We start from the raw sequence: 72089 nt of genomic DNA on the forward strand, positions 1-72089 counted from the left end.
AGAAAAGAAGAGTTAGAAAGCCAATTGTCATCCTTAATGCTTGTATGTGAAAAATCCCTATCCAATCTGTGTGTTGAGGATGATGATAATGATTTTGAGCAACCAAGAGAGTGTGAGGATACCATCGACTAACATTTGTGCGATGGTGAAGGAGTTGAGAATGAAGAGAGTATTGAATTTGAAAACTCCAACCCTCCCTCCCATCTTAATGAGTCTCTTGTGCATGATTGTGATTCTTTTATCCATGAGTATTTGGACTCGATTGAGGTTATGAACAATGTGTTCTTTGAGTGTCAAATGAAAACCCATAGCCTTTTGAGTGAGTTAATTATGAATAATTTATGGGAAAGAGATGAGTTTGAAATGAATTTGCATCCATTCATGCTTGGCTTTGAGACTTTAGGGTTTAAGGAAGTTGAGGGAGTTGTTGTTCAGGGTTGTAGTGAAGAGGATTATGTAGTTCCTCTAGGAAGTTGGATGTTTGAGGGAGATGATTATCTTGAGTGTTATTCTTTTGAGGATTCTATGATTGGTTTTCATGCTCTTATTGGTTATTTGAGGAATAGTGGTGAAGAAGAGTTCATTTGTGAGACCATAGCCCCTATTCCCGCCTCTCATGTCCCTTTTCAAGCAATTTCAACCATATTCCCTACACTCCTATATCCATCCCTTCCTTTGTCAATGAGCCTATTGGTGACCCTCTTGTCGATGATGATTTTTTTTGGCTCATTTGTCCCCGATTGAGGATAAGGGTGATGTTGCCACCCAAAAATATTTTGAGGAGAGTTTTCCTTTTTCTTCTTCTTTTTCTTATTTTGTTGAGTTTTATTTTGATTCGTTTTCCTTCTTTTGGCATCTCTCTCCTCATAGGTGTGGATTAAGCTTGTTGCATGCCTTATTTTTGTCATGTGCTCACTTACTTTCTTATGAAATGTGTAGTAGTGCATTTGATAAGCTCTTGCGTGCGTTGAATTATTATTTTACTGGAGCGGTCAAGCTTGGACCTTAAGCAAGCCTTTCTCGGGAAGTAACCCGTGCTTTAGATAAGATTTTCATTTGCTTTTTAGAATATATTTTCTCTCATGGAAATGTTTGTGTGCCTTTTGCTAGGTTCATGACTTGATATACTTTGGTGCTTCGATTTGGATCAAGAATAAAGGAATGACTCCTATTTTTGCTAACATATGGGAATAAGTTTCAATTCTTGAGGGAATTAGTTTTGAAAGGTTTAATTGGGTCATTTGCGGGTATTTACACCCACCTAATATCTGGTAATATCCTTCCTTGCTCTTTCTCAAGTTGATGAGGACTTGATGGACATATGTTGGTTTGATTGGATTAATCTCCTTGTTTTCCCATCCCATGGATTATTTGATTTATGTTTGAGCATGTTGTCTCATTCAAGCTTAGGGGAGGGTATTCTATCATGTTTGGTGGGATGTTGGTTCATATATGTCATGCACCATTTTATATGCCTTTCCATGTTCTTTTATTTTGAAAACTCCAAAAAGATTTTTGTTTCTATCAAGGCAAATTGCAATGTGTTTTGTTTTGTTCTTGCTTTGGACATAATAACATTTGGACTTGTATACTTGAATGCTTTTCTTCCTAAATGGTAGTAGTGTGCACGGTTTGCGATTACGTTTGGTTGATTCTAGGATAAAGCATGCTAAGGTAGTTGTATAGAACTAGGGGGATCATGAAGCCGGATTCTTCTTGTTTGTGGCATGTTTGGTAGATGCTCCCTATCTTCTATTTGACAACCTTATTGAGTTTTTGCTACAACCATGTGAGATTCATACGTTTTCAAGCTTTCAACATATTCTTGCATGAGGGCGTGGATCCTTTACTTTTGCAAACCTAATCTAGAATCTTAACGTATGATTTCTAACACCGAGACCGAACCACCTAGGGAGGACAAAGGCATCTTTTCGGGGAGGTATTTTTCCTTTTTCTATGATAGTGTCCTTCTTTTTACTTTTGGTTTTTGGGATACATTTATCTACTTGATAGCCATTTGATCCTTTTTCCCTTCTTTTCAGGCCACATCTTTAGAACTTGAGCCTTTTATCTCATTTTCATTTTCATTTTTGGTTTTTGTGAAGCAATGTTCATTGTTGTTGGAGATTGTAGTCTATAAGTTTGGATCTTGGTTCAAGTTTGTGAGAAAGTGTGTGTTGTATATACATTGTGAATAATGGCAAATGTCCTATAAAAAGTTGTCCCAATTCAAAAAGGCAAGGACAAAATAAATGCAAGTTTGAAAATAAAAGCCCTCCAAAGTTAAAAGAGGCGAGGACAAAGCACTAATAAAGAAAAAAAACAAAAAAAACAAAAAAGTGAAATTAAAAATTCAAAAATATTTTGTGTGAGTACTCTTCCTTTTTGAGCATTGAGGACAATGCTCCATTTAAGCTTGGGGGGAAGCGTTCTCACGCTTTTTGTGTATATGTTTGTGATCTTAGCTTTGAAAAAGCTTGGGGGTGTTGGTATTTTTGTTTGGTGATTACTTGGTTATGGTGTAAAGAAATGCGCAATCTTTGCTTCACAATTTAGGTTAACCACCAAATTTTAAATTCAGCCTACCTTAACCCTTTTTGCCTTACGTTACAACCTTTGGGAAGACCTTTTGAACTAGGGGTTGAGTCACTCATCGGTGGAGGGAATCATGGGTTGTAGCATAAGGAAAGGGGATGCGTAGTCAAGATGTCGAGTAGCCCAAAATTTAATTTTTTTTATTCCTGTTCCTTCGCGGAACCTATGAGATGCTCACTAAGGGGAGATATGAGATTAGTAAGGGGAACGCGGTAAGACCGTTTGGGATGAAAGTGGAGTGTGATAACTAGTTCCTATGCTTAGCATATTTATATTTCAATCAACCTTAGGTATCTTTGAGCGTGCACTCCCTTACTTGTTTAGAAATATTTGCATTCATTTGTGCTTGTACGTTTGCAAAAGTCCTTTCATGAACATTTATTTGCTTTTCTTGTATTTTGGTTTCTTTTTCTTCTTTGCCTTGTTTGTATTATTATGAGAGTTATAGGTTAATCTCTTAGGAAACCCTTACGAGAACATCACTCGTCCTCTAGGGCGATCTAGGGGTTTAAATGGCTTATCTATAGTTGCTAAAATTGACCGTGATTCCTACGAAAGTGAATTAGTGTATATTCCCATGTTCTCTAGTTTTCTTGTTTCTTTCTTTGCTTGAATAAGGTCGTCATTTTTCCCTTGGGTTGGATTTTCTTTTGCTCGAGGACGAGCAAAAGTTTATCTTGGGGGAATTTGATGCGTGCCATTTTTGGCACTCTTAGGATAGGTTTTCTACGTATTTTTATGTTTGTTTTTAGTCCTTTATGTCGTGTTTTTAGGGAATAATGCTTGATTTGCATGTTTGTGTGTTAGTTTAGAGAAATGCGTGCTTTTAATGGTTTTCTTATTATTTTATTCATTTCTCGACTATTTCCCACGCTTCTTCGTTTGTTTGAATTGTTTTATGGGTGTGTCGAGCTTCCCAGGATTTAATCATCACGGAGGAAGCTCAAGCGCATTCAAGGAAGTCAACGGAGCCTAGTTTAGGAAGCCAATCATGCATGTCAAGCCAAACCGAGCAAGCCTCGCAAGCACAATCCCCAAGACAGCAGCCACGCACCTTGCGCGCAGCAGCCCTGCCCTGCAGCCGCGGGCACGGGCTGGCTGGCCACGGGCACAAGGTCTGCCGCTGCGGGCGCGGGGTTACTACATTCCAAAAATGCCGATTTTGGGCTTTAAGTCCCCGAGGGCTGGCCGCGAGCTCCACGTGGGCGCGGGCCTTGGCCCCGCAGGCGCGGCTTTTGAGGTGTCCGTCCCCCTCCGCAGGCGCGGCCGATTTCTCTGAGGGCGCGTCTAGGTCTTTTACGATTTTAAGCTTCTTTTCTTTTGTTTATAGATAGTTTTGGGGTTTTCATTAGGAGGGATTTATGTAATTCTTAGTTCGAGATAGTTTTCTCTCTCTTAGGTTGAGAGCTTCTCTCTCTAGATTAGGATAGTTTAGGAGTAGTTTTAGAGAGAGAAAGTGAGGGATTTCAATGGTGATTGAGAGATTGAAGATACAAGTGTGACAATTGTGTTCAAGATCTTCTCTATTATCAATGACCATTCTAAACTCTATCTCACCTTATTGCTTTGTTTAATTTCATGTTTGTTTTAATTGATTTTGATGTTTAATGCTAGTTTAGCGTAATTTTTCTTGATATTTTGTGAATTCTTGATTTCTTTAGCTGATTGTTGATTCGATGATGATGTTAGAGTAGTTGTTGGCTAGGAATTGGGTGAAACTTGTATGATTGATTAATTGTGATTAATTTGGGAATTGTGTTGATTTATTGTTGAGATTAAAGTGATTAATGTAGGTTTGCATGGTGTAATTCAATTAGGTCATGAGAATTATGCTAGATTCCATTGTAATTGCTAATGACACGAACAATTGGCTTAGGGATTGCAATTATCGATATGTTTTGATTGTGATTCTATTGATTTGGTATTCATATTGAACCCTAGCTTAACAATTAGGAGATAGCTTTTTTATTCCAATTGATTGATCTTATCATTAGTCCCCACATCCTTTGATTGGCATGCTCTTCCAAGTTGTTACAATTGACATGATTACTTGTTGATCCCCGTTCCTAGTGTTTTATTTCCTTGGTTACTTGTTTTGTTAGTTTTTAGTACTCTCTCACCTTCGTCTTCGACCTAGCTTTGGCGCATAATTGAAAGTGCTTAAACATTATCGTTCCTTTGGGTTCGACCCTTGACTTGCCTCTATACTCGTATTACGGTTTCTTAAGCGTTTGTAAATTTAGTTTGATCGAGGGAAGATTAGATAACGACCTAGTTTTCCACTCGTCAAATTACTCACTAATCATGATAACAACAAGATTAATCAACAAATAATCAAGAGCCAACATGATTAACAAGCAATACCAACAACAAAAATAATAATCAAAAGAAGGCAAATAAAATAAAGGAGAGAGAGTTAGAGATTTTCATTGATTGAATGTGAAAATCTACAAGCAAGATGATCAATCTTCCTCTTCAATATCAAAGCTCAACAATGGTGAAATCCTCACTTTCTTTCTCTAAAATACTATAATCCTAAGCTAAACCTAGAGAGAGAAGCTCTCCTAAAAACTAATTAGAGAATAGAATAATTGTTAATTGTCTATTGTTAATTATCCCAAAAATGGGTATTTATATTAAGCTAAGAAAAAAGAAAAATAAATAGAGGAAATTAATAAAGAAAAGGAATTAAAAAGAATTAAGAAATGGAAAATAAAATAAATAAAATAGAAATAAAGAAAGAAATCAGAAAAGGAAAAGGAAAGGAAATAAAAATGAAAGAAAAAGGAAAAATAAAACCCCAAAATCCCACAAAACACAACAGACCCTCTTCCCCATTCTAATTTGATGTTGGCTGCTCTAAAATGGGGGAATGATCCCTTGCTTCACATCCCATAAAACGAAATCAGCAATCATCACTCTTCAATCAATGCCGCTCATTATCATCAAGAATTGGCATCAAGCAAACACCACCGTTCGATCTTCATTAAAAACCATGGGTGAAGCTCGTGGAGTGGTTTGGTTGAACCATGGGTTGGTGTGGCAGAACTACAAGGTTTGTTCGGTCGAACCATGGGTGTGTTCGACCACACCTCTTTAATTTAGAAAACTTTAAAAATTTCTGGCTATTTTAGCACTTTGACCGAACTCCTCAACGGTTTGCCCAAAACCAATCGAAATTGAATTGCTCTGAATTTTGGGCGAAAATAGTGGAATCAGGGTGAGTAATTGCAGTGGACTGCTTGGCTAAGGTTGCGGGATGTGCGGTGGTGATTGTCGTTGTTGTTGGCAACAGGAAGTGAGGGGTTATTGGTGGCAATTGGAGGCAGCAGCGGTGGTTGATTATGGGTAGGGATGCGGTAGTGCGTGAGGGTAAGTTGCTGCTGTTCGAATTGGAACAGGGGAGGATGCTGAGGTCGGTGCGGATTGGGTGGCTGAAATTGAGTGGCTGCAGTGGTCAGGTGCGTGGACTCGGTGGAGATGGAGCAGGGGCTGTTGATTGGTTTTGGTGGGCTGCTGTGTGTAGTACGGTTTGTGGCTAATTGTGGGTTGGCTTGGAGTGCTTTTGGTGATGGGAGTTGGTTGTAGGTGTTTTTTGGTGCAGTGAAGGTGAAGAAGAGTTGGAGCAGGGGAGATTGTTTTAATATGGTGGAGGATAAGGAAGGTGGGGTGACGGATAGGAGGCAGCAGGGGCTTGATGTTGGGTTGCAATTGAAAAGACTCGACTTGGACCTTGAACTCGAGCCTAAACACAAACAAACCCGAGGGTTAAAGTGTGAAACCGAGACAAATAAAATAAAATAAATAAAAAAGGAAACAAATAAAATAAAATAGAAAATAAGAGACATAATACTAAACTAATAATAATTAAACAAAAAATATACATGCAAAGAAAGCAAAATAAACATAAAGCTAATTAAAACTATGAAAGTAACAAAGAAAAGGAACGAAATAAAATAAATCGAAAGCAAATAAAATACGAAAATAAACTAGAAACCAATTAAACAAAGAAATTAAATTAAAACATAATAAAACTAAGAAATAAACTAGAAACTCTATTAAAAAGAAAACAAGAGAGTTAAAGGGAAAATAAGATAAAATAAACACGAAAAAGAAACTAAAAACTATCACGAAGATTGACATAAATGTCACTCATCAGCGCCTCCTTAACCATGCGGGCGCACTCCTCTGGGTATTCGCCTTGCTCGGTTTCATTTCGCGCCTTATATAAATACTATTGTAACCCGATTTTTAGGGCAAGTTTAGAGGAGGGAATTCACAATTTGAGATCATAATTTTAGCTTAGTTGAGAGCTTCTCTTTCTAGTTTTAGGGTTAGTTTAGGAGTAGATTTTAGAGAGAGGAAGTGAGGAATTTCAATGGTGATTGAGAGATTGAAGATTCAATGGTGACAATTGTGTCGGAGATCTTCTCTATTATCAATGAGAATTTCTAATCTCTATCTCATTTATTGATTTTTTTAATATTCATGTTTGTTTGATTTGATTTTGTTGTTTGATCTTTGATTAATGTAGTTGTTCTTCATAAATTGTTGATTCTTGTTTTCTTTAGGTTTTTGTTATTAGATGATGATGTTTGAGTAGTTGTTTGCTAGGGATTGGGTGAAACTTGTATGATTGATTGATTGTGCTTAATATGGAGATTGTGTTGATTAATTGAAGAAATTTAATTGATTAATGGAAGTTTGCATGTGTGTAATTCGATTAGGCATTGAGAATTATGCTAGATTGCATTGTAGTTTCTAATGATTTGGACTATTGATTTAGGAATTGCAATTGTCGATTGAGCATGATTAAATTAGTGATGCTCCTAGTTAGAGTCTCTCGTAGTTGGCCTAGGAGATAGATTGTTGACTCTTTTGATTGAGCTTGCCATTAGTCTTTGCAACCATTGACTTGCATGTAATTTCGAGTTGCTACAATTGTCATGATTACTTGTTGATCCCCGTTCGTAGTGCTTTATTTGTTTGGTTTCTTTCTTTGGTAGTTGGTTAGTTTTCTCTCTTTATATTTGTCTTTGACATAGCTTAGACTCATAATTGAGAGCGCTTGAACATTACCATTCCTTTGGGTTTGACCCTTGACTTGCCTGTATACTTGTATTTAGGTTGGTTAAGTGTTTATAAATTTAGTTTGACCGAGAGAGGATTAGTTTCAACGACCAAATTGCACCCCTCGTCAAAATGGCGCAGTTGGCAGGGAATGGTGTCTATGTTTGAGTGCTTTTAATTGCTTGAGTCCAGGTCTTTGTATACACTTTTCTTTCATTTAAATTTTGTTTGTTTTGTGAAAAAAATGGCACGTTTTTTTTCCTCAATATGATGGTGAGTTTTCATGGAAATTTTCATAGACTTATAAGGTTTTTTAATATAATCATTGTAGTCTTTGGGAGGCTTGTTAGATTTGTTATTTTGATTTTAATGAGCAAACTAGGGACATAGTAAAGGATGCAAAATTGTAGATTTAGAGCATTTTCGATTGTTGATGCTTGGGAGTTCTATATTTGGTTTTGCTTAGGAAGTTTATAACGGGGGAAATCGTGCTTCTAATTTTTATGTGCAATGTGTTAATTCTTCTAATGATAGCATGATTTCCCATGATGTGCCACACCTTTTTGAATCTCCTAATGCTACTGGGGAAGCTCTAATAAAGGAGAGAAAAAGGATTGGTGAAGAGCTAGAATGCCAAATATCACTCTTGACGCTTTCTTGTAAAAACTTTAAATCCAATGTGTGTGTTAAGAATGATGATAATTATATTCATGAGCAACCGAGAGTGTGTGAGGATCCTATTGTTGAGCATAGTAGTGATGGAAAGGGAGTTGAGACTGATGATGATTTTGATGATATTTTTAATCTAGACTTCCCTTCCTTTGTTGATTGTGATGAGTCTCAAGTGTATGAATGTGACTCTTCTATCCATGAGTAATTAGACTTGTTTGAGGATATGTCCAATGTGTTTATTCAGTGTCAAGGAAATACACATAGCCTTTTAAGTAAGTGCATTGAGAATGCTTCATGGGAGAGAGATGATTTTAAAATGAATTTGTATCCATTCATGCATGGTTATGAGACTTTAGGCTTTAAGGAAGTTGAGGGAGTTGTTGTTCACGAATGTAGTGGAGGAGATTATGTTGTTCCTCTTGGAAGTTGGATGTTTGAGGGGGATGGAGATCATGAGTGTTCTACTTTGAAGATTCTATGATTGATTTTTATGTCCTCATTGGCGATGTGAGACCTAGTGGTCAGGGAGTAAGTACCCCTTTTCCCTTTTCTCATACCCCTTTTTCAAGAATATTCAAACATATCCCTTAGTTTTCTGTTTCCCTCCCTTCTTTTGTCAATGACCCTATTGGGGACCCTCTTGTATATGATCATTTAAATGACCCTCATTCGTCTATTGTTGAGGAAAAGGGTGATTTTGCCACCAAACAATATCTTGAGGAGAGTTTGCCTTATTTTTCTTTTTCTACTTCTTCTTCTCTCTTTTCTTCTATTTCTTATTTTGTTGAATTTGATTTTGGTTTTTCTTCCCATTCTTTGCATCTCTCTCCTCATGGGTGTGCACTAAGCCTGTTGCACATTCTTTTTTTTTTTATCATTTGCCTACTTGTGATCTTACGAAATGTGTAGTAGTGCATTTGACAAGCTCTTGCGTGCGTTGAATTATTTTTTTCTTGAGCGGTCAAGCTTGGACCTTAAGCAAGACTTTCTCGAGAAGTAACCCATGTTTTATTGCTTTCATTTTCTTTTCATTTAAGAATAGATCTTCTATCATGGAAATATTTGTGTGCCTTTTGCTAGGTACATGATTTGATATACTTTGGTGCTTCGATTTAGATCAAGAATCAAGGAAGTTTGACTCCTATTTTTGATAGCATATAAAAGGCAAGACTCAATTCTTTATGATATTAGCTTTGAAAGGTTTAATTAGGTCATTTGCGGGTATTTACACCCACCTGTTATCCGTTAACATCTTTCTTTTCTCTTTCTCAAGTGGATGATGACTTATTGGATTTATGTTGGTTAGTTGGATTTATCCCCTTGTTTTCTCCTACCATGGATTATTTGATGTGTTTGAGTGTATTGTCTCATTCAAGCTTGAGGAAGGGTAAATGACAAGGGTTGAAACTAGGTCGTCATCTAATTCTCCCAATGTCAAACTATATTTTTAATTAAACGCTTAACAAACCTTATACGAGTATAGGGGAAGCTAAAGATCGAACCCAAAAGAATGAATCGAATCCATGTTATAGTCTAATGTAAAGCTAAATCGAAGATTTGTCAAGTGTCGAGTATGGTAACAAGGAAAACAAGAATCAAGAATTTAATAAAATTGCTAAACACTAGGGATATAGGTTCCACATGCAAGCTAAACAATCATGCCAGTTGATAGATCACCCAATTGATTCAAACATTGCAACGGACAAACAATAATCGCAATCAAAGGAATTCAAAGGTTATCTCCTATAAATCAAACTAGGGTTCACTATGAAATATTAACAAGGAGAATCACAATCAAATTCAATCAATTAGAGCAATTCCCAAATCAATTGTTCGTGTCATTGGAACTTGCGATGCAATCTAGATTAATCTTATAGGTTGATCACTCCTAGTCTAATTAATCACATGCACAATTATGTAAACAAATTCAATTGCGACAATCAATCAATCAAGGATCATCCACTAACAATAATCATCAATCAAGCATGCTTCCCCTTGTCCCTAGCAACTTATCTACTCACTAATCATGGTGAATTCTAAAGCTAAAACAAATTCAATCTCAAACAAATTCATCTCAAGATAAATCAAAAGAAAATACAATCAATAAACAAATTCTCAAAACTAAATAAAAATCCAAACCAATAGTCAAGCATAAAATTAAATCTTTGATGGAATCCATGCTTCCTTAACATGTTTTGAAAGGAATGGTGAATGAAATGAGAACCGTTGTCGCTTATCACCGCCTTCGGCGCCTGTAGACACCTAAAAATGTCTCCCCAAAACCAAACCCGATGATGAACAACCTTTTACCGCCATTATTGGTCGGGTTAAGTATTTAATCTTTGGAATGCTTAAATCCATATTCAAATACATATTTTCATTTCATAAACAAACCCAATTCCTAGCCCATTTCCCCAAACCTTCACTTATTTTCCTCTTTTCGTGCCTTTAAACCCAAAATAATTCATTTTGTATCCTTTAAAATTATTCATTTTGTGTCCTTTTCATAAAACGTTTAATCCATTTTATTTTGGTCAATAATCTGGATCAAATTATTTATTAGATGGATGGGGCTTTAAAAGAGATTTCCAACGATATATTATAAGCCCAAATCCGAGTTATAACGAATAAGTTATGGCCAAAATATTAAACTGAGCCCAAACCAAACCTAAGCCCACCTTACCTACGACCCAATGATCATGTGGAGGGTCCAAATTATTTAATCCCATTCCTAAACCAATTATGAATAATTGGAAGCTTCTATAAGTTTCTAAAAGATCTTAATTATCTGTTTTGAAAAGATAAGATTAAAGAGTTTGAAATTGAATAAAACTTTTCTTTTTGAAAATCCTATTTATATCCGAATTGAAAAACGTTCAAAGATAGACATATATTATTTTGTGACTCATACTTTTTATCCAAATTTTATATGTTTAGATAGCTCTTGAAATTATATTTCCAATGATATATTATAATATCAATTCCGAGCTATAACGGAAAAGATATGAATAAAATGTCAAACTCTATCCAAAACAGACACTGTCTCACTATTTCAGCCATATCTTTTTTTATATAAAATATTTTAATCTTATTTTAATTTTTTTAGAAAGTAGACTTTAAGAGCTTTCTAAGGATATCTTATTTATCTTATTCTGATTTCTGGATCAAAAGTTATGATAAAAACAAAAACCGCAAAAACTGTTGTATAACGCAAGAGTTTTATCCGATTCGAATTCTTATCTTTTCTTGATTCTTCGACCTTCTTTTTTCTCTATAAGTAGAGGTCATATCTCCCCTTTTCCAATCATCAACAAGCTTGATGATCAAATCCTTCTCTCTTTCTCTCTTTGACACCAAAAATCATTCTTCTTCTCTCTCTCTCATATTCTAAAGCCTTAAACCTATATTCCTAATTACACCATTCTTCCCTTAAGCACTCCAAGGAGTCCATACAATACCCGAAGTTCTATACTTAAACCAAGGTGTAAAAGGTATAATTAACTGAAGGTTTGGACCAAATTAACTCTACTTTTATTTAGTTTAATTATTTCAATTTGATTTATATTTTTATTGAAGTTACTAACAGTTTATTTATGATGTAGCAATTTAATGGAACGCGCGGAATGTGAGTAATTAATTAATTTAATTACTCTTATTTTATTTTAATATTGCTAGTATCATGATTAGGTTAATTTTTTATTTGATTTGACTAAATGTTATTGTTAAATTGCTTCCAATATTAATGTTAATTTTATTATTGTTATTATGATCACCATATTGCATGTTTAAAGGGAATATGTAATTGAAAAATCATGCCTAATAAGATAATTTGGACAACCAGTTTAGGTTCCTTTTTAATCTTATTGTTTAATCAAGTGATCACTAATATTTTAGAATTATGTGTTGCATTAATATTTAACCAATTTAGCTTAATAATAGTTTGGAGCAAATTGAATATTTTGTTTGTATGCGTTTGAGATAGCAGGAATCACTTTTCACTATAAGAATCGAGTAGAGGCCAATACGGGCGAATGTGACTCCATGACTCACTTCGTACCATCATCCCCGATCCTCCTTTCGTGGTTCCGGACCATATAGACTTTGTAATCTCATGGATTATGAATGGGGTGTAACCTTCACGGGTCAGTTGTTGTTGCTTATCGTTGTCCCTTTATCGTGGTTGTCTTTTATGATCCGTGCACGGTTTACAAGATCCTTAAAAACTTGTTGGTGGCTCCCTACTTTCCTTGTCCCTAATCGTATATGTCAATTCCCACTTCCTATGAGTGCCAAGCATATTCAGTACATGCTTTTACGTAGGCGCACATTGAGCGACGCCTACAATTTGGCGACTCCACTGGGGAGGATTCTTGGTTATTTATCGATTTGAGTGATCGGTATTTAATTGAGATGAGTGGATGAGAGTTAAAAGATTCTTGAAAAATATTCCTATGATTTAATTGGCATTGTCACATATGCATATGCATTTTAGCTTACCCATTTTACCACAATAGTACGTGTTCTACGTATGTGGCTAGCATGGGGGATTTATGCTCTATCAAGCCGAAAACGCTCATGGCAATAAGGGTTCATCCGAGTTTTTAAATCCACCCAAACCATGGAGTCGAGTTCGATTTCATCACGAACTCGCGGAGCTGCCCGTTGGCATACACCCTCAAGGGAGGCTGCCTTGCTAACGCGTCCAAACTCTTAACCATGGTACCCTTTGACACCCAAAAGCTTGACCATAGTCGAACATAGAACTTGACTTTAGGTTGTGAACTTCATTGCATCATGCATGACAATATGCTTATATGTGCATTTTTTTTTATTGAGTTTTTTTAATTATTTTTTTTTCTCTTATTAAACCCTTTTTTATTTTTTTTTTAAGTCGAGTCATAGATTTTTTTTTAAATTGAGTTAACCCGGATTTTTATTCTCGTATCCTGCACAAGAGTCAACTTGTTTTGGTCATAGTCGGAGTTCTAGAAAGAGCTATGTATCGTGCAACCTATGGATCTGTAGCCCGAGTTTTACCTTTCATTTGGAGCTGGTTTCGTCCTAATCAGATCCACAGACCAAAAGTTATAACTGATTTACTACAACCTGTCCAGTTTAGGTGTCTTTTTAGCGTCTACCTTTTTTTTTAATTTTTATTTCGTGTCAAGCTAGTCTTAGCCAAGTCCTTTAATCCATGTCAACTAGTATAACATAGGATTATACCCATGAGTCTTAACTCTTCTAGAATTCTAGTCCTCTTCCTAGTTTCTTGTGATCGATTTTTGTGCTAACATTAACATGTGTTCTTTGTCTTTGATTGTGGTTGATCTTATTTATGACTAACGATTGCCAATGGACCGTGTTCACCTAGTAAATAGAATAAACATCAAAATTGGACAAAATTAATCAAGTTAGTTTGTCTTTTAGTCTTCCGTGCTATTTAGTCATTGGGTCCTTTATTTTTCACAACGTCCTCATATCTAGCCATGCGATCAGACCATGAGTCTTAATAAACTCACCTAATACACATGTTCAGTGATTGCACACACTTTGTCTTCGAGTAGTGCACTATATTGTTTATGATCGTATACTAGGACCCTGCATGCGTCGTTTTCCGTCGTAATAGGAATGAGTGGAGTATTTCCCATCAGTTTTCAAAATTGTTTCATACACTCTTCCTTTCCAATTCGAGTATTGAGTGAATGCATTAAGTGAGTTCTTCCTTACACAAGACTTGAGTCTAAACTCACTAGGCAATAGTTGGAAGAATATGGGGAACGTCACTCCTTCCTTCTTTCCTTCCAATCATAGCATCAACAACAACAAATTTCTTGTCCCCCCTAGCGTTAACAAGTAATTCATAAGCAACCATGAAGACGAAGCACAAGACAAGTTTCCATACAAGATTTCATGCTTTATTTTCTTCTTCTGTTTCAACCCCCTCCCCTAATAAGTCTAGCATAGGTTCCTGTTATCCATGTGTACTGTCTATGTGTCATATTTCTTACCTCTTCCATAAACGAGCAAATTTCCTTTACATCTCGATCATAGCATTTTTCATTCACTCATTCAAAAAAAAAAAAAAAAAAAACAATTACCGAACTAAACGCAAGGTACACCGATGACTTGAGGCACCTTTGCAACCCTGTCATTCCACTTAAACCATTTTCAATCAAATATCCATTTCTTTTTTTTTTTTGGAAAATATGAGAAATTTTATTACCAAAAGGAAAAGTTACAACTTACAAGAGCTAAGTTATAACAAATACCAAACCCCACAAGACCTGAAAAACAGGCCAACCAACCACCAAACAGTTCAAGCTCAATCTCCTGCCACCTTCTAGGAAGGGTTCAGGAGAAAGAGACAAGAACAACATGAGCTCAAGCTTCCAGCCACCTTCTAGGAAGGGTTCAGGAAACAAGGCCCAAGAACACAAAACAAGCACAAAGCAGGACAGACCTGCAAACAAGAAACACCACCCCTACAAACTGTATAAAAGCAAACCTCCACCTAGACTCTGTTGCAAAAGCAACAGGACTAGACAAAAGAAGGTAATACAACAACTCAGAGAATACAACCAAGCTAAGCACCAGATAAACAAAACAAAGAGCTAAATGCTGCCTAAGAAAAACAGCAGCAGCAGCCACCCAAACCAAGCTGCAGCAAACCTGAACCAGCAACTGCAGAAACAGCACCAGCCTGCCAAAAACAACAACTGCAGAAATAGCACCAAAACCCAACAACAACTGACTTGCTGACCAGAAACAGCAACAGAAATCAGCAACAGCAGAAGCCACCAACAACAGCAGCAGAATTCAGCAACAGCAACAGAAAATAGCAGCAGCAACAGAAAACAGCAGCAGCAACAGAAACCAGCAGCAGAAACAGAATTCAGCAACAACAATAGAATTCAACAACAGCAATAAAATTCAACAACAGCTTCAGAATTCAGCAACATCAACAGAAAACAGTAGCAGCTACATAAAACAGCAGTAGCAACAAGAGACAGCAACATAAACAGAATTCAGCAACATCAGCAACAAAGCCAGCAACAACAACAGCAAAACAGAACAGCAAAAGCAGCTCCCTGATAAACCAATTAGGCAATCAAGTATTTGCTTCCCGCTGGAATTCTACAAGCTGAATGAAAGATAATATCCCTAACTAGGACATCAATAGGCTTGCAACAACCAGTAAACAAAACTGCATTCCTCTATATCCAAATATCATAGACTGTTTCAGTGAAGGCAACTCCAATCACTTTGTTTTTCAATCAGGAACTTCTGCAGATTTTCTTCAACCATTCAATCCCATCACCCAACTACTGAACAGGCTTGGAAACATGTAAGATACTCAAAACCTTGTTCCAAACCTGTCTAGAGTACTCATAATCAAAGAATAAGTGTTGAACACTTTCATTTCTATTCAAGCAAAAGAAACACCTTGGGTCACAAGAGATGTGCCATTGTAGCAACCTATCCTTAGTGACAAGCCTACCCCACAAAGCTAGCCACAAGAGAAATACACTTTTAGGAGTTGCCAAGTTATAGAAAATGACCCTCTTCAAAGTAACCTTAGGAACTTGAGGCCTAATAGCAGCATAAAGCTTCTTGATTTTCATCTTGTTGCCTTGTATGAAACCATCCCATCCCCCTTAATCATTCACAATATCTCTACAACTCAGAATCTTCTTCAAAAACCAAGAGCATTTAGCAGGAGTAGGAGTGGTCCAACAATCTTTATGCTTGAAATAATAGATATGGACCTACTTAACCCAAAGATTATCAGCCTTATGAGCAATATCTCAAAGTAACTTAGTGGCAGCTGCCTTATTCCACTTAGGAAGAGAAAGCAAGTTCCAGCCACCACAGACTTTAGGAAGACAGACATAACTCCAAGCAACCAAAGACTTCTTAGCAGGGGCAGAGGATCCAGTCCAAAGAAAGCATCTGAATCTAGCCTCGATCTCTTTCAGAATTTTCTTTGGCAAGATAAAGATTTGAGCCCAATATGTCTGAATACCAAACAACACACTCTTCACTAACTGCAACCTCTAAGCATAGGACAAGTGTTTAGCCATCCACCCTTGGATTCTAGCAGTCACCTTCTCTACCAAAGGCCTACACTAAGCAATAGTAAGCTTCTTAGAGGAAAGAGGGACCCCAAGATATCTAAAAGGAATAGAACCTTGAGAAACACCAAGAAGCTCTTTCAGCTCTGACTGAACTTCAATAGAAACTCCCCCAAAGTAAACTTCACTTTTATCAAAATTAGCAGAAAAGCCCTGAAGCACCAGAAAATTTTAAGAAAGCTTGGAAGAGAAGCTTAACAGAAACACTATCAGCTCTAGAAAACATCAATAGATCATCATCAAACATCATGTGAGTTAGGTTTAACTTTTCACATCTAGGATGAAAGTTAAAATCAGGAGTTAACCTAAGCTCATCAAGGCATCTAGAAATGTATTCCATACCAATAGCAAAAAGAAAGGGAGACATAGGGTCACCTTGTCTTAAACCTTTCTTAGCTTCAAAAGGAGGGGCAGGAAAACCATTAATAAGAATAGAATAAGAGACAGAAGTAGACAAGTCCAGATCCAGCTAATGAATTTATGAGGAAAACCAAGCTCCTGCATAACAGTAATCAAGAATCCCCACTCAACTGAATCATAGGCTTTCTTGAAATCCACCTTAATCATGCATCTAGGTGAAATGAATTTGTGATCATTGCCTTTGATCAACTTAGTTGCAAGAAGGATGTTGTCACCAATGTGCTTGCCTGGAATGAAACCTGCTTGAGCATCATCAATGACCTCACCAATGATAGCAGCAAGTCTAGCAGTTATGACCTTAGAAATGAGCTTATAAACCACAGTGCAACAAGCTATAGGTCTAAAATCCTTAACATGAGAAGCATTAGTGATTTTAGGAACAAGAGTGACAGTTGTGCAATTCCATTGCTTAGGCAAGGTCCCTTTAATAAAGAAATCAATAACACTAGCATAAATATTATCTTTCACAATATGCCAAGCTCTCTTAAAGAAAAAGGAGTTAAAGCTATCAATACCAGGAGCTTTAGTGCTATCAATTCCCTTAAGAGCAGCATCAATTTCAGCATGAGAAACAGGCTGAATGAGATAGCACTGAGCCAAGTAGCTAAGCTGATTACCTCTCCTCATAGTAACAAGATCAACAACAGGAAGCCAAGGAGCCTGAGTCCCTAAAAGAGACTTATAGAAGGAGATAATTTCATGAGAAATAACATCCGGATCCTTAAGCAAAACCTAGTTAGAGTCAAAGAGTGACAGTTGATCCTAGATTTTTGTTTGAAGATGCTTTTTGAATATCAGTCCAGTGTTTGACAACCTTAATAGTATCAGATTCTTTAACATATAAATCCAAATCATCAGGATTTTGAGCCATTAAGTTCTGAATTCCAGCAAGCTCAACATTAGCTTGAGCAATCTTCTCCTCAATGTTGCCAAACTGCTTGCTATTAAGAGACTTGATACTAGACTTCACAGAATTAAGCTTCTTCCAAACAGAACCACTAGAACACCAAGCCTAAGAAACAATATCAAAGAAATCAGGATGATCAGCAATGCAGTTTAAAAACCTGAAAGGTCTACCTCTCCCAGCAGGAGTAGGATAAATATCCAAAAGAACAAGACTGTGATCAGATAAGGAAGGAGGAAGATAGACAATCTCAATATGCCCATGAGAGGCCAGCCAAGCTTGGTTACCAAAGACTCTATCAATCCTAGAAAGAGTTCTTGGACCAGTGTGAGCCTTATTTGACCAAGAGTAAAAAGCTCCTTTGCTCTTAACCTCAGTAAGGTCCAAATCATCAACCAAACTCTAGAAATCTCTAATCTCATAATCAGTGACATCAGAACCATGAAGCCTATCTGAAGTATGAAGAACACAGTTAAAATCACCAACATAGAGCCACGGAGAATGCTGAATAGAGATGTTCCTAATTCCTTCCCACATAGGAAGCCTATCATGAATGGAATGAAGCCCATAGACAACAATGAGATGAATTTGAGTAGAAAGATCCTTAGAAGAGACACTACAATGAATAAATTGTTCATGAATCTTCAAGACATTGACAATTACTCTATCTGCATTCCAACCAAGCCAAATCCTCCCTTTAGAAGAATGATCATAATGGCACATCCAAAGCCAAGAAGAGCCAAACTTCTTCTGGTAAGTGAGAACATTTTTTTATTTGATTTTTGTTTCAAGAAGACTAATAACATCAACTGGATGAGAATGAAGCAACCTCCTTATAGAGGCAACTTTGCCAGGGTCATTTATGCCCCTGACATTTCAGATAGAGTAAAACATGACACCAAAGGGGGATTAACCTCACCCCCACTTGGATTTATCGTGAAGCCACCTGCACCATCCATTTCATTTGCAAATAGAGCAACAAAAGCATTAGAGGTAGAAGCAGGCTGGTTAACCCTAGTTTGCTGACTCTTTGTCTTCTTTCCAACTATTCTCCACCCCTCATCTGAGAAAGGGTGGAGTCCATTCATAAACTACCTTAAGTTCCAGAGTTTCCTTCGAGGGGCTTTCTACAAACACAGATTTAGGCAATGGCTTGGTAACATCAATTTCTATTAAAACTCTAGCAAAAGAAACTCTTAGTTGTCTTGTAGTACATTCATCAGAGCAAATTGGTAAACCAAGGAAACTACCAATACGACTAAGAGTTTCAGGACCCCGGCAATTTAAAGGTAAGTTTGGGAACTTAACCCATAAAGGAATAGTTTTCAAAATCTCAGCACCAAAATCAAATTTAGGACTCCAAGGTTTATTGATTGCTGGTTTTCCCATAAACATATGCGGACCAGAGCAAAGAATAGTATCCTTATCACTAACTGAGCAACAATTAATGATAAAATACCCATCATCATGCCAAAAAATTTCTGATTTTTTCACATCATGCCATTGTTGAACTATGAAACGATAAACAGCAGCAATAGTAGGGTAATGAACAACATCATAAAAAACTAAAGCATTAGTCCATTTCCTATTACCTTCCAAAAGTTCAAATTCCTTAAGCTGAGCAACCTGCTTCCCATTCTGAAAAACTAGAGCAACGAAGAACAGGGGAGCTCCCTTAGCAGCTAACTTCCCATAGAAAGAGTTTCGATCTTCACCATCCTTGTGCAAGTTCTGTTCCGGGGGAGGAACAGAGTAAGAATCAGGGAAAGCTGGTTCAGACCGATGAGCAGCAGCTTCAGCATCCAATGGAACAGTAAACCTGGAAACCCTAGGTACTGTTTTATTGAAATTCGAAGATGTTGGTCTAGCAATGGCTTCAGCAAGTAGGGCAATAGTTTCAGCATCACTCCGGGGAATAGAACCACAAGACGGATTGACCAGTGCCGGCGTCGGAGTGACAAGCTCGTCTACCTCCTAAATCGGGCTTGGAACAAAAGATGTACCTGAGTTTCGCAAATTTAGTAAAATTTCATCAGTAGAACTTCTATGCTATACTAATTGGGGTGTAGAATTGTTCTGCTTCTTCTTCTTAGCCATCGAAGCTCAAGATTGACGAAGAAACCGATCAAAACCATGGAGAAGAGGAAGAAGAGAGAAAGTCAACGAAAGTCAAACCCCAGTCTTACTTATTTTTGTCAATAATCAAAATATCTATTTCTTCATCAACCACTTTGAGCCTCGTCTAACAGTTGGCCTCATTTATTCAACCCACATTCACTTAACCATAGGATTGGAAGATGTGTAATTGTATAACATTCAAAGAGCAAGTAAACAAAAATAAAAGTAGAAAAGCAACAATAAAACAATGTCTAAGGGCAAGTGTTCCAATGTCTTTGATATGGACATGTCTCTAATTGCGTCTCTCATCGAGTGCTTGGTACGTGCCTGAGAAACATGAATGCTAAGTGAGTGATGGACCGCATGATCTGAGATTGCCCACATTAATTCAAAAGAATGAAAAAAAGCAAAAAAAAAAAAGAAGAAAAAATGAAAATAAACTTGCAAAATTCAAAACAAAAAAATATATGAAAAATAAAACTTGCAAAGTCTAATACACAATTGCATATCTTGGGGGCTTCATTCGGGTCTTGATCCTTGTACCCTTTTCTTCTTTGAACCGCCAACTTAACCATATTACAAACCTTAAAAAATCTCTTTGGGGTGTACATACACTTGTGCAAAGTTCGGTTAGAGCTACGTTCGGCCTGATTCCTAACGGATACGTAGGCAACCTCACATTGAGGTGCAGCCACATTCATATGCATGATCGAGTCAAAGAATATCCAATGCTTAATCCTATGACCCTATCCGTCTAGAGCTAGACTTGGGGGCTTGAACCTACATCGTTTAGCCTACCTATCCTAAAGAAACACCATCTCGACTCTTCTCACATCTATTTCCCTCACCATATCCATTGCAACCTCACCTAGTATCACTTTCACACACGTCTTTCATACATACATAGCCATATCAACTTTCCCTTAGGAACCTTTTATCATGAAATTTTGTTTCCCTACCGTGCATGCTTCATAATTTGCAAGACAACATTCATTAGAAGAAACGTTATATACTTGCTTAGCTTCCTGACCTGAGCAATGTTCATTGTTTCATGCATCGCATAATGTGCTGAGTAACATTTCTATATCAATCATTTGTAATCATACAAAGCATATCGTTCTTAGCTCCTTGACCTAAGCAACGTTCATTATGCAATAATCACTTCATTTATATACATGCTTAGCTTCAAGACCTAAGTGACGTTCAAGATCGTTTCTTTACACCATATATGATGCTTAGCTCCATGACCTAAGTTCATTCACCTATCGTGTCACATGACGTAATTTCCCTTAGCCTCTTAGCCTAAGAACATGCATAATGCATACATTATACTCAAGACTAGCATTTCAATATGACAAGAAGAAAATCCATGTCATTCATTTCGTCTTGCTCAACAAGGAAGTTCTAAACTTCTTCCCTTTTTTATCATGACTTTTCTTTTAGGGAAGTTTAAAAATAAAACTTCATTTTTCACGTCTTTCTTTCCGATAGAAAGTCGGTACCCTCCACTCATGACAAAATGACGGAAAATTTTTGCTTTTGCATTTTTAATTGCTTGTGTCAGTGCACACACTCACTCAAGACACACACAATCACAAGTCATACACATGTCATGTCATGTGAAGTCAAACTTGGTCAAGTCAATCACAATAAATACGAGTCCATTGGCAAATTTATTTTTACAGGTCTCATCTACAGCCCACGTTCGGGGACAAGTGAACCATCTACAACCCACGTCCGGGGACAAGCGGACCATCCACAGCCCACGTCCTGGGACAAGCGGACCATCTACAGCCCACGTCCAGGGACAAGCGGACCATCTACAGCCAACGTCCGGGGACAAGCGGACCATCTACAACCCACGTCCGGGGATAAAAGGACCATCTACAGCCCACGTCCGGGGACAAGCGGACCATCTACAGCCCACGTTCGGGGACAAGCGAACCTTTTATAGCCTACGTCTGGGGACAAGCGAACCAACTACAGCCCACGTCCGGGGACAAGCGGACCATCTACAGCCAACGTTCGGGGATAATCGAACCATCATCTTTTCATGACGCAAGGTTCTCGATACACAGAGACTTGCAATCTAATCATCTGTCGACTTTCCTCAAGCATGGAAAGTATTATCCGGTGGATTTCTTCAAGCATAGAAAACCGCCAAATTCCTTTGTCGGCTTTCATCAAGCATGGAAAGCATTATCAGTGGATTTCTTTAAGCATAGAAAAACGCCAAAATTATATGTCGACTTTCCTCAAGCATGGAAAGTGTCATCTGGTAGGTTTCTTCAGGCTTAGAAAGCTACCAAACTCATCTGTCGGCTTTCCTCAAGCATGGAACGACTTTCCTCAAGCATGAAAAGCATTTCCGGTGGATTCCTTGAAGCATAGGAAAATACCAAACTCATTTGTCACCGATACACTGGTGTCAGATAAGCGTTCTATCCCTTTACTCTTTTATCTGTGGAATTAACATTTTTTGCAGGTATCGGCGTATATAGAGTTATTTAGGATCGCAGAACGTCTTAAATCATTCTCCATCCCTATCGACAACTTTGACTATCGTTTTTGAAACTGACGTTTCTACAAACCCAGTCAATGTGGGGCTTCTGTAGACACCTAAAAATGTCTCGCCAAAACAAAATGAACAACCTTTTACCGCCATTATTGGTCGGGTTGAGTATTTAATCTTTGGAGTGCTTAAATCCATATTTTCATTTCATAAACTAACCCAATTCCCAGCCCATTTCCCCAAAACTTCACTTATTTTCCTCTTTTCGTGCCTTTAAACCCAAAATAATTCATTTCGTATCCTTTAAAATCATTCATTTCGTGTCCTTTTTATAAAATGTTTAATCCATTTTATTTTGGTCCATAATCTGGGTCCAATAATTTAATAGTTGGATGGGGCTTTAAAATATCTTTCCAACGATATATTGTAAGCCCAAATCCGATTTATAACGAATAAGTTATGGCCAAAATATTGAACTGAGCCCAAACTGAACATAAGCCCACCTTACCTACGACCCAATGATCATGTGGAGGGTCCAAATTATTTAATCCCATTCCTAAACCAATTAGGATTAATTGGAAGCTTCTATAAGTTTCTAAAAGATCTTAATTATCTGTTTTGAAAAGATAAGATTAAAGAGTTTGAAATTGAATAAAACTTTTCTTTTTGAAAATCTTATTTCTATCCGAATTGAAAGATGTTCAAAGATAGACAGATATTATTTTTGTGCCTCATTGTTTTTATCCAAATTTATATGGTTGGATAGCTCTTGAAATTATCTTTCCAATGATATATTATAATATCAATTCCGAGCTATAACGGAAAAGATATGAATAAAATGTCAAACTCTATCCAAAACTGACACCCGTCTCACTATTTCGGCCATATCTTCTATTCTATAGAGTATTTTAATCTTACTCCAATTGAGTTAGAAAGAAAATTTCAAGATCTTTCAATGATATCTTATTTATCTTATTCCGATTTCTGGGTCAAAAGATATGATAAAAACAAAAAACGCAAAAAACTGTTGTCTATCGCAAGAGTTTTATCCGATTCGAATTCTTATCTTTTCTTGATTCTTCGACCTTCTTTTTTCTCTATAAATAGAGGTCATATCTCCCCTTTTCCAATCATCAACAAGCTTGATGATCAAATCCTTCTCTCTTTCTCTCTTTGACACCAAAAATCATTCTTCTTCTCTCTCTCTCATATTCTAAGCCTTAAACCTATATTCCTAATTACACCAATCTTCCCTTAAGCACTCCAAGGAGTCCATACAATACCCGAAGTGATATACTTAAACCAAGGTGTGAAAGGTATAATTAACTGAGGGTTTGGACCAAATTAACTCTACTTTTATTTTGTTTAATTGTTTCAATTTGATTTATATTTTTATTGAAGTTACTAACAGTTTATTTATGATGTAGCAATTTAAAGGAACGCGCGGAATGTGAGTAATTAATTAATTAAATTACTCTTATTTTATTTTAATATTTCTAGTATCATGATTAGGTTAATTTTATATTTGATTTGACTAAATATTATTGTTAAATTGCTTCCAATATTAATGTTAATTCTATTATTGTTATTATCATCACCATATTGCATGTTTAAAGGGAATATGTAATTGAAAATCACGCCTAATAAGATAATTTGGACAACCGGTTTAGGTTCCTTTTTAATCTTATTGTTTAATCAAGTGATCACTAATATTTTAGAATTATGTGTTGCATTAATATTTAACCAATTTATCTTTATAATAGTTTGGAGCAAATTGAATATTTTTTTTGTATGCCTTTGAGATCGTAGGAATCACTTTTCACTATAAGAATCGAGTAGAGGCCAATACGGGCGAATGTGACTCCATGACTCACTTCGTACCATCATCCCTGATCCTCCTTTCGTGGTTCCGAACCATATGAAGTTAGTAATTTCATGGATTATGAATGGGGTGTAACCTTCACAGGTCAATCGTTGTTGCTTATCGTTGTCCCTTTATCGTGGTTGCCTTTAATGATCCGTGAATGGTTTACAAGTTCCTTAAAAACTTGTTGTCGGCTCCCTACTTTCCTTGTCCCTAATCGTATATGTCAATTCCCACTTCCTATGAGTGCCAAGCATATTCACCACATTCTTTTACATAGGCGCACATCGAGCAACGCCTACTACACCCCAAATCTTGGAAAGATTATTTTCTTACAAAACTTCATAACAACCTTGTGGTCATTAGTTGGGGAGGCAATGGACTCGACCCACTTAGACACGTAGTCAACCGCCACAAGGATAAATTGATTTCCGAAAGATGAAGGAAATGGCTCCATGAAGTCAATACCCCATACATCAAATACCTCCAACTCTAATATGGGTTATTGATGCATTTTGTTTCTCTTGGAGATGTTCCCAACTCTTTGACATTGATCACATGTCTTTACAAAGCCCCGTGAGTCCCTAAATAGATGTGGCCAACACAAACCGCATTTAAGAACCTTAGTGGCGGTCTTAGAAACACCCATGTGGCCTCCGCGTGGATCCGAATGCCACATTTTCAAAACACTAGGCACCTCTTCATTTGGCACACATCGTCTAAGTAAGCCATCGACCCCTCACTTGTATATGATGGGATAATCCCAAACATAATGCCTTGCCTCTCTCTTAAGCTTCTTCCTTTGATTATTAGAAAAAGGAGGAAACTCCCCACAAGCAAGGAAATTCACCAAATCGGCAAACCATGGAGCTCCCTTGCTTAAATAGCATATAGGAAATCATCAAGCATATTATCCTCAATTGGAGAACCATCATCATGAATCTGAGAATCATCTAGACGAGAAAGATGGTCCGCCACAATATTCTCTGCTCCTCTTTTATCCCTAATCTCAATGTCGAAGGTTTTGAGCTTAAGAACCCACCGTATTGACCTTGACTTTGACTCTTTCTTGGTAAAAAGATATTTGAGAGCCTCATGATCCGTGAAGATTATGGTTTTGGAACTTAATAGATAACAATGGAACTTCTCAAAAGCATGAACTATAGCCAAGTATTCCTTCTCCATTGTAGTGTTATTCCGTTGAGCTCCATTAAGAGTCTTGGAAATATAATAGATCACATGAAGCTTCTTGTAATCTCTTTGACCCAAGACACCTCCTATTGCCGAATCACTAACATCACACATCAACTCTAATGGTAAATCCCATCTTGGAGCTTGAACAATAGGAGTAGACATTGGAGCCTTCTTCAACTTTTTGAATGCCTCCAAACATTTGTCATCAAATGCAAACTCAACATCTTTTTGAAGAAGATCATTGAAGGGCTTTGCAATGAGGGAAAAGTCTTTGATAAATCTTCTATAGAATCCGATATGGCCCAAAAATGACCTCACACCTTTCACATTGATCGGAGGTGGCAGTTTTTCAATAACTTCAATCTTTGCCTTGTCCACCTCTATGTCTTTGTGAGAAATTTTGAGCCCGAGTACTATTCCTTATTCAACCATGAAATGGCATTTTTCCCAATTCAACACCAAGTTAACTTTTTCACATCTTGCCAAACACTTTTCAATATTTTCAAGGCAAGCCTCAAAGGAAACCCCGCCTACGGAAAAGTTATCCATAAACACCTCCATCTCCTCTTCCAACATGTCTCCAAAAATACTCATCATACACCGTTGGAAAGTGGCGGGAGCATTGCAAAGGCCGAATGGAATTCTCCTATAAGAAAAGGTACCATAGGGACAAGTAAAAGTAGTTTTCTCTTGGTCGTTGGGATGAATAGGAATTTGGAAAAATCCCGAATAACCATTAAGAATAGAATAATACTTCTGCCTTGTTAGTCTTTCAAGCATTTAATCAATGAAAGGAAGGGGGAAATGATCTTTCTTTGTGGATGTGTTTAAACGTCTATAGTCTATACACATCCTCCATCCCGTGACCGTCCTTGTTGAAATGAGCTCACCTTTCTCATTCTCAACGACGGTCATACCTCCCTTCTTTGGGAGAACGTGAATGGGAGAAACCCACCTAGAATTAGAAATGGGAAATATAATTACCGCATCTAAAAGTTTGGTGATCTCCTTCTTCACTACCTCTCCCATTTGGGGATGTATCTTTCTTTGCCTCTCAATTGATGGAAGAGTACCCTCCTCAATAGTTATGTGATGTGTACAAAAAGCGGGGCTTATACCTTTGAGGTCATCAATGGAATATCCCAAAGCACCTTGATGCTTCCTCAAAACATCACATAACTTTTGAGCTTGGTTCTTACTCAAAGAAGAGCTAACAATCACGGAGAAAGTAGAGTTGGGTCCCAAGAATTCATACCTAAGGTGTGATGTAAGAGTTTTGAGCTCAACCATTGGTACACCTTTAGCTTCCTTTAAAGTGGCGGCTTGCAAAGCTTCTTGGCTTGAGATATTCATGCATATATGCTCATCCACTTCCTCAACGCTTCCATTTAGCAAATCTTCATACATTGCCACTTCCTTGATAGGAGAACCTATCTTATCCTTATTCAACAAGACATTCTCAAGAGGATCATTAGAAGTGAGCAAGTGATCATGCATGGAAGATACAACAAGATCAAGAGAATCAATCAACATGCAATTTTCTATAGAAGAACATGGATATTTCATGCTTTCATTCAAGTCAAATTCAATATCCTTATCTCCTACCTTGAGTGAAAATTTTGCACTCTTAACATCAATCATAGCACCCGACGTAAAAAGAAAAGGTCTACCAAGAATAATGGGAATGGTAGCATCTTCATCCATTTCAAGCACCACAAAATCTGCCGGAATTACAAACTTCCCTACTCTCAAAAGAACATCCTCAACCATTCCCTTGGGAATCTTAATTGACCTATCGGCAAATTGCAAGGTAATCTTAGAAGGCATAAGTTCCCCTAACTCAAGTCTTTGATAAACCAAATATGGCATTAAGCTAACACTAGCTCCTAAGTCACATAAGGTATTATCAATTTGCATCTTGTTAATGGCACAAGGGATAGAGAAGTTTCCGAGATCTTTCAACTTGGGTAGCATCTTGTTCATTATAATTGCACTACAAATCTCGGCCAAGTTGACCGTCTCCACCACATCACAAGACCTCCTACAACTCAAAATGTCTTTGAGGAATTTTTTATAGTTAGGCATTTGGGTAACAACTTTGGTAAAAGGTAGAGAAAAATGAAGTTGCTTAAGTATGTCAATAAATCTTCCAAATTGTTCATCCAACTTATGTCTCATGAATTTTTGTTGATATGGAAGCTTGGGTTTCAAAATTTCTCTCTCCACTCTCACTTCTCTAGGTGTCTCAATCACAACCTCACTTAAAGATGCACCATTTCTCTCATCCTCTACCAAGACCTCCTTAGGACCCTCCGTAGTTCTATTATTCTTAGGAAAACTCTCCTCAAGAACCTTACCAGTCCTTGTAACAATAGCATTCATGGGTCTCTTGGGATCTAAGCCTTGGGAAGGTAAAGAAGAAGGAATAACATTTTCTTTCAAAGCATTAGCAAGTTGATAAATTGGGTTTTCAAGCATCTTATTATGAGTCATCACTTCATTGAATTTCTTGTGACTTACCGCCATGTAGGTGCTCAACAACTTTGTTTGATTTTCAATTATTTCCTCCAAATTAGTTGTAGAAGAAAATAATTGTGAATAGGAATTATCAACTTGAGGCTTTGGAGCAAATCCTGGTGGAGGGCCTCTTTCAGCATTATTTTGAAAATTGCCTTTCCCTTGATTGTTCCAATTAGCCCTATTTTGATTTTGACAATAACCTTGATTATGGTTACCACCACCTTGATTATGATTTCCATAACCTTTGTTTTGATTACCATAATTTTGGTTTTGATTTTGGCCACTATAACCTTGATTGTTATAGTTACCACAACCCTCGGTTCCTATAACAACCACCTTGTTTATAATTTTAAAAATTACCATTGTTTTGGTAAATCCTATTCCATTGACCCCTTTGGTTATCAAGCCTTTGCACATTATTATTGTTTGACACAAAGTTCGCATGTTCACTCTCATTATTGTCAAAATCATCTTTACTCTCCTGAAAAGAATGAGGGCAACTACTAGAATCATGATCATATGAACCACACACATCACAAAACAAACAACCACTAGGCATGTTACTAGAAGAAGGAGGGGGGTAGAGAGTTAGAAGGAGTACCTCTCCCCTTAGATTGGGAAGGATGACTTGGAGCTTAGGAAGAAGAACTCTTCAATTTTTCCTTGGTTGCACTCACTTCCTTCCCCAAGTTTTCCATTTGTGAGGAGAGATTGTTGATTGCATTCAAATGATCAACTGAGTACACCGAAGAGCTACTCTTGCTAGTTGATTATCTCTGACCATCTTGCCAATCCCTATAATACTTCAAAACATCCTTAATGATGTCCACCACTTCTTCTTCCATCCTATTCATAATGGGACCTCCGGCTCCTCCATCTAGGCATGACTTGCCTTGGGGACTTAGGCCTCCATAGAAAATCTGAATAATTTGATAGGTTAGAATCCCGTGGTGTGGACACTCCCTTTGATACTCCTTATATCTCTCCCACGCTTCATAGAGGCTCTCACTTGGCTTTTGTTTGAAGCCTTGGATCAAAGCTCTTGCCTCCGCCGTTTTCTTTTGTGGGTAGAACCGAGTTAGAAATTCCTTTGTAACCTCATCCCATGTCGTTAAAGAATTTGGCTTAACCTCCTTGTCTAGCCATTCCAAAGCACGCCCAATGAGAGAAAAGGGAAAGAGCTTGAGGCGGATAAATTCTTAGGAAACTCCGTTCACCTTTATAGTATTGTAATATTTTTCAAATTCCTTGAGATGATTTAGCGGGCTCTCATGCTTGGCTCCACTAAATTGTCACCTTTCTATCAAAGTGATCATAGCTGGCCTAATTTCAAAATCATTTGTCGGTGTTGTAGGTGGAGCAATTCCACTCTCAAACCTATATGCACCGTGAATCCCCAATTATTTCAATGCCACTCTCGAATTCTCTCCCATTCTTGCTTATTCCTCTTGTTGTGGTTCTTCTTCACTTGAAATGCTAAAGCTAAAAGATCGCCTAGCATCCCTTAGTTTTGTAATAGCCCTCTCAATCTCTGGATCAAATGGCACAAGTGAATGACCACGTGCTCTATGCATACAACTCAAAGGAAATGATTAGTAGCACAGCTACAAGTGTAGCCTTAAAGAGGAAAATCTTTTTGTTTTGTTTTTTTAGAATGAAATAGACTCAACAACTATAACAAAGCACCAATGTCATTCCCCGGCAACGACGCCATTTTGACAAGGGTTGAAACTAGGTCGTCATTTAATTATCCCTAAGTCAAACTAAATTTGTAAACGCTTAACAAACCTTATACGAGTATAGGGCAAGCTAAGGGTCGAACCCAAAGGATTGAATCGAAACCATGTTATAGTCTAATGTTAAGCTAAATTGAACATTTGTCAATGGTTGAGTATGGTAAAAAGGATAACAAGAATCAAGAATTCAATCAAATTGCTAAACACTAGGGATATAGGTTCCACATGCAAGCTTAACAATCATACTAGTTGATAGATCACCGAATTGATTCAACGTTGCAATAGACAAACAATAATCGTGATCAAAGGAATTCAAAGGTACCTCCTATAAGTCAAACTAGGGTTCACTATGAATGATTAACAAGGAGAATCACAATCAAATTTAATCAATTAGAGAAAATCCCAAATCAATTGTTCGTGTCATTGGAATTTGCAATGCAATCTAGATTAATCTTATAGGTTGATCACTCCTAGTATAATTAATCACATGCATAATTATTTCAACCAATTTAATTGCAACAATCAATCTATCAAGGATCATTAACTAACAATAATCATCAATCAAGCATGCTTCCCCTTCACCCTAGAAATTAATCTACTCAATAATCATGGTGAATTCTAAAGCTAAAACAAATTCAATCTCAAACATATTCATCTCAAGCTAAATCAAAAGGAAATACAATCAATCAACAAATTCTTAAAACTAAATCAAAATCAAAACCAACATTCAAGCATAAAAAGTAAATTGCAATTAAAGTAAATTCAAAGGAAAGAAATCTTACTAACTTTTATTAATATGAAGAAGAATTACAAACTTAATTGAAGAAACAATATTGAGTTACAATTCAAATCCAAAGATTACAATCTCTACATTCTCTCTAACTTCTCTCTCTAACAACTAAGAAAATGAAATATTATCTAAAAAGTTGGCCTTCAAAAGGATTTACAAGAGTATATATAGGCAAAGAAGAAAAGCTGATCGGTTGCGCCCTCTCCTCGAAGACTTCGCGGGCTCGCAGAAATGGGTACGGAACCCATAACTACCTCCACGGGCAGTCTGGGCAAAACCCACGCCCGCGAGTAATGTAGCCCGCGCCCGCGGCATCGCCACCTGCGCCCGCGGTTCTGGGTGTGGCAAAATGCCTTGTTCTAAGAGAAGAAGAGGGTCGCGGTCTCTCTGATCCGGAGCGCCCTCTTCGAAATCTCCGCGCTCGCGGGTAAACCACGGCTAGGGCATAGAGAGTTCCTGCCAAAAATCACCAAAATGTGCACCAAAACCCGCGCCCACGGCCCAAAGATCCCGTGCCCACGGCTATGAGAAAATGTGGAGATCCCTCTCTGAGCCCTCTCCATGAGACTTGTAACTCCTTTTCTTGGCTCTTTTTGCTCCTCTTGAATCCTTTGCAAAGCTAAGTCTTTAGGCACCTACAAGAGAAACCAAAGAGAGCAAATAGAAGAGAAAACGAGCAATATAAAAGGAAAACACGAGGAAAAGCACATAAAGGAAAGTAAAACACGAAGGAAGAAGAAATAGAAAAACTAGAGGTGAAATGATCAAAATTGTAAAAGAAAAGCATGAAAAGCATAGTGAAAATATCCTAAAACACTACCCTATGGGTGCCATAAATGACACTCATTAGTAATCTATCATGTTTGGTGGGATGCTGATTCATATATGCTATGCACATTTGTATATGCATTTCCATGTTGTATATCTTGAAAAACTCCAAAAAGATTTTTTGTTTTTATTAAGGCAAATTTGCAATGTGTTTGGTATTGTTCTTGCTTTGGACATAATACTTTTGGACTTGTATAGTTGAATTCTTTTCTTATTAAATGGTAACGGCATGCACGATTTAAGAGTATGTTTGGTTGATTCTAGGATAGAGTATGCAAAGATAGTTGTTTAGAACTATTGGGACCTTGAAGTCGGATTCTATTTGTTTTTCAAAATTTGCAATTGCCCCCTTGTGGTGAATTTGAAGCATTTAGTGAGTTTTTTCCACAGCCATGTCAGGTTTCATTGTTTTCAAGCCTTCAACATATCTTGCATGAGCGGCTTGGATCCTTCACTATTGCGGACCTAATCTTGAATCTTTACTCATAATTCTCAAACACGAGACCAAACCATTTAGGGAGGACAAAGCCATCTTTTCGGGGTGGTAATTTTTCTTTTTCTAGGATAATCTTCTTTGTTTTTAGTTCATTGGGTTTACATTTGCCTTCTTGCTAACCATTTGAGCCTTTTCCCTTCTTTTCAAGCCACATCTTTAGAACTTTGAGCCTTTTGTTTCTTTTTGTTCCTTTTTTGGTTTTTGTGAAGCAAATGACCATGTTCTATGAGTTTGGATATTGGTTCCTTTTGTAAGCAAGCTTGTATTTTGTGTATATTTTGTGAATAATGGACAATGTATGATGGAAAAATCCGTCCAATGTTAAAAAAAATGCAAGAACATAATAAATGCAAAGTTTTAAGAGACGTCCATAGTTAAAAGAGGCGAGGACAATTGCTTTGAAAAAATGAAAACAACAAAAAAAAAGTTTAAATGAGAAAATTCAAAAATATTTTCATGTGATTTATTTTCCCTTTCTAAGCATTGAGGTCAATTCTTAATTTAAGCTTGGGGGAGAAGCGTTTACGCTTTTTGTATATATGTTTGTGAGTATAGATTTGAATAAGCTTGGGGGTGTTAGTTTGTTTTTTTTTTTTTTTTTGTGACCACTTCATTGTGATTATAAGAAAGGAGCCTTCTTTGCTTCACTATTAGGGATACCACCAAATTTTTAGATTTTAGCCTACCTTCACCCTTTTTCCCTTACGTTACAGATGTTGGGAAAGACCTTTTGAGTTGAGCCACATTTCGAGGGAGGGAATTATGAGTTAAAGCCTAAGGAAAGGGGATGAAAACTCAAGATGTCGAGAAACCTCAAATCTATTTTTTTCCAATTCCTTTTAGGAACTATAGAGACACTCACTAAAAGTAGATTTGAAGCTAATTGGGAGAATGTGATAAAATGTTTTGAGATGAAAGTGAATTGCGTTTCTTTAATTCTCTATGCTTATCATGTTCTATGTTTCAATCAACCTTAGATATCTTAGAGCGTGCACTCCCTTACTTGTTTAGAAAGATTTGCATTCATTTATGCTTAGCTTGTACATTTGCAAAAAGTCCTTTCATGAACATTTATTTGCTTTTCTTGTATTTTAGTTCCTTTTTCATGCTTTTCCTTGTTTGTATTATTCAGAGAGTTATAGGTTAATCTCTTAGTAAATCTCTACGAGAGCATCACTCGTCCTCTAGGGCGAACTAGGGGTTTAAATGGCTTGTCTTTAGTTGCTAAAATTGACCGTGATTCCTACAAAAGTGAATTGTGTATATTCTTGCCTCTTCTCTTCTTTTTGGTTGTTTGAATAAGCTTATCATTTCTCCCTTGGTTTTGTTTTGCTCGAGGACGAGAAAAAGGTAAGCTTGGGGGTATTTGATGGGTGCCATAAATGGCACCCATTTGATGAGCATTTAGGTTGTTTTTACCTTCTTTTCATAGCTTTCCTTCTTAATAAATGCATAGTTTTATGCATTTGTTCTTTATTTTACTTTTTCTCTCTTATTTTGTAGCTTTTGTGCATTTTATTGGTTTTTCTACTCTTTTCTCCTTTATTTGTTCTATTTTTGTTGTGGGAGCTATTGTACGAGGTTCAAGTCTTGATATTGGTGATTTAATAAGGTGGAAGATGATTTTGGAGCAAGCTCATGGCAATTAGAAAGCTTAAGATGCAAGGAAGTGGATTCTCCAAGTTCTAGCTCATGCGCTCTCAAGCCATGCTCTCATGAAGATAGGGTGTTGAACCCAACATCATGTGCTTTTTGGGATTGCCACTCTTAGTGTCCATCATAATCATTCTGTGTGCTCATTCGAAGACCATAGCGAACGCACGAAGCCACGGGAGGAATTGAAGAAACCCAGATCAGCGCAGGCGTGCAACCCACTTGCGCGGGCGCGCAGACCAGACACACAGGTGCACCTCCTTGACTACTCAAGCGCGCTCCTCTGGGTATTTGCCTTGCTCGGTTTTGTTTCACGCCTTATATAATACTATTGTAACCCAATTTTTGGGGCAAGTTTAGAGGAGGGAATTCACAATTTTAGATCATAATTTTAGCTTAGTTGAGAGCTTCTCACTCTAGTTTTAGGGTTAGTTTAGGAGTAGATTTTAGGGAGAGAAAGTGAGGAATTTCAATGGTGATTGAGAGATTGAAGATTCAATGGTGACAATTGTGTTAGATATCTTCTCTACTATCAATGAGCATTTCTAAACTTTATCTCATGTATTGCTTTGTTTAATATTCATGTTTGTTTGATATGATTTTTTTGTCTGATCTTTGATTAGTGTAGTTGTTCTTCATGGATTGTTGGTTCTTAATTTTTTTTTTTTAGTTGTTTATGATTAGATGATAATGTTTGAGTAGTTGTTTGCTAGGGATTGGGTGAAGCTTGTATGATTTATTGATTGTGCTCAATTTGGAGATTATGTTGATTAATTGTTGAGATTAAATCGATTAATGGAAGTTTTCATGTGTGTAATTCGATTAGGCCTTGAGAATTATGATAGATTTCATTGTAGTTTCTAATGATACGAACCATTGATTTAGGAATTACAATTGTCGATTTAGCTTGATTAGTGATGCTTCTAGTTAGAGTCTTTCGTATGTTGATTACCTCTAGGGAATAGCTTGTTGACGCTTTTGATTGAGCTTTCCATTAGCCTTGCATATTGTTCCCGAGTTGCTACCATTGTCATGATTACTTGTTAATCCCCGTTCCTAGTGTTTATTTGTTTGATTCTTCGTTTTGTTAGTTGTTAGTGTTTACCTTCTATCCTTAGACTTCGTTCGTCCCTTCACTTGCTTTTATAATAGTGTAGGGAATAATTTCAAGCCTTTAAATCCCACTAGCTCGAACCCCACTGTGATCATACACTAAAGTACAGTGGCTTCCAAAAGGGAAGAAGATAGAGCAAAAGAGTCGCCAACAAGTTTTTTAAGGAACTTGTAAACCGTTCACGAGGTGAAGGTTACACCCCTTAACGATCCAAGAGATCGTCAAATCCATAAGGTCTAGAACCAAATAAGGGTTCAGGGATGAAGGTACAAATCCAACCTAAAAGAGATTGAACCTGCCCTAATAATAGGCCTCTACTTTATTCTGACCGTATTCATGTGCGCTTTCTGATTAACATGCAATCAATAGGATTAACCCTAAACCTGTTTATCTATGTTGGTTGAATATTAATGCACAAATAAATCTATTATTGGCGATCACTTGAATTATAATCAAAATTAACCCTAACAAGATTATTAAATATCTTATTAAGCGTGAGTACAAGTATAGATTTTTTTTAAACGTGCAATAAAGGTGTGATCAAGCAATAACAATAAATATCAAGCAACATAATTATAATAATGATGATTATCATGACAATAAAATTACAATCATAACAATAATCATCATAAATAAAATAATCATCAAAATAACAATAATAATATTCATGATCATGTTCATATTAATATTAAAGCATAAGAAAAATAGCAAGATCCTAGGCATGATACTAACAAGATTAATAACAAACCCTATCATCTCACTAAGCAATAAAAATCAAGTCATTAGCCCTAACATGATACTAACAATCATAAATATTAGGAAGAAAATGGGAAGCATCATAACAATCATATTTAATATTAAAACTACCCTAGACATGATACTAGGAATATCATAATAACAATTTAAACATGATTTCCACATCATAAATCAATAAAATCAATTAAAGTACTTACTTTGATGCCTCGTACCTCTTTCTAATAACAAAATACACACGTTAGTAGCTTCAAAGAAAATAATAATCAAACAATTAAATTAAATAATTGAAATAGAGAATTGGGACCAAACCCTCAAAAATTAAAACCTTTCACGTCTAGGGCGAAGGCAACTTCGAATATGGCTAGGTGTTTCTAGATCTTGTGAATGCGGAATTTTGTATGAAAAAACAAAGGATAGAAGAACGATGAATGAAGAATGTTAATTAAAACTAATTGTAGAACTTGTGAACGATGAGAATTGGTGAATGATTAGAGAGAATAGGTGACGAATGAATGTAGATGAGAATTGATGATGAATCGTGAATATTGATGTCGATCCCCCCCCGAAAACGGAGTTTTTAATAAGATATTTATAGAGAAAATCAGCCAAAAAAGATAAATTAACAAAACAGAGTCTGATGCTCAGAAAACAGAGCTGGCGCCGACCCTGGCTAGCTGGCGCCAGGCACCAATACTAGCGCTAATGGCTAGCGCCAGACGCCAAGCCTGGCTCCAGGCGCCAAGGCCTGGGGTTAGGCGCCAAGCCTGATACCAACGCGTTTTCGAAAATCCGATAATTTTACCGTACTGGAGGATAAAATAATATAATTTCCTCAAAAATGTTATTTGATCTTGATTAAAACTCTGAAAAGTCAACAAAAGTCAATTTATCAATGCTAATTGGATTAGGAATGAAAAGAACCTTCTAGAAGATTCTAGAAGACTAAAACCATTCCTAATTGCATTAGGAATGATAAATCATATTAGGCCCTCCCCTAGATCATTGGGCCGTACATAAAGCTCAAACCGGGCCCAGTTTAGTAAATTGGCCATAACTTCCTCAATATTCATTAGAATTGGGCTTATAATATATCGTTGAAAGGTCTTTGCAAGCCCCATCCAACTACACTACTATTAGACCCATATCATGGACCAACCAAACTGGATTGGCTGTTTTCTTAAAATAAGTTTTCAAAAACAGATAGAAGAGAAAAGAAATAAAAACTTTCCGCAACACTAGACCTTTCCACACTTTCGTTTCATTCGATTATGATTTGATGTGAAAGGTACTCATCACTGGGTTTGGTTTTGGGGAGACACAAATGGGTGTCTACAACTAGTATTTAGGTTGGTTATGTATTTATAAATTTAGTTTGACCGAGGGATGTTGAGGATGATTACGTCAAAGACGTGGAGGAAATTCCACTTTCCACAATATACCCAGTAGATGACATTTGGGATGAAAATTATACATCCATAGATATCCTCACAAGATCAGAGAGAGTGCAATCTCCCATCGCTACACAACCTATCTATACCACTCAACAAGTTCCCATACCAATTATAGAAGACAACAACTTTGTTAAACAACTAAAAAAGACTAAGGTCAAAATGAAATTATGGAAACTACTAGCCACATCTCGTGAACATAGAATCGTAGTAATGGATGCTTTAGCTAAAGTATGGATAGTTTCTAAAACCACTGCTGAGGGATTAGCTAATTTTCTCACGAGTGATCTTTTAAGTCCCAAAAATCTAATCACCTTTTTTGACAAGGACTTTGACGAGGGTCCGACTAGGTCGTTGGACTCATCCTCCCTAAGCAAAACAAAATTTATAAACACTTAACTAACCTAAATACAAGTATAGAGGTAAGTCAACGGTCGAACCCAAAGGAACGGTAATGTCTAAGTGCTTCCAATTATGTGCCTAAGCAAGGTCAAAGTCTAAGGATAAAAGAGGACACTAACAACTACTAAGACAAAGAAACCAAACAAATAAAGTGCTAGGGATTAGGATTCACATATAATAGCAATGAACATAGCAAATTGGGATAGGAAGTTGACTAAGTCGAGTGATGCGAGGGAAAACCAATTATACAACCAAAAGAGCATATCAAGCTATTCTCCTAGAGGTCTAACTAGCGTCAACTACGATAAACTCTGCCTAGGAAACATCACAAGACACCTCAATCGTGTAAATGCATCATACATTTGATCATAATTGATTTGCTTTTGTCAGGCCAGGCCTGCTAAGTTCATGCCACCTCGTATGTCTATCCATTACCAGGGGACATACATGCCCATTGAGGAGATGATCCCTCCGGCTCCTGAGGATGAGCGCTTCGTGGAGTTGTTAATTCCTCGCCGGCAATCTCAAATTAGCTTATTTATTTGTAATTTTTTGATATTTGTTATGTATTATTACTGACTTTTTTTTTCTTTGACATTTCTCGGGCGAGATGGTTACGGCAATGGCGCGGTGTCTAGACGCCTTCTAGAGCCAATTCGTTCGGATGAGGAATTTGGATACATGTCGTCGCGACGACGCTCTTCAAGAGGTAGCCTTCCTTCTTATTTCCACGTTATTATGCTTCTATTTTGATTGTTTCTAACTCGGTTTCTTCTTGCAGGGTCAACCATTCCTTCTCGTTTCGGACGAGATCTGAGGTCAGGAGAGACCCGGCGAGGTCTAGCTCGAGACGTCGTCGTACTGACTCTGGCGGTCGGGGTGGTCGTTCTGAGGCTGCTCGGACTGAGGCGGTGGAGGGCTCGGGCTCTTCATCTAAGGGCGCATGTGCTGAGCCGGTAGACCAGGGAGAGGCTACCTTAGCTCCTAGAGGTGGTGGGATTTACGGGAAGCCTAACCGTGAAGGGTTGGCGCAAGTGGATGGGACACCGCAAATTTAGAAAAACTCACTTCCATGGTTTGGTGAATTCACATTCTCGGGTGTACCCTTTGTTGCTCAGAGCGTTCAATCAGGTAGATGGAGCATGAATTCCCAAAGGGTTATGTCCATATGTAGAACACATATGGGTTTCTGAAAAGTGAGAAAAACTCAATCAGGAAGTAGGATCGAGCAAACAATGCTAAAAACTGGTCAAAATTAGAACACATATTTCAGGCTCGGTGTTGGAAGAACTTGGCGCCAGCAAACAGAGGCCAGCACAACTTTTCTGCTTTAGCGCCTGGCGACAGAGGATGTCGTCTGGCGCTAACGTCAAAATATTGGCGCTAATCTTTGTTCGCTGACGCTAGTTCCTACATGCCTCAGCAGCTTTCTGTGCTCGCTAAAATTTTCCAGTTTTGCGTAGTGTTATTTCGATCCTAGTTGTGAAAGATATTCCTCAAATTTCCTACGTGTAAAAATCCTATGTTTTAACTCATTACGGATGGTCTTTCCAATGAGATCTTTTTTATGCATATGACAATAATGTTAATCAAAACTACGCACATGAAATACTTAGAACTTTTCGAGTCTCATCCACTCATTCTAAATCATTGCCGAATTAAATTTCAGGAATTAAAATAGAAATCCTCCCCTGTGGAGTCTCCAAAAACTTTAGGGAATATTTCAAGCATTACCCTAAACTTGAACCCCACTGTGATCATACACTAAAGTACGGTGGTGTCCAAAGGGAAAGAAGATAGAGCAAAAGAGTAGCCAACAAGTTTTAGGAACTTGTAAACCGTTCACAGGGTGAATGTTACACCCCTTAACGATCCAGGACATCGTCAACTCCAATAGGTCTTGAACCATGACTGGTAGTTCGGGGATGAAGGTACAAATCCAACCCAAAAGAGATTGAACCTGCCCTAATAATAGGCCTCTACTTTAATCTGATCGTATTCATGTGCGCTTTCAGAGTAACATGCAATCATTAGGATTACCCTAAACTTGTTTATCTATGTTGGTTGAATATTAATGCACAAACAAAACTATTATTGACGATCACTTGAATTATAATCAAATTAACCCTAAACAAGATTATTAATTATCTTATTAAGCGTGATTACAAGTACAAATTCCCTTTAAACATGTGTAAAAGGTGTGATCAAGCAATAACAATAAATATCAAGCAACATAATAACAATAAATTATTATAACAATTATAATCATAAAAAATCATCATCATCATGTTAATAATGAAGCATAATAATAGCAAGATCCTAGGCATGATACTAACAAGATTAATAACAAACCCTAGCATGAAATTAAACAATAAAAATCAAAGCTTTAACCCTAACATGATACTAACAATCATAAATATTAGGAAGAACAGGAAAGGCATCATACTTTTGATCATACTTGATATTAAAGTTACCCTAGACATGATACTAGGAATATCAAAACACCCTAACATGACGCTAGGAATCATAATAGCAACCTAAACATGATTTCTACATCATAATAACAATTTAAAACCTTTAAATCACTTACTTGGATGCCTCGTACCTCTTTCTAATAACAAAACACACGCATCAGTAACTTCAAGGATAATAATAAACAAACAATTAAATTAAACAATTGAAAGAGAGATTTGGGACCAAGCCCTCAGAAATTAAACCTTTCACGTCTAGGGCGAAGGCAACTTCGAATAATGCTAGGTGTATCTAGGTCTTGTGAATGCGGAATTTTGTAAAAAGAAGGTAGGTTTAGAAAAGAGAGAGAATAAGTTTTAAGCTTAGAGAGAAAAAGAATTGATGATTGTAGATGAGAATTAGGTCTTGTAGATGATTGAAAACGGAGTTTTTAGGAGGCTATTTATAGAGAAAATCAGCCAAAAAGATAGAAAATCGAACCAGAGTTCTGACGCGAAAAAACGAAGTTAACGCCAGACGCTGACATTAGCGCCAGACGCTAGTGCTAGCGCCAGGCGCTAATGCTGGCGTTAGGCGCTAATAAGGATTTTGACGCGTTTTCTAAAATCAGATAGAAATTAACCGTACGGGAGGATAAAATCGTATTTTCCTCAAAAACATTCTTTTATTCTGATTAAAACTCTAAAGAGTCAACAAAAGTCAATTTATCAATGCTAATTGAATTATGAATGAAAAGAACCTTCTAGAAGAATCTAGAAGACTACAACCATTCCTAATTGCATTAGGAATGATAAATCCATATTAGGCCCTCCTCTAGATCATTGGGCCGCATATAAGGTTCAAACCGGGCCCAGTTTAGTAATTTGGCCATAACTTCCTCATTATTCATTAGAATTGGGCTTATGATATATCGTCGGAAAGCTCTTTTCAAGCCCTATCCAACTACACTATTAATGGACCCATATCATGGACCATCCAAACTGGATTGGCTGTTTTCTTAAAGTAGATTTTCAAAAACAGAGAGAAGAGAAAAGAAATTAAAATTATCCGCAACACTAGACTTTCCACACTTTCACTTCATTCGATTATGATTTGGCGTGAAAGGTACTCATCACCGGGTTTGGTTTTGGGGAGACACAAATGGTTGTCTACAATTAAGATCCCTCAAAGCCAAGTTGAAGCAACAATTGAAGAAGTGGCAACTAGTTTTCTTCGGGAATTTGAAGAAGGTCCCAAGGAAAGCAAGGAGATCTTTATGAGTCGGAGAAAGTCGGCCAACTTAAGCACATAGTTATGCTCTTGAATAAGGGTCTTTCCAAGTTGCACTCAAGTGTTGGTGTAGGTTCAAAACCTTTACAAATCATTGATTTCTTATGTGGTTGTTGTTGGTGGGAAGGATCATGATGCATCCTATTGTAGAGAGTTCAACCCCAAGCATGGTAAGGTTTTGACTTTGAGAGAATAATAGTTTTTAACCCAAGCTCAATCCCAACAACTTCAACAACCTCCAACGCAAGAAAGCTCCTACCCCCAAGATGCATCTCTCCTCAATCCACCAACCCAAAATATTTCCTACCATTCCAACCAAATAGGGAACTCTCAAGATCAACAGCATGACCTATATCCACAAGCGTCTGAAGAACAATCCCCACCCGACCACACACAAACCTAAATTTTTCAACAACCTCAAATTATCACTCAACAAATCTAAGAGAACAAATTTCATAATGAATTTGTTTCCCAACTAGCCAAAATTTCTTCTCTCCACTCAACCACAATACTCCCCTTATAATCATCTAATAACCCTTCACATACTTCCAACCCAAATATTATAAGGAGGATGAGAGCAAGAAGGACAAGGGTGTAGAGGATGTGGTTAAGAAGAAGGTTCAAAAACAAAATGAGGAGACATTTTATTTTAGTTAACCAAACGAGTTTGAAGAACCGGTTCCCTTTCCTAGTAGGCTAGTTGAGAATGTTGTTTTGAGGAGCCTTATGGCAGTGAGCATATGTAAAGTTGATGTGGTCGATGGTGGGATGGATAATGAGATCTTACTTCAATGTGATGTAAGTAATTCAAACTAACGAAATTTTGTGGTGGGATGTGATGTTAGTGATAAAGGTGGTGTTGACAAGGAAGTTATGAAAAAGAATAAGGAGACCATGAGGTATGATGACTTCCTAGAAGTTCCCGCTTAGTGTGAAGACTCCCTTGAGGAAGGTGAGGTTTCCCTTCCTAATATTAAGGATTTAAAGCTTAATCCCCCTCCTAGAAGGAAAATAAAGAAGAGAGAAAAGAGAAAAAGAAAAAGAGAAAAGATGAGCCACCATTGGCTCTTGATTCATCCCCTCGTTTCCCTTGTGTTAATGTGAAATCTCAAGCAGTGCTTATTTTCAAGCTTGGGGGCATCTATGATTCCATCTTCAAATTTATGAAGGTGATTTTCTTTAATCCACCTTGAATGAGGTGAAGGGTCAAGCTAGAGACCATAAACAAGCGCTTCCCGGGAGGTAACCTGAAGGAATTCAAACACATTTTCTCCCCCTCCTTTATTTTTCTTTTTGTTTTCTTTCTTTTTTCTCTTTTAATACTTTCTTTTGTTTCTTTTCTTACCTTATAGGTTGCTTTTTGGAAGCTTGGAGCAAAGTGACTTTTGGAAACTTCAATTTTATGCTCCTTAATTCTTTTAAGCCAACCTCCTAGTGAGACCTTTCTTGTTTTTACTCTTTTAATTTTTCTTTGAGTGCTTCGTCTAGGATTAGTTTAAGAATAAATTGAATGGTTCGAGGTTGTTTTCATTGGTTCTATGGAACTTGGGATCGTTGATGCTATTATCGAACGATCATTTGTTTGACAAATGGAAATTAATTGGATTATATGCCTCATTTGTAAACCTTTTAATTTATTCTTCCTTCTATAGCATTGTTTTCCTTTTTTCTGTTTGACATGCATGACCATGGCAATTTGATATGCACATGTTTTGGAATTTGCTTTTAATTTGGGACTTGCATCTTGGATGTTTTTCTTCCTAAGTGGTAAATGTGGTAAGATGGAATTTCTCTTCATAGTGGATTTGAAACCCTTTGTTGGTAATTGTTATATATCCCTTGTGAGCTTCATTTATTCTAGCATTCATCACCTTGTTGAGCGGCAACTTAGGATCCTTGGCTATGCATGTCTTAATCCTTGTTTTGACCTCTAGTTCCAGAGATCATAACCGAGCCTCTCTAGGGGAGGAAAAGAGTACCTTTTTTCATTTTTCTTTATTTTCTTTTCGTTTTGTTACAAATTTGATTTTCAATTTTGCATCAACCTTTCTTGCTAACCAATTTGGGCCTACTTTTCCCTTTCTTGTCTTAACCATATTATAAAACCAATGGCCTATGTTTACCAACCCTTTTAGTTAGTGAAGCATTTGGATTGTGAGGTTTGAATTTTGAGTATATTGTATATGAGCAAGAAATTCATTGAGAATTGGTTTAAGTAAGGTATTGAAGGTTATGCTTGATATTAATTTGCAAGAAAAGTTTTAAAAGAAAGATGCAATTCAAGAAAATCAAATGAAGTCCCAAGAAAAAGTCGTCCATAGTTAAAAAAAAAGGCAAGGACATCGAATAAGAGTTTACAGAAAAAAAAAAATAATTAAAAAAAACATAAATATTTTAGTTGGTTTTGTTTTTCTTCCCTTGTTTACGCATTGAGGACAATGCTTCGTTCAAGCTTGGGGGGATCGTTTCTTCGTTTTTGTATGTATTATGTGTTGGTTTTGAACAAGCTTGGGCGAGATTCAATGTGGTATTTTTGTTTAATGTTTGGTGACTTCTTGAGTTTATTTTTGAGAAAGGGCCCCTTTTTAGCTTCACTTAGCAAATTTCACCAAAATTTTCAAATTTTTACCCTGCCTTGACCCCCTAGCCTTACATTATAACCAATAAAAGACCCTTAGACCCTTTTTGGTTGAGTCAATATCAGTGGAGGGAGATAGTTGTCAAGCCTTTGGAGAGAGTGTGCATGGCTAAGATATCATGATTATTTTCTCAAAGTTTTTCATTTTCTTTATCTTTTTCCGGTTCCTTTAAGGAATTATGAGAAGCTAGCTTAAGGGTTAATTTGAAGCTAGTGGAGAGAACGCGACCCGATTGATTGGGGCTAAGGTGGATTAAGTCCTCATTAGTTCTTTATGATTAGCATATGTTATGTTTCAATCAACAATTTACATCTTAGAACGTGCATACATTTGTCTATTTAGAAAGATTGGCATTCATTGACGCTTTTTCTTATCTCTTGTCCAAATATGAACTTATGTTTTTATTTTTCTTTTTATGACTCTTTTTCTTTTCTTTTTATTGCCTTGCCCTGGTTTTAGTATAGAGTTATGGGTTAAGCTCTTAGGAAACCCCCACGAGATGACACTTGTCCTCTAGGGTGATCTAGGGGTTTAAAGGGTTTATCTTTAATTGCTAAAATTGATCGTGATTCCTAGAAAGTGAGTTAGTGTATATTCTCATCCACTTTAGTGTGTTAATCTTTCTTGTATTAATGTTTCTCCCTTTCTCTTTGTCTTACTCGAGGACGAGCAAGACCTAAGCTTTGGGAAAATTAATAAGTGTCATTTATGACACATTTTAGGAAATTTTTTCCTTTTGTTTTAGGTTTATTTCGAGCATTCCCGTTATTTCTTGTCCATTTAGTCTCGTTTTAGTTAATAATGATTTAGTTTATGTTTTACGCCTTAATTTGCAATTTTATGCATTTTTCTCAGTTTCTAGCTTGTTTTGTGTGCTTTTGTTTGTGATCTTTCACTCATTCTCTCGTGTTCTATTTTGTCTAGGTAATCGGCATTTTCCTTGATATTTATGCCAAGAGAGATGGCCGGAGTCTTCATGAGAAAAGCGTTGAAGCAAAGAAAGCTATGAAGTAAGCACGAGCATTACCAAGGAGCATCATCCCAGCAGCCCACGAGCATCCAAGCAGCGAGCCCACAACAGCAAAAAGCGCAGATGCTGGCGCGACACAACCACCCGCTAGCGCGACCCCCTGCACCCATAGCCACTCCAAATTTCTATAGATGGCTAGGAGATGCCAGCCAGCGGGAGCGGCTCTCCGGCCACCGTGGGCTCTGCCCTTGCCTCGCGCAAGCGGCTTTATGAGTTTTTTTGCGATTTTGTTTCATTTTTGATCGGTTTTTGGGATGTATTTATATTATAAGACCTTCTTATGACATTTTATCATGCAATTTATTAGTTTTGATCTTAATTTCTCTTTTAGCTAATAATTAGGGTTAGATTAGAGTAATCTAGAGAGCGATAGTAGTGTAGATTAGGATTTTCTCCATTGTTGCACTTTGATTTTCTTCAAGCTTTGTCAATTAAAGTCTTCCATTAGTAATCTCTTCTTCCCTATCTCTTTTATTTAGTTAATTGCTTTCATTTTGTTTATTTATTGTTTTGTTATTTCATTACTTGCTTAATTGTTCTTTCTTGTTTTATTTTCATGTTCAACCTTGTTAATTATGCTTTCTTACATTGTTTAGTTTCATGGTTAGTTTCTCTTTCCTAGGCTAAGCTTTAGCTAGGGGAAGGGGGTGAAAAACATGTATTAATATTGATGGTTAATGATGATTTGATTGAACTCATGCCATAAATCTATGAATGTATAATTTTTGATATCTTAAGATTATTAGTAGCACATTATTTTATATTCCCTAATTTAGATGCATGAGAGTGATTTAAATTAGGATAAGTTCACCTTTACTTTAATGATTACATGAAAATGAATTGTTTAAGTAGAGTTTTATGTATTGTGCACTCTTAATCTCTCGATTTTATTAGTGTCTAATTGGATGCATGAAAGTGATCTTGATTAGGCCAATAGCTCATTCATTGATTTTCTTAGACAATTGCATGAGATCGAGTGAGTTTTTTAGGTAGAATTTAGTATTCTATGGCATGTTCTTCATGATAATCATCGTTGTCCATCTTTGTTTAATCGTGTTTGATACCCCCGTACCCCCTAGCGTTGTTTCCCTTTGGTTTAATCCTTCTTTATCTTTATTTCTTAATTATTATAGTGTTTTTAATAAAAGAAACCCAACAAATATATACTTTCCATTGACTCTTGCATTAGTGAGTTTGGTGTTTAAACTAGCTTAGTGTGTTTCCTTTTTGGCTCGACCCTTTACTTACCACTAACTAATTAAGTGTACCACCTATTAACCCGTGATCAACACCGAGGTTATCGATATATCGAATCAATTTACTATATTAACTCGTTTTCTTTCTAAGAAATGTATATAGAACTTAAATCACCTTTGTAATAAATAGCCTTATTATTAAAGTGATAGTCATCTCATATTTTTCTTGGCAAAGGATATGGAAAAAATCGAATTTAGTTTGATTTGATTGCTTTACTAACATAATGTAATCAAGTCGATGGTTGTCAAATCATCAAAATTATTTAATTTTTTATATGATTATGTAATCATTACTCAACACTTTATGCATTTTATAGATGGGCATAACTACTCAATAGTAGGTCCATATGTGCAAAAGCCTAAGGTGGGCCATATTTTCGTAGAATGATGATTTTCGTGGTACATGGTTATGGTCTACCTCAAGGAGGGTCTTTCTAGGGTTGTAAAGTGGCTAGGCTCAAGGGTTGAAAAAAATGTACAAGCTCAAGTATACTCCCTTAACCCCTTACTTTTGGTGCTTCTCAAATTAAAACCTTTCTACTTTGTGTGACAACTCTTACATAAGGTGTCTTTTCCTTTGGTTTTGGGTTTAGAACGATTTTATCTTTCTTTTGTATTTGATCTTTTTGAGTTCAGACTAACTTTGTGTCCCCCTCTTATGTTTCGTTCCCCAAATTTTTTTATTTGTATCTCTTTACACCATTCCCATCCCAAGGTTTGGAATAATGTAGATGGATTGTCCTAAGGTTATGAACAAGGAATTATCTACTTCTTGAGATTGTTGACAACATCTTGAGATTGTTCTAAGGTTATAAACATGGAATTATCTTGAATTGTTGACCACTTCTTAAGATTGCGTCTTCGAGCTTTGTCTGTTTTCAACTTAGGTGAAATCCTCTATAAAAATCTAGTCCATCTATATGATTCATGATTTCATTTATCAAGTCCATTTCAAATCATGTTCCCACATTATATAACTTTAGAAATGTGTGTGTCTAAACTAAGGTATTGTTAATGGCACTTGTATGGTGGAGACATATTGTCTATGAACTTTGGGACAAGTTCATGATCTGGAGGTCTTTGTGAAAGAAGAGAAACCTTTGATAGCTACCTTAAAAAGAAGTCAATAAAGCCTTCTTTCTCCTCTTGCTTAAGAAATACAAGATTGTGCAAGGTAGATGTGAGCTCGATGTATGTTATCTCCGTATTGCGCTAAAAACGGTTTTACAGCGTCACTCCAAGTGGTAGTTTCTTTTGCATCGAGGTTATAAAACCATGGTCTAGCAATTGGTTCCAATGAAAGAGGAAAAGTACATGCATATAAGCTATGCTCAACCCCTTTCAATGCCATAATTCCAATAAAGCTCATTAAGTGATTGTTTGTAACCTTAAAGGTTGGTAAATCCATAGTCAAGAACTTTTGTGGGAGAGTCTTGCCACCAGGTTGTGGTGCAAGCTCATAATTGAAGTACTTATTCCCTGAGCTAGCTCGAAGGACCTAGTGGCAATTATGAGTTACCTTAGGGAATAAGTACTTCAATTATGTAAAAATTTCTTCTCTAGTCCTTCCATTTGGACTCTTTCCCATCATATAACCCTTATGGCTCATAAGGATGAACCATCTGGAACCCCTTGATTAGGGGGCCCTGCTGAGGTAGTGTACATGGGCGAATGCCTCAAAGCTGGGATCTAAAGCAGCGATCTACCTCCAACATTTCACAGGCGGCAACATAGCATATGATGTTGACCTAAGAGTTAGGGGCTAGTTACCAGATAAGTAGTTGGTATCTATAGAGAATCCTCTCCACACGGAGAGGGAAGCAAAGACCAACTTGGATAGCCACATCGTAGCAGCCAAAACACTCATCATCATAGCTGGCCTTCTCTGGCTAGACGACTGTGTCCTCAGCATCCGACACAGTAGGAAGGAAATCATGTCCCATGACATGTTTAGAGATAAATCCCCAAAGTTATTAGCCATTGCCTTTCGCCTGCCCTTTAGAATATGCAAATAATAAGGGGCATGTTCCCCCAACGCAAAGTAGACGGCTCGGCCCAACCCTCGCCCTTGACAACATACAAGGACTCCCTTGCTTCGTTCAACTTAGAGCACGCCTCCTCCGAATCAATGGAGGCGCTAACAAAGATTGATGGTTCAGAATCATTATTAGAGATGTCGGACCCCGAGTCCGAGATGGGGGCCTGATGGCTAGTATGCCAGTAGTGCCCTCCCCCATTTCCTCATCCGACGCCAAACAATCAGCTCAGGAACTTGTTGTTCATCCAAAGACTCCTCCAAATTCAAAGAGCCAGGGGTATTAGGAGATTTGGATGGTTAGTAAAAAATTTCGGTAACAGGTACCCTAATGGAGCCATGTGAATAGAGAGTAGAACTTTCCGAATGGTACTGAGAATTATCCATCCTGTACTTCGTACTTGTTTTCTTTGTTCTGGCCATGGTATCTTGCACAAACACAGATACGGTCGGATTCAAAGAAGTTTGCGAAGGGGAGTCCAAGAATGAGCATTCGATACTCCTAGTTCTAGATTAAGCTGTCCCCGGTGACCGGACGATCGCTAACCTAGAACGTGCCATGTGCATTTGGGAAACCATTTTCGAAAAAGAAAAGGAAACCAAAAATAAAGCAAAAAGAAAAGAAAACAGACGGTTACCTTACAAGTGAAGGTACGGGAGCCGCTTGAAAAGGCTTGGACGATTGTTTAGCAGGCGGACTAAGTCACGAGTGTCGGATGCTTTCACAGATGGAAACAAAAGTTCTCAAAGTCTAAGATTCAAATATTCTCTCTTTAAGATTCACGCAAACGTGTAAAGATAAATGAGGGGTCAACCCCTATTCACGACCAATGCCTAGCTGAAACCTTTCACGTGGCATGCCACGTCACCCCTGGAGGGGCAAATGATCTGAGTATGTCTACCTCGCCACATGGCCCAATGAGAGCGCAACACATGTCACATGAGGTCTCTAAATGGATCTCCAAGGGGGCGACATGTGTCAAGCAGATATGCCCTCAGGAATTGGTGGCCTTCAAGGCACAATTCCTGAGGTAGCACAAATGGTGGAGCCCTAAATCCTAGGTCATCAAACCCTAGGTTAGGACACCTAATCTCGGAATCCGAGAAAATACTTTATTTTCTGTATCCCTTTCACCCCGATCCCGTACTAACTTAACTGTGGGAGGCGGAATTCCGAACATTTGGAGCTTCCGTTGTTGTACAGGTACAGATGGCTTGGAATCAGACTACGAGTTGTAAGTCTCCTAAGGGACACAAAAACACCAAAAATATTGTTATTGTTATTGTTATTGTTATTTTTATTGTTATTGTTATTGTTATTGTTATTGTTATTGTTATTGTTATTGTTATTTTTATTGTTATTGTTATTGTTATTGTTATTGTTATTGTTATTGTTATTGTTATTGTTATTGTTATTGTTATTGTTATTGTTATTGTTATTGTTATTGTTATTGTTATTGTTATTGTTATTGTTATTGTTATTGTTATTGTTATTGTTATTGTTATTGTTATTGTTATTATTATTATTTCTAACAATACTAAAAATAAATAAATAAATAATAATAATAATAATAATAATAATAATAATAATAATAATATCGATGTGTCTTGTGCTACCGACTGGGATTCCATTGTTCTTTGTCTCAACACGGCGCCCTGCTTGCTCTCAGGTTTTTATTGGGGATATTTTCGGCGACCACGCGGTGTCGTGTGCTTGTTTTGGAATGGGGTTCAAGAGTTTTGCGAGAGGGCTTTAGCTTATTGTCCTTGTGTTGATTGTAATAATGTGAATGTGGTCGATAGTATTGAAATCATTAAAGATCATGTATTATGTCGTGGGTTTAGGCATTTATACCATGTGTGGATTTGGCACGGAGAAAGTGGAGAGTACAGTGGGGATCTTGATCGGAATGATGTGCGTGTTACAAGAAATGAGATTAATGTGGACGAGGAATACGAACGATGACTATATTGTTGATAATGGTGAGGATGGAGCTGATGATGATCAGGCGGATGAGGTCGAGGATGAACAAGTGGATGAGATGTTGCATGGTGTTGAAGGTGGAGTGTTTGAGTTATTATCGGAGGCTTCCAAAAAGCCTTTGTATCCTGGGTGCAAAAAATACTCCAAACTATCGGCCGTGCTAACACTTTTCAACATTAACTCGAAGCATGGGTGGACGGACATTAGTTTTACTTCTTTGTTGACCACATTAAGTGATATGTTGCCTTATGGGAATGAAATTCCTAAGTCTTACTATTACGCAAAGAAGCTCATGTGTCCATTTGGTTTGGAGAATAAGAAGATACATGCATGTCCTAATGAATGTATTCTATATCCAAATGAGTATGAACGATTGCAGGAGTGTCCACGATGCAAGCGGTCGCGTTACAAGCGCATTAGTTGGAATCTTGGTACGGAGGGACCTCCTGCTAAGGTGTTGTGGTATCTTCCCATTATTCCAAGGTTTAAGCGTATGTTCTCAATACCAAAAGACGCTAAAAACTTGAGGTGGCATGTAGAGGGAAGAAAGAAAAACAGAATGCTGAAGCATCCAGCTGACTCTCCACAGTGAAAGAACATTGATTTGAAGTTCGAGAAATTTGGTGATGAAGTCAGAAATTTAAGGCTTGGGTTGTGCACGGACGGGATGAATCCATTTGGCACTCTTAGTACCAAACACAGTACATGGCCTGTACTTTTAGTGATTTATAATTTGCCTCCTTGGTTGTGCATGAAATGTAAGTATGTAATGCTTTTATTGTTAATAACAGGGCCCAGGCAACCAGGAAACGACATAGATGTTTACCTTGCACCGCTTATTGACGACTTAAGAAAGATGTGGGACAAAGGGGTTTCCGTTTTCGATGCTCATCAGAACGAGATGTTCACATTGCGTGCAGCCCTTATATGGACCATGAATGACTTCCCTGCATATGGCAACTTGTGTGGGTACAAGGTCAAAGGGAAAAAACCATGCCCCATATGTATTGATGACACATCAAGCGTATACCTTACTCATTCTCACAAATATGTCTACCTACGGACTCGAAGGTTCCTTAGGCGTGATCACCCGTACCGTAGGAAGAAAAAGGCTTTCGATGGAACAGTGGAAGAGGATAATGTGCCTAAACCATTGACTGGTGCTGAGATTTGTGCTCGGGTGAAAGGGATACGAACGGTGTTTGAAAAATCAGAAAAAACTGTGGTCTCAGTTGCTCTGTTTAATAAAGAATCAATCTTTTGGAAGCTTCCGTACTGGAGAGAACATGACGTTAGGCATTGTCTTGATGTGATGCATATAGAGAAGAATGTGTGTGATGCTCTTTTGGGAACGCTTATGAATATCCAAGGAAAAACAAAGGACAGAAAGGTTGCACTGTTAGATTTGAAAGAGATGGGGATTCGTCCAGAATTTTGGCCTCAAGAAAAGGTTAGAAAGGGGAAGGAACCGAGAAAAGAAGATGAAAATGTTTCGAAAAAAGGGAAGGAGAAGATCAAGGGAAAGGGAAAGGCCAAAGATGCGTCAAAGAAGAAAGTTGGGGGTAAAGGGAAGGATGAAAATAATTATTTACCCCCGGCTTGCTATACATTGTCAATGGTAGAGAAACGTATGTTTTGTGCATGTCTATACGGCATTAAGGTTCCATCAGGGTACTCATCTAACATGAAAATATTTGTAACCTTATATGGAGAATTGAAGCTGACAAGTATGAAATCCCATGATTGTCACATTATGATGCAAGTATTCCTACCGATTACAATCCGTGGTATTCTACCGAAACACCTGACGGAAGCGATTACAAGCCTTTGTTCGTTTTTCAATACAATTTGTAACAAAGAGATTGATCCTTGTACACTAGATGCTTTGCAAGCAGATGTGGTTGTGACTTTGTGCAAATTTGAGATGTATTTCCCACCCTCATTTTTTGACATAATGGTTCATCTGGTTCTTCATTTGGTGCGTGAGATTAAGTTGTGCGGTCCAGTGTTCATGAGGTGGTGCTACCCTTTTGAAAGACACACGGGTACATTACAAGATAAAGTACGGAACCGGGCTCACCCTGAAGGAAGTATGATGCAAGGGACCGTGGGTGAGGAGATAGGTAACTTTGTGGCGGACTACATAGCCCTTGCTCAACCTATTGGTCTTCCTACTTCTCAAGATGAAGGTAGACTTGATGGTCATGGCATAATTGGGTCAAAACGAATGTCACCAGACCGAGATTAGTTCTTACAAGCACACCTTTATGTGTTGCACCATGTTTCAGATGTGCACCCATATTTAGACGAGCACATGGCTAGTTTGCGTGACGAATTTCCATCGAAAGGTGAAAGGGCACTTATGCAGTTGCATAATAAGAGGTTTATTAATTGGTTTCGTGATCAAGTAATGAGTCGATTGCTGGATGATACTAATGTGACCGATACAGTACGGTGGCTTGCGTACTGTCCTGGGGATGATGTTCGTTCATTTGAGGGATATGACATCAATGGGTAAACTTTTTGGACCGAGGGTCGTGATTTGAAATCTTCCTCCACCAAAAACAGTGGTGTAACGCTTGTGGCATCGTCAAGGGAGTTTGCAAGTTCTAAGGATAAATCACCTGTCGATGCAAAGTTGTCATACTATGGTCGAATTCAAGAAATATGGGAGCTTGATAATTGTGACTTCACGATTGCTCTTTTCAAGTGTAAGTGGGATGATAATATCAGGCGTAACGTCAAATATGAGGACTTTACTCTTGTAGATCTTGGCCACTTGAATGATAGTGCAAAACCATTTATCCTTGCATCTCAAGCTAAGCAAGTGTTATACGTAACTTACCCAGTCGATTCAAAATGGTCTATAGTGCTAGCTGGCAAAAGAATAATCCTAGGCATTGGAGATGTTGAGGATGAGGAAGAATATGATGTGTTTGATGATTCAGCACCTTTCACTGTTCCTAAACCTGTTGTACTAAATGACATAGACAACGAAGCAGGTTATATGCGATCAGACCACAACGAAGGAGTTTCAGATTGAGGTAGTTTGATTAAAAGTTAGTAATGGTTTCATTGCAAATATAGTTTAGTTATCATGTATATAGGAGCATACGTAGGCGAAAATGACCATAAATGACATAATGAGCTTGTATTTGACCCAAATCCTTTGTTTTGTATATAAACTAACATGTTTGTTGTTTGAAATTGCCTAAGTGTACTCATTATCATGCATATACAAGGTTATAGGACCATAAGTAGGTAAAAATGGCTTAAATAACTTCTACTTAACCCAATTTCTTTGTTTTGTGTATGAACTAACAATTATTCATTCTAACAACCCATATTCATTATATTTAACATGTTTGTAGTTTGAAATTGCCTAAGTGTACTCATTATCATGCTTATACAAGGTTATAGGACCATAAGTAGGTGAAAATGGCTTAAATAGCTTCTACTTAACCCAATTCCTTTGTTTTGTGTATGAACTAACATTTATTCATTCTAAAAACCCATATTCATTATATTTAACATGTTTGTAGTTTGAAATTGCCTAAGTGTACTCATTTGCACTCATACTTTACTATACACTAATATTGTTTTATGATTGTTTTGACAGGTACTTATATCTCATTGCGGACGATCATGACCCTCATCGTGTAGAGGACATTGACGATGATGAGTGTGAGGACAAGTACGAGGATGAGGACGAGGATGAGCCTTATGATGTGAATAAGGAGGATGACTTGGGTGAACCAGAGGATCAGGCTCAATATGAGTATGAGCGTAGGCTTGAAGAATTTGAAATTTCAACTGAACGTGCACCGCCTATTGAAAATACAGCATGTGAGATTGTTGGTGAGAACCCGACTCCTGAAACTCATGGCCAAGGACATTATCAAAACAACACAGGTGGTGGAGGGGGGGGTAAAGGCACCGGCTCAAAGAAAGGGAAGGGGCCCAACGAGAAGTTTTAAGAAATCGGATGGTCCCATGGTCATGGAGTATGACAACAACGGCCAACCCGGGCCCAAATGGCGTCGACAATATGCTACTCAAGTTGGCATGTGTGCGCGGAAAATCCCCATTATACTTGTAATGCAGCAAGTACCTCTGGGTTTGATTCAAACATTTTAGGATGATACAAGGGTAAATGTGTTTTTGGCACATTAAGACAATTTAAGAAACCTTAACCTTATGGTTGTTAGTAAATAGAAACTAATAATCGGTTTTAATTTGTGCTAGCAGAGGATGTTTTCTATTCCTAATGACCCCGAGAAGAGAAGAGTGTTTGAATCTTTATTAGCGCAAAGATTCAGAGGCTGTAAGACCAACTTGACTAATGGATGGATCTACAAGAAGAAGAAGAAGAAATCAAATAAGAAGAAAGCTAATGAGGATGACCTTCTCCTGTGGCAAAAATGGCCGACCGTATCAAAAGATGACTAGGAAGAATTCGTTAGAATGAAGACTCAAAAGAAAGCCATTGTAAGTTTGAGTAAATCTGATCTCAATTGAATAATAGCTTGACTCTTTTTGTAGCAATGATACTAACATTTGTTTTTATGTAGGAACTTCGAGAGCAAAAAAAAAAGAATGCAGAGATGAAGGAGTACGTCCATCGTATGGGGCCTAAGACATTTGCTGAAAAGAGACATGAGTGGGTCGATAAGGGTTTATACCCTAAATCGCTTCTAGTGGCATCGAAGGAACCCTCTATTTCCATACGTTTGATAAGGAAACCGGAAAATGGGTCATTAAGTGTCCGAAAACCAAAAAAATGGCAGATAAGCTTGTAAGTTACCTATGAACTATTGAATATTAAGTCACTTTTGCATCAAAATCACTATACAAACCATTAATTGTCTTACTAACATCCTTTTTCCTTTTTCTATAGCTTGAGCACACTCAAGAGCTGGTGGAGGGCAAATTTGAACCAAGTGTGGAGAATGACCCTTTTACCATGGCTTTGGGAAGGTCATACCATCTTGGACGAGTAGTAGGTTCGGGAGGGTCATTCCTTTGATGGAAAAAGGTGATGGGTCCAGAATACACGAAATCGGGTAGATCTCGAGCCAGTGTTAACTCACCGGGGGAGTTGGATGCCAAGGTGGCACGAGTTAGTAGGTGAATTCAATGCTTGGGCGAAGCAGATGAACTTACCAACTTTGTCGTTCCTCGCGAGTACACCAGTCGACTCATGTTCTCAACCAAAAGGACAAGGAGAAGGTGATAGACATGGAGGAGATGAGATACGTGGTGAAGATGTGCCACCTGAGGTAAATTCAATTAGGTTATTAAAAGTTTTAAAATACTGAGTTAATTGAGATCTGAGGTGGCATGATTGATGTACTGTTGCAGGTTCCTACTCCTACACATGCGGACTCGAGGGAGCTTGATAATCCAACACCGCATGAATATCCAGAGTTATAGGTGATTTGTAACCCTCTACCTTGATAATTTTGTTATATTATATATGATGTAGTAAAAGACCTGTTTAACTATCTTCTTTTTATACTTGTGTAGGAAGACACCCGGTGTGCACTTCTAGCCCCGGAGCATGAAAATAGTATGGAGTTGAGTTTCGTGGCGTATGGTAGTGCCCAAGCGACGACCGGTGCTACGGCGGGGCCACATCATTACTCGGTTGGGATCGAATCGGTGGGGGTTTACAGACATCCCACTTCCCGTACCGATAGAGGAGGTTGAGATAACAAAGCTTTGGCAAGCTATAGGTAGCTTCGTTGATTGGCCACGTGCGTGGGTCAAGTTGATTAAGGAGGTAAATTATTTATTTCTCAATTTTTTTAGTGTTACATAACCATTAGCACTCTATAACTGCACCACTGAAAATAAAACCGCCGAAATAGCACGACTCCCCAGCCCCCATCTCTGATGCCAAGGCAGCGGCGGCCTCGGCTGGTGGTCCCCGCGCTGCTTCGGCCTCCAGTGTTGGGGTTTGGTGAGGTCGACTCACCGTGAAAACAAACCCAAAAAAAAAGACCGCACTCGCAATAAATAAAACCATAAACATAAATAAATTAATCACAAGATTAAGATAAGCTAATTACCTTTGACGCGTGCTTCGCTCTAAAATGAGCTCTTACTTGAAAGCTTAAAGTCCCGCTCACACGGAGACCTCCAACGCAACAAAACCGACTAGGTCCAATGTCTTGGGGTTAGCAAGACCCGACCAATAAAACCCGAGTAATTATATTGAGTTCAAAGGTTTTCACTAATTGTGATGCCTTTTTCAACTCTTACTCTAGCCACATTCCCAATGCCCATACTTGGGTATTTATAGGAAATGATGGGAGTATCATCTACTCTCCCATCAATGTGGGATAGTATGATTTTCCCATTTTATTTTAAAGCTAAAATAAAATTAATAATCAAGCTAGTAATAAATCAACAAGTGGCAAGCTCATGTGAGTGGTTAGGTGAGGACCACTTGTAGAAGGGGGGGACCAAACTTGCTCCCCACTCCCTCTCCCATAACCGGCCACCTCACTCCACACACACTCAAGGACCACTAGCCACATGGCACCTACCCTTGGGCACCAAGGCAGCTAAGGTGGGCTGCCATGTGCTGCTGTCCGTGGCAGCCACGCCCAGCAAGCCCAGCATGCTTGTGCGGGCTGCTGCTGGCCTTGTGCCTTGGCCAGCGCTGCTAGGCAGCAAGCAATGGCCTAGCCATGCTGCTTCTAGCTGTGGCGAGCAGGCGCGCCTAGCGTGCTAGCTACTGCAGCTTATTGCGGCATGGCTTGCTAGCCATTGCGCGCACAAGGCTGTGCCTAGCATGCTAGCACGCACTAGGCAGCGCCTAGCCTTGCGATGCTAGCATGGGTGCGCTAGCACGCACCAACCATCCTAGGCTTGGCTTGGTGCGCATGCTAGCCACCATGCTAGGCCATACGCCCTTAGCACTCGGTTTTCTTGGGCATTCCGATGCTAGGGGTATTTTGGTCTTTAGTTGATTTATTACTATTTCTCGTCTCGTCTTTCACTATTTTTCGACTCGACTTCCGACGCTTGGTTTCGACGCTCTAAGCTAGAATTTCTGACGTCTAAATAAATATTACTCGGTCGACTCATTAATTCCTTCCGAATTAATTCGTCGGTTCGGTTTGTTGAATGCTTGGGTGTGACCCGAAGTGTTCAGTCAAGATTAAGCTGTAATATTAATTATTCATTAATATTACTGATCGGAAGCGGCCTCCACCCAGGCATTCCGATCACTTGACCTCACTAAATATATTAGCTTTCAAATAATTCTGAACCCACTAACGGAATAGTACACTTGTTCGAAGGACACCATTCCTTTCAATCTCCCACTTGTCCTTCCGGACAAGTGCGCATTTTGTGTACAGCCTTTTTGCTATGTCGCTTAATGTCTCTTCATGAACTATAAGGTAAGATTTATTTTTTCATCCTTATTACGTCAAGAAGTGTTTCCCGATTCCAAGTCCGACTGTCAATAAACAGATGATTTCTAAAATCCATCCGAGCACGGCCATGCATTTTACAGTCTCGCTCTACGAGAGGCCTTGTATACAACAAAGACATCGTCCCTATTTTAGTAGGGGGACATTCCCAGTCTTGTAATGTAGCTCCTCTTATTGAGAGAACTTAGTCGCCCGAGTGTTGCTGTTATAATCCCCTATTATGGCAAACGTTTGACAACATCAAAGCAAACTAGTACTCAAACAAGAGAACTCACAATACTCATGGTCGAGGAAAAAGGTTCCGATAGCCATAATGAGAAGTATACTTATGTCAAATTTTTTAATTTCTTAAAGTATTCTCATAGGTCGATCCAGTATGGTTCTAAACCAATACCTGTGCAAATGATTTATGACAATAATGTCCTTGTAGCACATGAAATGGTGCTATAAATCAAACTACACACTAATCTCAATCGATCATTAATCGTCCATCGTTTAAATGACCTTGATTAGGGATAATTTTCTATTATAATATTCAATGTTCACTTAATAGGTGTTTCCTTACCAAGACTGGTCTTCATACCCTATTTTGAATATTCTCAAAATCGAATGGACTCATTATTTAATCCTAAACCACAATAAAATAGCATAACGGAGTAATAAAATATTGCATGAAATTTTATATTACTCCAAAACTTGAATGGTTTTCCTTAGCATCTTACATTAATTTTTCTCAAAATTAACTAAAACACTAAACAAGGAAATCAAAGCCAGTCTCCTACATGCTTGATTCCCATTGCCTCAACGTGCTTGTTGTGCTTCACTTGAGGCAAAGGTTTAGTAAGTGGATCGGCTACATTGTCATCCGTTCCAACTTTGCAAATTCTGATTTCACCCTCTGATTCCATTCTCGAATCAAGTGAAATCGCCGCTTGACATGTTTGACCTTCTGATGTTCCCTAGGCTCTTTGGCCTGAGCAATAGCTCCATTCTTGTCACAATAGAGGGCTATTGGACCCTTTATAGAGGGTACAACATCAAGTTCACCAACGAACTTACGAATCCAAACAGCCTCCTTAGCTGCTTCAGCAGCTGTTAAGTATTCGGCTTCAGTTGTAGAATCTGCAGTTGTACTCTGCTTTGCGCTCTTCCAACTAAACGCCCCTCCATTTAGACAGAACACATATCCAGATTGCGATTTGAAATCGTCTCTGTCTGTCTAGAAGCTTGCGTCGGTATAACCTTCCACGACTAAATCCTCTGCACCACCATACACCAGGAATTTATCCTTGTTCCTTTTCAAGTACTTTAGGATATTTTTGGCCGCAGTCCAATGCGCCTCTCCTGGGTCTGATTGGTAACGGCTCGTAGCACTCAAGGCATACGATACATCTGGCCTAGTACATATCATGGCATACATGATCGATCCAATAAGCGAAGCATATGGAATTTAATTCATTCTTACCCGCTCATCAGGTGTCTATGGACACTGCTTCTTGCTTAGGGTTATGCCATGTGACATTGGCAGGTGACCTCTCTTGGCCTCCTCCATGCCAAATCGAGCAAGTACCTTATCAATATAAGTACTCTGACTCACTCCAATCATCCTTTTCGATCTATCCCTATAGATCTTGATGCCTAGTATGTACTGAGCCTCTCTCAAGTCTTTCATTGAGAAGCACTTTCCAAGCCAGGCCTTTACAGACTCTAACAACGGAATGTTGTTTCCAATGAGCAATATGTCATCGACATATAAGACTAGAAAGGCGATGTCACTCCCACTGACCTTCTTGTAAACACAAGATTCATCTGGATTCTTGATAAAACCAAACTTACTGATGGCTTCATCGAATCACAGATTCCAACTTCTGCTTGCTTGCTTTAATCCATAAATGGACTTCTTAAGCTTACAAACTTTCCTAGCATTGTTTTGGTCGACAAAACCTTCAGGCTGTGTCATATACACAGTTTCTTCCAAATAACCATTAAGGAAGGCGGTTTTGACATCCATCTGCCATATTTGATAATTGTAATATGCAGCAATCGCTAGGAGGATCCGAACGAATTTAAGCATTGCGACTAGTGAAAAGGTTTCATCGTAATCAATACCATGAACTTGTCTGTAACCTTTTGCCACTAATCTAGCTTTGTAAATGAATACATTTCCATCTTTATCGGTTTTCAAGTTGAAAATCCACTTACATCCGATAGGTGTATAACCTTCGGGTAAGTCAACCAAGTCCCAGACTTGATTTACAAACATGGAATCCATTTCAGATCTCATGGCCTCTTGCCATTTAGCAGAGTCGGTGCTTGCCATCGCTTGCTTGTAGGTTGCCGGTTCATCTCCATCCATAATCAGGATGTCCTGATTCTCAGTTAATACTAAACCAAGATATCTATCAGGTTGAGATCTCGGCCTCTGAGACCTACGTAGGGTAATGGATTGAGCATTTGCATTGTCGGTTCGACTTTGCACATTTGATCATTTTGACCTGCGTCAACAGATGCTGTTTGAGCACTTTAACTGTCATTATGATTTTGTTGCTCATCCTCAGGAACTTCGTCGAGTTCGATTTTCCTCCCACTTGTCATTTTGGAAAGGTGCTCCTTCTCCAAAAAGACACCATCGCGAGCAACAAACAGTTTGTTCTCCGATTTGTTGTAGAAGTAATACCCTTTGGTTTCTTTTGGGTAGCCCACAAAGTAAACCTTGTCAGATTTGGAATGAAGTTTGTCAGAAATCAATTTCATGACATATGCTTCGCATCCCCATATCTTTAGAAAAGATAACCTAGGAGGTTTCTTCGTCCATAATTCATATGGAGTCTTTTCTACAGCTTTTGATGGAGCACGGTTCAGTGTTAGTGCCGCAGTTAGAAGTGCATGTCCCCAGAAAGAGATAGGAAGATCACTAAGACCCATTGTTGATCGTACCATGTCTAACAAGGTTCGATTTCTCCTTTCAGATTCTCCGTTCCATTGTGGAGTTCCTGGAGGTGTCAATTCTGAAAGTATACCCTTTTCTTTCAGATGGTCATCGAATTCTTGGCTCAAGTATTCACCACCTCGATCCGATCGAAGGGCTTTGATTTTCTTGCCAAGCTGATTTTCAACTTCACTCTGAAATTCTTTGAACTTTTCAAATGATTCAGATTTATGCGACATGAGGTAGCCATATCCATATCTACTATAGTCGTTTGTGAAAGTGATGAAATAGCGATGTCCATTTCTTGTGGTTGAGCTCATTGGTCCACATACATCGGTATGTATAAGACCCAATAAGTCACTTGCCCTTTCTCCCAACTTGGAGAATGGTTGTTTAATCATCTTCCCTAATAGACATCCCTCGCAATTCTCAAACGATTCTAAATCGAAAGAGTCAAGAACACCTTCTTGTAGAAGTTTCTTGATGTGTTTGATGTTGATGTGGCCAAGACGACAATGCCACAAGTAAGTCTGATTTGACTCTATGGTCTTAGCTCTTTTGGTATCATTATTCACATTATAAACTTGTTTGTCTAAAGAAAGCACATAAAGGCCATTTTCAGAATGTGCAATACCATATAAAACATTATCGAGATAAAACAAACATTCTTTGTCCTTTACTCGAAATTCAAAACCTTTGGCGTCCAACGCCGAAATTGAAATAATGTTTTTGGTAATGTTAGGAACATAATAAACATTATCGAGTTCCAAAACTAGTCCGGTGGGCAAAGATAAACTGAGAGTTCCTACGGATACAACACCAATTCTGGCTCCATTGCCAACCCGGAGTTCAATCTCTCCCTTCTCTAGCCTTCTAGCGTTCCTTAGTCCCTGAGAATTGGAACAAAGGTGTGAGCCACATCCTGTATCTAATACCCATGATGTTAAGCTAGTGAAGTTAAAGTCTATAACGAATATACCTGATTCAGAAGCAACGGTTCCGTTCTACTTATCTTCCTTGAACTTGAGGCAATCTCTCTTCCAATGTCCCTTCTTCTTACAGTAGAAACAATTCGGAATCAGATTTAGAAGACGCTACCTTCTTATCCTTGGTAGCTTTAGACTTAGGCGGAAAAGTTTTCTTCTTACCTTTCCCCTTAAAGCCTTTCTTCTTCTTGCCCGAAAATTTGAACGGCTTGCCCTTTTTAATCATGAGCATATCATGATTTCCCTCATCCTTGAGCGTTTGCTCAGCTTTCTTCAACATACCATGAAGCTCAGTGAGGGTTTTCTCCATGCTGTGCATATTATAGTTCATCTTGAACTGATCATAGCCTTTGTGCAGCGAGTGGAGAATGATGTCAATTGCCATCTTGGTTGAATACCCCGCATCAAGCCTTCCCATGTTTTCAAACAATCCAATCATTTTGAGTACATGTGGGCTGACTTGCTCTCCTTTCTTGAGCTTGCTCTCAAGGATCTGCCTGTGGGTTTCAAACCTTTCAGTTCGGGCCTGCTCTTGGAACATATTCTGCAATTCAGAAATGATCTCAAAATCCGTCTCTTTTTCAAAGAAAGTCTTTTGAAGCTCAGGAGACATTGTGGCCAACATGATGCATTTGACATCTCAATTGGCACTTTGCCATCGATTTAGGGAAGCTTGAGTCACCTCCTCATTGGGAGCTTCGGGCATTTCCTCATCAAGGACATATTCCTTTTGCTCTTGCATGAGAACAATTCGCAAGTTCCTTTCCCAATCAAGAAAATTTGGCCCACTCAGCTTCTCCTTGTCGAGAATTGAGCGTAACGAGAATTGGTTGTTTGAGTTATTTGAAGACATGATTCTACAATTGAAAGAATTTGAAATGAAAAAACATTCATTATACTTAAATAAGATTGAATTCATGCATTTTAATCAAACTTATTTAAAACGTCTTATTCACACATTAAAGATTGTCCCCATTTTAGGTGAGAATAAGTCGATTTCAAGATCCAAAGAAACAAAGAGTGGTTAAGCATGCTTTGGCTTGTCTTAACACTCAATCTCCTAAGGTAAGAAACGCTTTTATAATGGCTCCAAGACACTCTTGGTTGAATAAATCGTCGCATCCAATGCTCTCTAAACAATTTATTCACTTTGCCACGACATGTTAGGACTCCATCACTCATATCGTTGAGTATAACCAAAACCACCTTGCATACCCGGTATGCCTTACGTTCCTTGGAGAATTAGTGATGCCTCGCTTTGGCGTAGCCCACCACTACCCTCGTTCGGTTGGTAAGTGTGTTTTGGAATGGAAAGTTTTACTCAATATTTTAGGGACCTAGGGTTTCTATGTTGGTTGATTTAAGTGAACTTAATTAATCATCTCAACATTCAAAATCCTAAACATGCATCTAACATATAATTCATATATATATAAACATAAATATATATCGAAAACATAAATAGAGATGCATTTGGCAACTAGCATGACCCCTTGAGGTCTTCAAGTCTTCAAAAGGTCTTCATTTGCAACTTCATGGCTTTGTCTTCTAAGAACCCCGTCCTCAAGACTTGACCAAAATATTACAATTGCTAGTATCTACGATTAGGACTAATCTAAATATTAAGGTACAAAAATACTAAACGGTTCGAAGACCGTATTTAGATTTACAAAAATACATCAAGGATCACAGTCCGTATTTTCTATCCTAATCGGGCCCCACTAGTTGTCATTTCATAAAACCTGTGAGAGAATTTACATTCCATTCATCCATTCACTATCTGTGAATGGCCCATGCATTTTACTACGATAAACAAGTAACAATGCATAAAACGCGCGAGAACTAGTAACTAATCTAGGTGGTTAATCCAATTAACACGCCTAATTAAACTAGTCAAAGTTGTTTTAACCGGTTATGGTAATAACTTAGAGACGCTCCCACTAAATTCCGCATCCAACTTAACTAATCCAATTAATTAAGTCGGTGAACCCAAATATTTGCCAAAATTAATTTTGCAAATGTTGCTCAAAACCCGAGGCCTAGCCTCTAAAAATTTTAATTAAATAAACAAAATAATTAAAATAATTTAAACGACAATTTAAGAAAAATTACGAATTCCAAAATGTCTAAGTGCCTAGCACTAAGACTTGGAGTCCAAAAAAATACCCTTATTTACATATTAAGCAACGCTAAATTTAACTTTAAAATAACATCGCCTTAATAACCCGGGGTTATTGTGCCAATTATGGGATTGTACGTACCGTACAACAAGCTTGTAGTATGCCCATGCGCACCCCCGCAACACCAAGCATGCATGTGGGCTGCTTGTGCTCACATGCGCTACGCCCAGCCCAGCCAAGCGTAGCAGCACGCACAGCGCGCACAGCATTATGCTGCTGCGCCATGCTGCTGCTTGCTGCTGGCTGGCGCGCTATGCTGCTGGCAGCGAGCAGCAGCCCACGCCCTTCCTCGCACACACACACGCACAGCACCAAGCACCTAAGAACGAAGTGCCCAGCAGCCTCGGCAGCCACATATGGGTTGCGTGAGCAGCCCAGCTGGCCGAGAGCTAGCTCGGGGCTCTTAGGCCTCGTGTTGCGTGCTAATGCTTCAAAAATTATCGATTTTGTGTGTGACATTATAAATCAATTCTAAATTAATTTTAGAATCAATTTTGAGGAAAAATGAAAAATAACAAGTCCAACTTAAATAATTCTTCCAAATGCAATTAACCAAATTTATTTCCAAGAACCATTCTTTAATAAAATTAGTTTAACTTGGTGTAATAAAATAAATTAGGGCAATTCTCACTATTAATTTAATCACTTTAAATTAATCTTGAGATTTTGACAAAATAAAAGGGAGTTGGAAAAATGAACATAAGTTCAGTAAAGACTCCAACTTTAATACTTGTGACTTCATGAAAAATTATATCTTCCAATATGAAGATAAACCAATTTCAATCACAAGTTTTAAACTTTATGATTCCAATCAACTAAAAAATGATTAAATCAACAAAGTTTAACCAAAATTCATGGAATTTAGTAACTCAAAGTTTCAATCACTTATCATAAATAAAGATTGAATCTTTAGTACTTGGAAGCAACAAAGAACAACAATTTCACACTTAATGCAATTAATTTGCAATTATGTGAAAATATAACACCAAACTTTCAAGCACCAATTACTACCAAGTAATCATGCTTAAAGTGGTTTAAAATTGCATATAAATAAAGGAAAGAACCAAATACATAACCACCATAAATATGCAATCAATTTTCAAGGTTAGAAAGACTTAAAAATTTTCGTCAAAACGAAAAATCCCTCGCAAAATGCATTTCTGGTCGTTTTTTGGCTAAAAACCGAGTCCTGAAAGGGTAAAACCATTTCCAGAACGCCTTTTCCACCCAAAATTCACTATTTTTGGGACGAAATCTGGGTTCAGGAGCTGAAGACAGCTCTAATACGAGGTGAAAATTAGAAAAACGAGTTACTAATCTAATTAGCAACTTTAAACTAGAAAAATTAAGCCATAAAAACACCTTGAAAATATTATGATTTTAAAAATAAACGAGCGAGGCTCCGATACCGCTGTTGGGGTTTGGTGAGTCCGACTCACCGCGGAAACAAACCCAAAAACAAGACCGCACTCGCAATAAATAAAACCATAAACATAATTAAATTAATCACAGGATTAAGATAAGCTAATTACCTTTGACGCGTTCTTCGCTCCAAAATGAGCTCTTACTTGAAAGCTTCAAGTCCCGCTCACATGGAGACCTCCAACGAAGTCCACCCGCACCAACAAAATCGACTAGGTCCAATGTCTTTGGGTTAGCAAGACCCGACCAATAAAACCCGAGTAATTATATTGAGTTCAAAGGTTTTCACTAATTATGATGCCTTTTTCAACTCTTACTCTAGCCACATTCCCAATGCCCATACTTGGGTATTTATAGGAAATGATGGGAGTATCATTTACTCTCCCATCAATGTGGGATAGTATGATTTTTCCATTTTATTTTAAAGCTAAAATAAAATTAATAATCAAGCTAGTAATAAATCAACAAGTGGCAAGCTCATGTGAGTGGTTAGGTGAGAACCACTTGGAGAAGGGGGGGACCAAACTTGCTCCCCACTCCCTCTACCATAACCGGCCACCTCACTCCACACACACTCAAGGACCACTAGCCACATGGCACCCACCCTTGGGCACCAAGGCAGCCAAGGTGGGCTGCCATGTGCTGTTGCCCGTGGCAGCCACGCCTAGCAAGCCCAGCAGGCCCAGCACTCGCATGCGGGCTGCCACGCGCTGCTGGTAAGCAAGCCCATCATGCTTGTGCGGGCTGCTGCTGGCCTTGTGCCTTGGCCAGCGCTGCTAGGAATCAAGCAATGGCCTAGCCATGCTACTACTAGCTGTGGCGAGCTGGCGCGCCTAGCGTGCTAGCTGCTGCAGCTTGTTGCGGCATGGCTTGCTAACCATTGCGCGCACAAGGCTGTACCTAGCATGCTAGCACGCACTAGGCAGCGCCTAGCCTTGCGATGCTAGCATGGGTGCGCTAGCACGCACCAGCCAGCCTAGGCTCTGCTTGGTGCGCATGCTAGCCACCATGCTAGGCCATATGCCCTTAGCACTCGGTTTGGTTGGGCATTCCGATGCTAGGGGTATTTTGGTCTTTTGTTGATTTATTACTATTTCTCGTCTCGTCTTTCACTATTTTTCGACTCGACTTCCAACGCTTGGTTTCGACGCTCTAAGCTCGAATTTCCGACGTCTAAATAAATATTACTCGGTCGACTCATTAATTCCTTCCGAATTAATTCGTCGGTTCGGTTTGTTGAGTGCTTGGGTGTGACCCGAAGTGTTCAGTCAAGATTAAGCTGTAATATTAATTATTCATTAATATTACTGATCGGAAGCGGCCTCCACCTAGGAATTCCGATCACTTGACCTCACTGAATATATTAGCTTTCAAATAATTCTGAACCCACTAACGGAATAGTACACTTGTTCGAAGGACACCATTCTTTTCAATCAGAGCGGCTGCCCGGGCAGCTCAGGCTTCTGGAGCCGCTGTCCGGGCAGCTCCGGACTCGGCAGCCGCTACAGGGGCTGCTCCGGCATCGGAATCACCTGGCTGCAGTGGCTGAAGCAGCCCCGACAGCGGCTGCCTAGGGTGCAGAAGCCCTGGCACCGGCTGCCGGGGCTGCTGCAGGTTGGCAAGCGGCTGCCAGGGCTGCTGCAGCCTTGGCAAGCGGCTGTCGGGGCTGCTCTGGCCTCGACGCAAGCTGCCTTCGTTGTTCCAGCAGCGGGGGCGGCTCCCTCGGGTGTTCCGGCCTCAGCGAAAGTTGCGTATTTTTTTTTTTAAAAATATTTTGAGCCATATTTTTTTTTCTCAACTCATTCGGTGGAATGGCTTTTCTCATGCCTATTTTCTTCATTTTTCAACTTATGAACTTATTCTTTCTCAAACCATATCATGATTACATGATTATGAGTGAATGTCACTTGAAGCAAAGTTCTAAGTTTTTGGGCCCATTTCATCAAAATAAAGCCATTTTGAGCCGAAATGGCTACTCACTTGCCTATTTTCTTCATTTCTCAACTTATAAACTTATTCATTCACAAACTATCTCATAATTACATATTTATAAGTGATTGTGAGTTGAAATTACATAAAAGAAGCAAATTTCTAAGTTTTTTGGCCCATTTCATCAAAATAAAACCATTTTGAACCGAAATGGCTATTCACTTGCCTATTTTCTTCATTTCTCAACTTATAAACTTATTCATTCTCAAACCATCTAATAATTACATATTTATAAGTAATTGTGAGTTGAAATTACATTAAATAAGATAATTTCTAAGTTAATGGGTCCATTTTATCAAAATAAAACCATTTTAAGCCAAAATAACTTATAATATGCCTATTTTCTTCATTTCTCAACTTATAAACTTATTCTTTTTCAAACTATTTTGGATTTTGCATGGAAGAAAAACTTCAAAGAGAAAGAGGGTGGAGAAGCCTAAAAGCATTGATCAACCTAAGAAGAAGCTAAGTGAACAAAGCTCCAAGAGTGAACAAGCGTCGAAGTTGCACTCTTTGAAAGGTTCACCCATGCAACCTACTCCACTAGTTGAAGACATTTTTCTTCAATCGCTCTCTTCTGACATGGTCGTGCTTGTCATTTGGTCGATCCCATGGAAGTTGCACTTCCTAAGGAAATGTTCCACTATGATGAGGATAAAGTTGCATGGATGATGTGAAGGAATTTCTACGTGGTGCAAAGCTTAACATTTCCCTCATTCAAACATTCATGAGGTACTTCAATGCCCACATAATCTACACTTTTTTTCAATTTATTCAAATTTATGGTGATTATCCTACATTAATTAATTATTCAATGTTCATGCACGTAGAGCACTACGGGAGCACTTAACTAAAACTGATTCTCCTTGTAAAGTTGGGTGGTTATGCCCCGAGCAGTTATCCAATACTAGAATCATAGGCAACCCCCATGACGTGTTGTACTATGTTGAGAAAAGTATTAGGGAATCAGCACGTGTGAGAGACAAGTTCATATTCGCCCCATGTTATAAAGAGTAAGTCTAACCATGTTAAATTCAATCGATTTGGCCTTATTACTAAAAAATATTAATTTGCTTGTCTATTGTGAACTTATGTAGGGAGCATTGGAGCCTCATGGTGATTTGTAATTCCAATAACACAATTTATCACCTTGATTCAACTCGATCATCGGAGAAGTGGCTCGTGAAGTCTATATTGCAAAAGTAAATATATATAGCTACCTAGTGATAATTATTGCTAATAATAACTAATTTAATAGTCATACGACTAATCAAATTTGAATGTACTTTGTTTACTACAGTGTTATGAAGAAGCTATATTGTCGTGCTCCAAAGGGTCCAACATGGAAGTCACCGATGGTAATTTACATGATATTGTGATTATCTTCAATGTTAGTAAATATTTGCTAATTTCCTTTGCATGTTTCACTGATGTGATTTGTTTGTCATATGCTAGTGAGCACAATAAGAACATGGACTTGATTGTGTTTTGTATGTGATGAGATTCATGCTTGACATTGTGATTCATTGTACGGACACTCAACAACTTGATGAGGTAAGTTCAAAAACTTAATGAAATGCTATATTGATGTGATTTCTAGCCTCAGACACAAAATATTACCCAACATTGACATGTTATGAGAAATAAAAAGGTCATTTGACAAGAAAGGTAGATAAATGGGCTGAATAGAAGTCATATGGGCCATATTTGGGCCATTTTGTGTTAATATGCTCTTTTGATGTGATTTCTTTTCTTATACACCTATAACTAGATAATATTGACATGTTATGAGATAAATAAAGTTCATTTAATAAGAAATGTAGGAAATGGGCAAAGTAAAGTCATATAGGCCATATCCGGGCCATTTTGAGTAAAAAGCGTCTTAAACCTTAATAAAATGCTCTTTTGATTCAATTTTAGGGCTTAGACACATAAAACTAGGTGTCATTGACATGTTATGAGAAAGAAATAGTTCATTTGATAAGAAATGTAGGAAATGGGCTAAATAGAAGTCATATAGGTCATATTTGATAAAAATACATATTGTTTTGCCTAATTAATTAATTCTAACATAATTTTTTTGTATTTCAAGTTTTGCAAGGTCCAAAAGGATGGTCCGTTGACAATCAAGGAGCTTAATTAAGTTCGTGATATGTTGGCGTCTTTTATCACCTTCAACATGGCATTTTAATTGTAAATTTATGTTAACTTTAGAACTATATTATTATTCATTATCTACTTACTATCATTTGTATACATATATAACACTTTTTTTTAATGTATTGCGTTTGGGAATATTTATATCTATACATATATGAATTCTTATTTTTAATATTATTTGTATCTTATTATAATATTTAATAATATTATTATTATTAGTAATTATAATAATAATATTATTAATTATTTTATTTAATATTATTGCTGGAATTATAGGTTATTTTTATTGCTGGAAATAGGGTTTTTTTTTAATATTATTGCACGAAAAATGGGAAAAAGAAATATTGAGTCAAAAGGCACCGGTTAACCGGTGCCAAAACTAGCTGCCACAAAAAAAACGCGTGAGTTTATTTTAGGAACCGGTTAACCGGTGGCCAAAATAATAAAAAGCACCGGTTAACCGGTGCCAAAACAGGTTTAGGGCACCAGTTTTAAACCGGTGCCAAAAAGTGGGGTAATAGGCACCCCCCACATAGAAAGCGGTTCAAACCGGTACCTTAGACTGGGTTTAAACCGCTGCCTATTGCTCCTTTTTTACTAGTGACACTTTCTTGTTGAGCTACGGACCTGGGATTTCAGCAAGAAAGGAGGTTGACATAGGGTTGTCTGGAGGGAATGACGGGGCCCTCAGATCTGCTGATGTGTTACTTTATTCATGGAATCGTGGTTGTGATGTATGTGTCGACTTCACAAGGTCTTCTCCTTTGACACATACAGGGCTATTTGACTTTTTTCCTGGACGGGTTATGACTGATGCAGCTCATCGGAAGTGGGTTAAGTATGAAGCACTTTGTCGGGCGATTGGCTATGGTTTCATTCCCTTCTTCTTTTCTTCGCTTGGGGAATTACAGGAGGCTATTCCGTTGATGAAGCGGATTCAAAGGTTCTCGACGACGAAAGACATTGGGGCTCGTGCTGCAGCTCATATCTTCACTAGGTTAGGCTTTGCTATAGCTAAAGGAGTGGGCGCCCATATTGTATCTTGGCTTCCCACTAATTTTTTTGTAGGTTGTATTACTTTATCTATTTTTGAGATATAATAATAATAATAATAATAATAAATTTTTATGTTTCTTCAAAATAATAATAATAATAATAATAATAATTATTATTATTATTTTAAACACATCAATTATTATCATTAATAAAATATTCATTATTATCTATAAACCTATACTAAAGGCAAAACCTAGAATGACACTTGTCATTTCCTGGTAAAAACATTTCCCGCTTTTTTTTTTGTAATATTTTAATGACATTCATTTTATAACCTACAATAATAGTTATTTCCATTTTAACAACATATTTAATCCCATTATACTCAATTTTTTGTACATATATTTTATATACTAGGAAAATTTTAGTTAAATAAGTACTAAGATAGATTAAAAATAAGGTATTATAATATATTATTTTCCAAGATTATTATAATATTATCAATATCAATTTTTTTTCTCAAGCTTTCATCATTTGACAATAAAATTTATTTTAATTAAAAAATATCATTTGCATTGGTAGCATACTTTATATAAATTATATAACGTTTATAAGAACAAAATCATTCTATTATAGTATACATAACATATATTGGAAAATTTAATCTAAGTACTCTAATATTTATATGATTATTAAAAAAAAAAAACTATATTACTACTCAAAAAATATATTAAAAAAATTGATTACGAAATATTGATTATTCTAAAGTAAAAATTAAATCAAATAAATTTTCATATTTCGGTGAAAATATGTCAATAATTTAAGGATAGATGTATATTAATACGCAAATGGGTACAAATTTAAGCTAATATTTTAATTTTATTATATAAAACCTTATAGCTTCTAAATTTCTATTATTATATTTTTTTTATACAAACCAATTCAATAACCTTTACGTATTTCAGTATTTGACATTTGTTTCGGGGGTTTTTGTCCCTTGGGAGAGTTACAACACTGAAACTGGGTTCAACAACGGGCGCCTGTACCTGCAAAGCAAACGGACCGCCGAATGGTCGGTGGTCCGCCTCCGAAGATTAAGTTAGTAAACGTTCGGTAATAAAACGTGCGGAAGTACAGTTATCTGCTTGGATTCCAAGCTCAGGTAAAGTGCTGTGTGTTCGACAACTCTGTGATAAGTGACGTTCTGTCTCGTATTGCGTGTATATTCTCTGTCTTGTCATAAATGTAAGAATCTCCCTATTTATAGGGTCCTTTTGGAAAGTGTGCCCCTCCTAGGATCTGGTGACCTAGGAATTAGGTCACGCCGTTTTGCGGCGCCTCGGGATTTGTGCCTTTGAAGGCCGCCATCCGAGGGGCAATGCCTGAGTGACACGTGTCACTGAGCCCAAAAGGCCTTTGGGCATCTTTTGGTGACACGTGTCGCCATCTGAATAGTTCATGCTGGATCATCAGTCTGCGTAGGACAAAAGAGTGTCCGCCTTCCACGTGTCATCATTCCATAGGTCCAAATGGCACCTCTTTGGAGGACACGTGGTGCTAATGATTGGGCCACCTGGCCGGGTATAAAATACCCAAATCATTTGCCCGTCACAGGGGTCACGTGCATTGCACGTGACACCTGTGACAGGTGTCAGTATCCGAGTGGTCGGATTCAAAAAGTTACTGTTGCAGGGAAATTTTTTAGGGTTTTACCCCCCTATAAATAGTGAGGTTTTACCCCCCCCCCCCACCCCCCTTGGATTCACACCTTTGCGAATCTTTGGAGAATCTTGGACTTTTTGACTTAAAGAATCTCAACATTCCTTAAGCGTTTTAACTTTTCAAGCATCCGACACTCGGCCAACTGTCCGACCGTTCTTCAGTCAACCAAGCGTCTTTCACCCTTCTTCTAAAGGTAACGCCTTTTTTTTCTTTTACTCTTCATTTTTTCTTTGTTTTCGAAAAAATGGTTCCCCAATCACATGCGGCACGGCATAGGATAGTGATCAGCCGGTCAGTGGGGACGGCTGAATCTAGAACTAGCAGTGCCGAATGCTTGGCCAAAGACCCTGA

General features: G+C 37.9%; 1 protein-coding gene across 1 annotated transcript; it reads right to left on the reverse strand.

The window, feature by feature from the left end:
• Nucleotides 1-25166: 25166 nt before the first annotated feature.
• Nucleotides 25167-28007, reverse strand: LOC110686542. The gene is made up of 2 exons (XM_021863160.1): nt 26372-28007; nt 25167-25900 (listed from the first exon to the last, which is right to left on the reverse strand). Exons 1-2 carry the CDS (start codon nt 28005-28007, stop codon nt 25167-25169), a joined length of 2370 nt encoding a protein of 789 aa, XP_021718852.1.
• Nucleotides 28008-72089: the final 44082 nt, after the last annotated feature.

This window comes from Chenopodium quinoa, unplaced genomic scaffold (assembly GCF_001683475.1).
Source record: "Chenopodium quinoa cultivar QQ74 unplaced genomic scaffold, ASM168347v1, whole genome shotgun sequence".
NCBI classification, from domain to species: domain Eukaryota; kingdom Viridiplantae; phylum Streptophyta; class Magnoliopsida; order Caryophyllales; family Amaranthaceae; genus Chenopodium; species Chenopodium quinoa.

Coding starts and splice junctions, on each gene's coding strand:
- LOC110686542 (XM_021863160.1), bottom strand. CDS start 28,007: ATGGCGGTAAGTCACAAGAAATTCAATGAAGTGATGACTCATAATAAG. Junction 25,901..26,371: donor CGTCGTTGAGAATGAGAAAG/GTGAGCTCATTT, acceptor TGGTTGAATAAG/GAATAGTACTCGGGCTCAAA.